This window comes from Ictidomys tridecemlineatus, unplaced genomic scaffold (genome assembly GCF_052094955.1).
Source record: "Ictidomys tridecemlineatus isolate mIctTri1 unplaced genomic scaffold, mIctTri1.hap1 Scaffold_170, whole genome shotgun sequence".
Classification (NCBI taxonomy): Eukaryota; Metazoa; Chordata; class Mammalia; order Rodentia; family Sciuridae; genus Ictidomys; species Ictidomys tridecemlineatus.
This window is the reverse complement of record NW_027521478.1, coordinates 1-54,306: the sequence shown is the minus strand read 5'-3', so window position 1 is coordinate 54,306 and position 54,306 is coordinate 1. Positions and strand designations below refer to the sequence as shown.

The following is a 54,306-nucleotide window of genomic DNA, read 5'->3' as shown; positions in this document are numbered from 1 at the left end:
AACTAAGGAACAAGCCAGGCATATAATAAAACAATGTCAAAATTGTGTGACCTTTTTACCCCAAGTTAATCTTGGAGTCAATCCTAGAGGACTGATACCTAACCATATTTGGCAGATGGACGTCACACACTTGCCAGAATTTGGAAAATTAAAATATTTACATGTTACAGTTGATACTTCTTCCGGATTTTTGATGGGCTCCCTTCATGCCGGAGAAAAAACTAAAGATGTTATAGCTCATTGCTTACAAAATTTTGCCACTGTGGGTGTTCCTAAACAGTTAAAAACTGATAACGGTCCTGGTTATACATCTAAGTCTTTTAAACAATTTTGCTCATCATTTGGTATTACTCATATAACAGGAATCCCATACAATCCACAGGGACAAGGCATAGTTGAAAGAGCTCATCAAACTATTAAAACGTACCTATTAAAGCAAAAAGAGGGAATTGGAAAGGGGTATATATCCCCCAAAGATAAACTTAAAATAACCCTTTTTACTCTAAACTTTCTAAATTTGGATTCATCAGGACTTAGTGCTGCGGAAAGACATATGTATCCGAAAAATGTACATAAGCCTAAGGTACTTTGGAAAGATATTCTAACAGGACAATGGAAAGGTCCCGACCCAGTTATTGTCTGGAGTCGGGGTTCCGTTTGTGTGTTCCCACAGGGAGAACAGCAGCCGATTTGGATTCCAGAGAGGTTAACCAAAACAATTTCTACAGAAAAAGAAGATGATTTGACTGAAATCCATAACAGCTGAAATCCAGAGCTCCAGCTTGGCTATTCTTACATCTGCGACAGTGATTAACCACGGTGCCTTTTTTTTCAATATCTATTTTATTATTGCTTTTTCCCCACATCATAAAGTTCTATTTTATTTTTTGAGCTCATACAAACCTAGGTTAATGTTTTTCTGATCAGTTTTGTTTTTTGACTGTGTTTTATTTTTTGACTGTGGAGTTTTTAAACATTGCAATGGAGAAACATTGCAATGGAGATTTTACCTAGGTAAAGCTACAAGGCCGTTATTATTTTACCTAGGTAAAGCTACAAGGCCGTTATTATTGTCTTATGTGTTGTATGTTATGTCTGCACTGTTTTGTGTTGCATGTCAGTATGTGTGTATGTCCATATTTTTATATGAGGAGCGCTCATGAAAAAATGGATCCGAATTTTTTTTTTATTCACGTGATTTAAGTGGTGTAATCTAATTAGGTAAACAGCTGTTAATGATTGTTTTCAAGGGTGGTTAATAGATCTGTTTGCTTACTATTGTTTTTAAAGGTGATTAACAGATCTGTTTGTTTACTTTCACTTTTCCTTTTCATTATATTTAATAATTCTGTTCAGGATAATGTCTCTTTAACATCATTACCAGAATTCCCATCTCCATCCCAGTGCCGGTGAAGACAAAGAAAACCAAACTACAGCTTCTATGATAGCTACCACAGTAAACTGTATAAACTGATGCATCAATGAATATAACTCAACAAGTAATGCTCAATCAAGGACTTGATTTACTTTGGGAGGAAATGGACATATTGATAGACTCCTCCGATTTGAACTGCCTGCAGAACTTGCCTGGACTATATATCAGATGCATGCATTGTGAACTATCGTCTGGTGCAGCGAATGGTGGTACTGCTGGCATATTTTTGCTGATGGTGTCACCAGTGATGCAATTTCCTTGCCAGCGCACCCCATGTTAATTGTGGTAATGCTGGCATCTTTGCTGATGGTGTCACCAGTGATGCAATTTTTCCAAAGGAGCCGTCAATTGGCTTGGTGTCGTGGCATTTCTGTATCTTCCTCCCTTCTACTAGTGATGGTCTAAAATTTGGGGGCCAACAGAGGTGAGGCAAGAACCTCACCCCCCCCACTGGCATCAAGGTTAAATTTGGGGGCCAACAGAGGTGAGGCAAGAACCTCACCCCCCCACTGGTGCTTAGGCCTATCCACAAGCATGGCTGAATGCTGGACCGGTAGTCAGCGACGGGTTGATCTGATTGCAGTGGATTCAACCTAAGACAGGGGACTGACGCCTAGAGGTCAGTTCATCCGATGACGGGTAAGAACCATATGTTGAATTGGACAACCTACCAGGCACGGTCCTAAGCCACATTGCTTGTTGTTTAATTAATCAGAAGGGGGGAGATGCTGAGGGCCATTACCAAGTAGGAATGACGCATCGAAATTTCCTTGCCAAGCGTACCCCATGCTGCTTAGAGGACATTTGATGGGACATTGCATGCATGCTTTAATGAGGTGACCTTGCTCAAGGACCAAGGCAGATCCGGGTTTAGAACTGATCAGGTTTGAGGAAGTAACCGGCTCCTTGAGTTTAAGGCGTTGCCAGTTTAAGATAATGGGTTTTAAGGAAGTTGGAAGTTGAAGATTATTGCTGGGATTAGGGTGTTCCTGCTGCTTGTTCCCGTTGAGTTCTCGTGAGATTAAAATGGGTTTTGGAGATAGCCTCGTGGAGTAGGTGAATGATGCGGGAGACTGCAGAACGCGTTTGCCCCTGGACCTGTGTGGAGGTGGTGTGAGAGCTGGAATAAAGAATTGCTGTTTGAACCTACAAAGCTGTGAGTGCCTCGTGATTCTGGTGCCAAGCCGAGACATTGGCCTTGGCATTCCTGCTCATAGCATTCTAAGGCCTTGTCTTCCTCAGAGCCAGATTTACAGGCTCTGATTCACCTGTTCTCCCACCTTTGCTCTAAATCATCTTTTATTACAACTTCTTTTCTAGGCTACTCAGTGAGACATCTGGTTTCCCTGATGCTTCTTGGACACACCAGATCTGCTATTAGCTCATGCATTTTGTTCTTCTAGGAAGGCCTCAAGTTATCATCAGATTTTCCCCCTCACTTTACTAAAGATTTCTGTTCAAATATATTTTCAAAGTGGCTTTGACGAACCACTCAATTTAAAGAGCAAGCTCTCTCCCTATATTGTTCTTTAATCAATAGTTAGGGTTCTTTTATTTTCTTTTAATTTTGGAACACTTATCACTACATATTTATTTGTTTATGCACTGTCAATCACATGCAATGCAATGTAAGCATAGTTTGATAATATAATATGTTTATATTATCAAATTCAGGAATAAAACTTAGCTATAAATAATGTAAGAGCATTGTGACAATCCTAAACACACAGGTAATGAATTGTTGGAGTCTGTAAACAAGTCAGGATGGTGCCTGGCATTTTGCCAGGGGGAGTGGTTTATGAGGTGGCGCCAGCGAGCCATTAAGTGTGGAGATTTCTTATTGGTTGACTGCTGTATCTAGTTTATGTTAATTAAGATAAGCTGTGTGGAATGTATAAATACCTCTGTTGTCCTACAATAAAGGGCTCCCACTCCTGCTGTATCAATCGACACAAGTTATTCGTCACCACCCAGTTATTTTGCTGCAGCCGGACTGCAGCAATGAATAATTGCTTGACTAAGCAAGTAGACATAGGAAAGAGGGACAAGAAGAAAAAGGTGAATATTAGTTGGTTAATTGATGTAATGGGAGGGATCATGGGTCTAATTTATTTTGGTAATGTGAGAGTCTAGACCACGGTATATGCTGATGCAAAACATTTATTAGTTGAATGAACAAATGATAAGTGTGGGATATATCTTCTTGGGCAGATTAGTGATATTATAAGCTAACAGCATTTTAAATAAAAAAAATACTAACTAAAACCTATGATTACTCAATGGAAGACACTTCTATTGGCCACCCTTTCCTTGAGTCTTCATTCTCAGAATTAAACATCTATGGAATTGATACAAAAATGCATTGGAATAGCAACTTTACATTCCCATGCTGGGTAGATTTGCAATACTTCATTTTTTTTATATCCCAATGCTGGCATACTACACCCATACAATTTTCAAAACAGGCAAGAGAGAAAAGGCTCTCAGAGTTATATAGATTAGAATACAATTCTGAGCAGAGATTCTTTTCTAATTGGGTGCCCTTGCCCAAGTCAGTTAACTTATTTGAGCCTCAATTTGATAATAATCATCCTAAGAATGATAAGGTGGTAAATAAAAAATATATTCATTATTTTTGGTCACTTTATGTGAAGCACTGTGCTAAGCACTTCATAAAATACATTGCATGAAATTTGCTAAACGTCTGTAAAATGGATATACTAGTAATATTTTAATGTTGACCTCATATTCTGTAATAATTGCAGTCAACTGAATGAAGAGATCTTAGGGAAATCTACAATTGGACTGAAGTTCCCTTTAATTTCTTCTCTGCATAACTCATCCTTCAGCTGAGTTTCCCATCATATACATCACTTATCGAGCCAACGGATCTCGGGTGGATACTCTCCAGTTATGACTCAGTCCTGAATCTCTAACCAATTACTTTCTACCTTCATTCTGTCTTTCTTTTTAAACTCACCTGGAATACATTCTTCTGTTTTATTTCCACTTTCCAACTTGGTTTGCCTGTGATTTCTGTGTCCTCTTGCCCTCCTTGCCACAGCATTCTATTTATTTTAAACCTAAAATCAAAAACTTATTTCTTTTTACAGAAAAGCATGACACAGTCAAGAGAAAAGGTTTCTGTTAGAATTTGTGCATTTCAAAAATATTATTGTGTTTCCTATCACTATTTTTTTCTTCATAATGATATTTTTAAAAACTAGATTTTAGTTTTTGAAACGGATTTAAATTCACAGAAAAAAATGAGCAGAGATTACAAAGACGGCACACCTTCCCCCTGTATTTCTCATGCTTAGCCTCCCCTATTAGAAATATGCCCCATTAGAATGGTGTAGTTGTTATAATCACTGAATCCATATTAACACACAGTGATCACCTAAAGTTCAAGGTTTACCTTAGCGTTTTCTATTGCTCTGTATGTGCCTTGGGTCCGGGCAAATGTGCATGACCTACACCACCACTGCAGTATCATGTAGAGAAGAATCCCTGCCCTAAAAATCCCTCTGTGCTGGTCTTTTCATATAAAAATCCTTCTGTGCTGGGCTATTCATTTAATGTCATTTAAAAATGATTGCATACTATTCCACTAATGGGACAATTATAATTTACTTCATCTGTCTCATGTTAGAATCTATTTAGAAACTGTTTACAATGTTTGTTCTTACTATTAGTCCTGCTCCACTGTGGCTAAAACTTTGTGTCTATTGAGAGTTAAAAGCCTTAGGATAAATCACTGAGATGATCGAAACTTGGATACATTACTAAAAGTATTGAGATAATTAGATTTTATGTTTACACTTTCTCATATCCTAAGATTATACTAAATGTTTTAAAGAAATCTTTGCCAACTTCTTAGATGAAAAAAGCTTTAAATTATGTAATTTGCGTTTTTTGATTAAGACTGAACATTTTAATATATCTTTATCCATTTATGGTTGTTTTTTTTGTGTGTGTGTGATTTCTATTGGTATCACTCAATCCTTTATTCATTAGAGCATTATTTTTATAAGGACTTGAAGGAGATCTTCAAAAATTAAGGATATTGATCTTTCATGAGTCATAACTTAAAAATAACTTTCCACCTTGTTATCTTTCTTTTTTTCCAGTTTTATTTGAAGATTACTTTGGATTTATAGAAGATAGAAAAACAATCTAGAAAACTCCTGTCTACTGTATATCCAGCTTCTCATTGTGTTAACATCTTATATAACCCACAAAATAATGATGAAAACTAAAATATTAAATTTGTTGGAATTCTATTAAATAAATAGCAGTGCTTGAATTTTATTCATTTTCCATAAATGTCTTTTTTTTGTTTTAATACCAAATCCAGTTTAGGATAACACATGGCACTTAGACCTCATGTCTCCTTGGTCTATTAAAATCTGTGTGGTTCTCAGTCACTCCCTCTCACAAAGGTGACTTCTGACACCTTTGAAGATCATGCCTTTAACTTTTAAATGTTAGTTTTAGAGATATTTACATCGTATGCATTTTTATGCTAAACACATTAGTAATCTCCTTTATGGTTTCTGCCTTTGGTACCAGATATGCAACTCTTAAAAAGTATTGTCTTGCCACAGATCACACAAATATTTAATATTATATTATGGTAGGTTTGCTGTTTCATTTATTTATAATGAATTTTAATTTCTCTGGAATTTATTTTGGAATAAGCCATGAAATAGAAATATAAGTTACTCTTTTGTCCCCAGGTGATCAAACATTTGTTCCATTTTTTTGAATAACCTGACTTATAAAAGAACTTTCACATCCTTTGTGATTCTTATTATTCTTTTTAATCACCAATCCTATTCTGTTTTATTTATAAAACATGTTTTATTTGTAAATGTCTTATATTTATAATATGTTTTATTTATAAAATGTATTTATAGTAACATGTTTTAATATTGCTATTTTATTATTATTTTTTTTTTGGTAATTCCAAAGTTTTCTTCCCTTGAGGCACACAACACAGGTGAGGGGAGGACTCACACATTCACCCTAAAAAGACACAGACCTGAGCACCACCTCTTGGATGGCAGCATCCATTCACAGCACACACAGCCATAGCCGTGGGCACCAGGAGGGGCCAGCAAGCAGGGCATGGCCCCAGTCTGTGGCGGCTCTGGGTGCCCGTCAGCATAAAGCAATAAATACTAACACAGGACATGCAGAAGGGAAGCCTAGGCTATGAGGGAGACAGGGGTGGGGGTTTTCTCATACGTCTAAGCACAGTGGCGACATTTCAAATATTGCAAGGAAAACCACTCGTTTCGGTGCATGTGTGAAGTTTGTTTTATACTGCTCTACCATGAAAGTTACTAGCCAACAAACAGAGCTTTCAGTCACTGTTTTATGAACTCATTTTGAAATATGAATCTGTGGCCAAAAGTCAACACATCTGATGAGAATCTCTAACAGAGAAGTAAGGGAGCACAGCAAATCAAAAGAAAAAAAAAAGACACAATGAATGGGGAAAAAGATAACTTCAGAAAACCATAAATAATCTCCTGAAAGAGTTGGCAGGGTCAACATCAAAATATTATAAAAATAAAATGTAACATTTAGAAATAAGAAAGTATGAAAAAAGTGTTTTCCTTAACTTTTAAAGATATAATTACTGAAACAAAAATGTTACTTCAAAATGCAAACAATAAATTAAGGATATTATCCAGAAAGTAGGAGAAAAAGACAAAAAAAGTTGAAAGAGAATAAATGATAAAAAATAGATCAATTTAAGAAGCTCAACATCTGATTCATATGATTTCAAATTACAGAAGAAAAAATTGAAAGTAGGAACATACCACAGAAATAATATAAGAAAAAGAAAAATCAGGATTTGTCCCCAGATTAAAAGGTTTACATTAAACAGTGCCCTGCAAAATGAATTTTTTCCAAGTTCCACCCAAGACAAATGAAACTTCAGAACATCAGTAATAAAGAGATGACCCTAGAAACTTTCAGAGAGAAAACAAACAAAAATATATCTCAAAAGGGAATTCTTTAAAAACAACAGTATGTAAATAAATAACAATAAAGAAACGCCTTCAAAAGAGTGAAAATGACTAAAACTATATTCAATAAGACTACTACTGAGCTGTTAGCTTTATATCAAAGCATTTTCAGGCTGGTGAAGACTCAGAAATATTTCTCATGATTCCCTAGCAAAGTACACCATCAAGAGAGAAAGAAATCATAATACCAAGGAAGCAGGGTATTCAATACATTTTTTCCAGAAAAAAGCAAAGAATTTCAAGGTGAGAACAGCAGGGTGTGGTAATCCTGAAGAGAAACCCCTCCAGACAATTTCAAGAGCAATGCCAAGAGAGGGGAGGCACCCCAGACTCCCCGCAGAGCTGCCACCTGGAAAGCTATATTAAGAATGTTTAGCCAGTTTCTTGGGAGGGTTGTAAAGATTTGATCAAAGGATTGAAGAAAATGCAGCAAATAAAACAGGGCAAATATTAACCACATGAAAAAAATAAATCAATGTTTTTGTAGCCAAAGGGACATTAATAATATTTAGTTTGGAAAACCTACTCATTCTTTCATTCAATAAACATATTAAAATCCTAGCATACCCTGGGCTCTGTGACAAGGATGAGTGAGATGCAACCCTCATTCTCAGCAGTAGGGTTTTTGACCTTCAACCCTGCCACATATATACCAAGGAATTACAATCCATAACACCAGCCTACAACCTCACCTTTCATGATATGCACATGCTCCTATCCAAAACCCTCCTCACAGAGGAACAAAGATGAGTCTGGAAACAAGCCCTCAACTATGCTGATTAAGTCCACCAAACTACACCTGCCCATGAGCACTGAGTAGATCCCTAACCAAAATACCAATTGGGATTATAATTCTCCAGAGGGTCAGACAAGAAGGGACCAATTAATCACCTGCCTACTGACAGGGAACTCATAAAGCAATCAGTTATGATCATCTCTAAGAGGTAATTCAAGATAAAAATGAAAACACTTCCTCCTATTTAAACCACCTGACTGAAGCCTTACTCCAATATACCAACTTAGATCCCAAGTTACCTGATGGTCCAAACTTACTCATGACGTACTTCTCCTATAGCTTCCCTGACATTAAAACCAAACTTAAAAGCTGGAGCAAGATCCCCTCACCCCACAGGCTCAAGTACTTGAGGAAGCCTTCAATGGCAGAGATGGAAAGTCCCACAAAGTTGAATATCAAATGCTAACCAAAGCATTTCTGCAATCTCCTGCTGCTGATACTGCCCCTTCAACCCACAGAAAACACTCCAGAACATTCTATAGGTATGGTCAGCTGGGCAACTGGGCAAAATTTTGCTCTAATTCTCGCTAACTTCCCACTCCCTGTCCTAAATATCCCAGGTGGACCATTGTTGATTGCCCTCTTGCCCAGAGAGATAGGAGGTCACACAGCCCCACCTCACCACAGGCAGACCTTCTGAGACTGGCTACAGACAACTAACAGGGTCCAGGATCCCAGCACCCAAAAACTACCATCACAGGCACCCAGGGTAACCATTGTGGTAGCAGGTAGGCTCATCTCTTTCCTCTTGGACACCTGGGCTATATTCTCAGTACTTGTCCAATTTGGGGGACCCACTTCTACCTCCATAAACTCCACTGTTGGGGTAGAAGGAAAACCATATCAACTATTATTAACCCCACCTCTCACATGCTCCATTCACGAGATCCCTTTCTCCCACTCTTTCCTCATTATTCCCCAAGCCCCATTCCCTTTCTAGGTTGACATCTCCTAAGTAAATTTGGATCTTCCACTTTTCCCAGGAGGGGCTCTCTCCCAGACTCTCCTCCACTCCCACTCCTCCTCCTTCTAGCACCTACCACCACCCCCTCATCAATATCCTGGCCCCCATCCTTGATCAATCCCAGTTATGAGACATACACAACCCCTCTGTAGCCACACACCAAGATCCCATCCTCATCACACCCCAAAACCCTTCTCTTTTCTCATCCCAATCCCAATACCCCCTACCTCTAAAGAGGCTCAGGAGACTCAGATCCATCATTTATGACCTCCTAGCCAAAGGCCTATTGCTTTCACTTTGTACAGATGCCCCTTATAACACATCCATTCTCCATGTCAAGTAACCTCAGGCACCTTCTGTTCGGGCCAAGACCTCTGCCTCACCAACTCAGCAGTGGTCAGTTAAACCCCATTGCTCCAAGTCCATGTACTCTCTTGTCCTCCATCACCACCTGCACAGCACACTATTTAATTCTAGACCTTAAGGATGCCTCCTTCTCCATTCTCTTGCACAAAGATTCTCAAGACCCCTTTGTTCTTACCTGGCCTGACCCAGACATCCAGGTGTCCACTAAACTTGCATGGACAGTCCTTCCTCAGGGATTTAGAGATAATCCCACCTGCCTATACTTGTTACCATCATTCCTCCTCCAATATGTGGATGACCTTCTTCTCTGCAGTCCCTCCCTATATCAAAGTAAAACCCACACAGCCAAATTACTGAACTTCTTGGCCTTGCAAGGATATTGTGTCTCCGTCTCTAAGGTTCAGCTCTCTCTTACTGCAGTCATTTATTTGGGCTTCCAACTAATCCTGTCCCACAAGGCCATTACGATGGATTGAAAAAAAACTCATTTCTCACCTTCCTGTTCCCACTACCAAGGCTGAAGATCTCTCATTCCTGGAATTAACAGAAGACTTTCAGGCATGGATACCCAATAACTCTTTGATGGCTCAACCCCTTTATGTCAGCACAAAGGGCCCCCTCGTGGAGCCTCTCATCACACCCATCAACACTCTCCTCGGCCTCCAGCAAGCCTTCCTGCAGGCCTCAGGCCTTCACTTGCCTGATCCGTCTCACCCCTTTTTCTGTATGTAACAGAAAACAAGGATTCGCCCAGGAGCTCGAGGCCACCAGGTGGGACCATCCTGTGCAGCAGTGACATTTCTCTCGGAGCGTCTTGACCCAGCAATATGGGGACGGGCACCTTACCTCTGGGTACTGGCCTCCTCAGACATCCTGATCCAGGAGTCAAAGAAACTAACATTTGGGTCACCTCTAACTGTCCTCTTCCCCACCCCTTAACTAGATTACTCTCCCGTAAGGGTCTTGAGACCCTGCCCCCTTCCCACATTCTTTCCCTTCAGATCTCAATGATTGAAGACCCCGCTCCAACCTTCAAAACTTGCCCATCCCTCAACTCTGATTCCTCCTCCTAGTGACTCCAATCCACATCAACCTCTCCATTCCTGTACAGAGACCTTAGAACAATTGCTCCCCATCCCTCCCATACTCAGGAAGGACTCTTGCCAACTCCCTCATATACCTGGTTCATGAATGGGAGTCCCTTTTTATATAAAGGCCTTAGAATAACAGGCCTTTATGTAAAAAAAAAATAGAAGTTATAGAGGCTAACCCCCTACCCTCTAACACCACCAATCAACAAGCAGAACTAATAGCTCCAACCTAAGCCTTTATCCTAGCAAAGAGTATGTCTCTAACATTTATACAGATGCTAAATATGCCTTTCATATATTATTAGCTCACACAGCAATATGGAAAGAACGGGGACCCATGACTACCAAAGACTCCTCTATCTCCAATGTTTCATACATCATTATCATCCTAAAGGCTCCCTTCTTCCTCTCCTATTGGCAGAGTACACTGCAAAGCATGTCAGACAGATAATTCTATTATGACAGCCGGCAACAGCCTGCCAGACCAAATGGTCCAGCAGGCAGCTCTATTCTACCTCCCCAACAAAGAATCCAACACCATTTTTCTTTCTACACCCCCAGACACTGTCCAAATGACATCTACATCCCCAAAACTACCCAAGGTACCCATTACATCCTCACTATCTACACCACTTACTTCCCCCTAACCTGTCTTCTCTAAGGGACTTTCCCATACAATCTCTAACCCTCACCCACTAACCATACCAAATTCCTCCAGGACCTCTCCCCTTCTTGTTACTATCAATTTCTTTTCATCCTATGGACAGATCTGGCCTCTGACCCAGGACTTCAAGTCCTCTCACTTCCAGCTCCTTCAGGACTTATATTTTCAGGGATCCTTCATTGACTTTATCCCAACTGAAACTAACCTCTTTCCTCACTCTCTCCTCTATGTCCTTTCCTTCTTCCATATGCCATGATCATCCTATTACACCTCCTTCTCTGCTTCCTTCTCATGGCTCCCAGAATCCTCCTGGCACTCGTTATGCTTGGCAGTTTAAGATATATGCAATGGGCAGAAAACCTCCACTTTCAATCATCACCACTTTCTGTCCCATTAAGGGCTGTCACATTCAACTTGCACAGATCTGCATCACCAAATGTTTTACTGGGCCAAATACACCCAAACAAGCTTTTCCTATCACCATTTCTATCTCTGGTTAACTTCTGATAACTCCAATACATGCAACTACATGGATTGGAAGGGATGTTCCAAATGGTCCTGCAATGACCATTATATGGATAGTAGATATGGCTCTTTCCAACAGACCTTTGCTTTTCAACAGACAAACCCCCTACTTCTCCAAACCCCTATGATAGGGTCCTGCCTTTACTTACTTTCAGGATTGATGATCCTTGAGACACAAAATGGGAAAAAGGAGTAACTGGCTCCATAGACCTTTATGTAAGAAACTCAAACCCTCATGGATCCATCCAGATAATCTGAACCTATGACCAAATACCACACACCCCATTAGATATAGGTCATTGATATTGTAAAGGACAGCTCCCATGAAATCTCCCAAAACTTACAAAAGAGACGCCCTCAAACTTCCTAGCTCTAAATCATGTATTATTCTCTCTCCGTCTTACACCATATAGTAAATCAGTCCCTTTATAAACAAGACTGCTTCATATGTGGCCCAATGGATGATCAACCTATATCAGCCATTCTCCTATCCAATGTGGCCCTACCCATCAACTCTTGTATCCCCATTTTACAAAAATTCACTGACAGCTGTCATTTCATACAGCAGGGCTAAACAGGTCTTGCTGGAACACCCCAACTAACACCCACACCAGCTCCCTTGCTCTCTACACCATATCATCATGGGGTCAGACTCTTCCATGAGCCCCCCAGGAACTCACTTCTTATGCCAAAATAGTTCCCTCACAATATGCATCAATACTTCCACCCCAGGCCTTTGCATCTTGATTGTCCTTTCTCCCAGCTCACTCTCTATACTTCAGCAGAGATGGCTGTATTCATTTTCCCCTCCATCGTGACAACACAATCTAAGTGGGCAGTCGTCCTTCCAGTCCTCATAGTCATCAGTCTAACATCCTCACTGGTAACCCTGGGGACAGAAGAGAGAGCTCTTGGACATAGCCTTAACTTGGCCTCCCAACTTGACCAACTTGGCGAGGAAGTAGTCTAATCCACAGACACTTCAACTGAGGCCATCTGCCTCCTACAGGCTCAGCTCCTCTCCCTGGCAGAAGTCACCCTACAAAACAGGAGGGCAATAGACCTAATAATAGCCGAAAATGGAGGCACTGGCCTTTTCCTTGGAGAACAATGTTGTTACTATGTCAACCAATCAGGAAAAGTGGAACAAAACATAGAAACCTTACAGAATCTAACAGCTATGCTCAAACTCACGTTCTCTGGCCACTCCCTGCTTCCTCTCTTCCCAGTCTAGGGAACCCATCCTTACTTGGGGCTTACACCTTCTGGGATCTCTCTCTGCCATTTCTCTGCCTGATGTTTTTGTTATCATGTGTTTTTAAGTGTTTACAGGAAGCCATCATGAAAAGAACTAAGACCTTGACCAACCAAGTGGTCAATGAGACACTTCTGAGGGAATATACTCTCTTGACAGAAGAAACCCCTCTAGGACCTGCCTCTGCCCCTGTCACCCACCCCCATGCCAGCAGGAAGTAGCCAAAGAAGAAGAAACCTCCATCCATAAGCCACCCTAAACCCCAATATTAAAACCAAAAGGAAGCTGTTGGCATGACTAAAGCCATCCTCCTTTCCCCACCCCCACTTTATGAATACTGTTCTTATCCTCAAGAAATAGAAATTTGCCCATACTTGAGGTAGAAACTTGCCAGTCTTTGGTCTTGTTCTCTCATTGAGAGATAAAGACTTTCCCATCTCTGTTCCCAAGAAACAGAAACTTGCCTTCCGCAAGAAGGCATTTAAAGATATCCGTTCCTCTCTAAGCATTTTTGGCTACATCCCGTAAATTTAGATACACTGCATTTTTATTCCAATTCATTTCAAAAGATTTATAACCATTAATGTGATCTATGCTTCATCTATGTATTATTTAGAGTGTATTATTTAATTCTCAAATATTTGGGATTTTTTCAGTTATCTTTCTGCTACTAATTTCTTAATTCCATCATGATCAAAGAACTTAATTTATATGATTTTCATCCTCTTAAACTTTTGACAGTGGTTTTATGGTCTACATTATGGTCTTTTCTAATGGCTATTCTATATTAATTTGAAAAATTATACAAACATTCTACTTTGTTAACTACTTCTCCTTTTAGTTCTATCAGGTTTGCTTCATGTATTTTAAATCTCTATAATTAATTGTTAATATATTAGAATTATGTTGTCTTGATGAATTCATTTTCATGATTAGATATAATCCTTCATTATCCTTGATAATAATTCTTGCTCTGAAATCTTTTGTCTAATATTAACGTGGCCACTAAGCTTTCTTTTCATTAGTGGTTACATGATACATCTTTGTTCATCCTGTTACTTTAAACAATCATCCTATTTATATGTAAAGTGTGTAACTTGAAATCTAGCAAATAGCTCAGTCTTGCTTCCTGACCCATTGAGATGGTCTATGTCTTTTAACTGGAGTATTTAGACTACTTAAATTTAATGAAATCATCATTAAATGTCAGCTTGCTTCCTGTTTCCTGCTTTTTACACTGTTCTTTATTCCTTTTCTCTTCTTCACTTGCCTTGTTTGGGGTTTGCCATATTTCTAGTATTCCATTTTATCTCAAGTTAAAATGGCTTGTTATCTGTACCTCTTTGTTTCTGTTGAAATCCTTCTCATTGTTGTTTTAGCTGTTGCTCTAAGTTTTGTAACATACATATTCAATTTATTTCAGTCAACCTACAAAAAATAAAATACCACTTCACCTATAGTGTGAAACTTTACAAGAGTATATCTAAAAAAGTTATATGCATGTGTGTACAGTAGACGGAAGTTCTACATCACTGGTTGCCCATCCCATCCTTTGTGCCTTACTGTAGTTCATTTTAGTTTTACATTGTAAATCCCACAGTGAACTTTTATTAATGTTGCTTTTAACACTTAAAAATGGAAAAAAATAATTCTTATGCATTTGTATTTGTATATTTATAATTTATGATTCTCTTTAGCTTTTTGTACAAATCTAATAGCATTTTTTCTTCTGCTTAAAAAACTTTTGTCATCATTTATTTTAGTTCAGGTCTGCTGGCAGTAAATTCTCTTAGATATTGATGCCTAAAAATATTTTTTAGAGTACTGTGGATTGAATTCTGGCTACTCTACAACTGAACTCCTTCCCCACTCCACTTTTTTTTTTTTTTGAGAAAGAGTCAAACTAAGTTGCCCAGGTTGGCCTTGAACTTAGTACCACAACTCCAGCCTTGAAATGTCTTCACCTGCATTCTTGAAAGATATTTTTGTTGGAGATGGAGTTCAATATTGTCAGGATTTTTTTTCAGCCCTTTAAAGATTTTGCTCTATTATTACACAGAATTTTTCAGGTTGCCATACAAAGCTCCACAGAAATTTATCTTCTCACAGTTTTGGAGACGACAAGTTTCAGATCAAGGTGTTACTAGAGTGAGTTTCTTCTGAGATCTCTCCTTGGCTTGTGAAAGGCCATCGTCTCCCAGTCTCCATGTGGTATTCCCTCTGTGTTACTGGGTTCTATTCTCTTCCTATGAGGAGACTAGTCATATGGAGTAGGATCCAACCTAATGGCTTTATTTTAACTTAATTCCCTCTAAGGTCTCTATGCTTTCTTAAGTATTTTGTGTTTAGAACTTCAACACACGAATTTGGGAGGTATATATTCAGACATGAGAATCGTTTTGCAACAAGAAATGTACTATGATTAGCTTTGAGCCTATGTGTGTAATGTTTTGTTTGTTTGCTTTGTTTTGTTTTCCTGTATTGGGAATTGAACCCAGAGCTTTGTGCATGCTGGGCAGGTACTCTACCACCAAGCTACACCACCATAGTTTCTTTGAATATTTTGTTTGCCACTGTTTTTCAAGAATTTGCTCAAGATGTTTCTTCCAGAATTTTTATTCTGTATTTTTTCTTCTTAGAGCTTGTTGAAATTTTAAATCTGATACTTTTGCACTCTAGGAAATTATAAATATATAAGCCCTTACTTCTTCAAATATTTTTCTGTCTCCTTCCATTTTTCTTTCCTCTACTTTCTTCAACACAGGATGTATGTTTCTGGTGACTAGTTTAATGTGTGTCTACCAATTCCATTGGTTGTTTCTATGTTTACTTCCATGGATATTATATCCTAATAAGTACATGTAATTCTATCCTGCCTCCTTGTAAATTTGATAGATTTGTATTGGATGTCAGATATTTTGAATTTCACATTGGGGCCTGGGTTTTGTTATTTTGTTTTGACTTGTTTTGTTTTGTACTGGTGAGGAGCAGGTTGTGCCCCACTCTGTGTGATTCTGTGATACATAAAACAGTAATTTTCAGGCTGTGTTTAACCCTGAGTTATTCCATGTTAGAAGCACTTTGCTATAAGTTACTCTATTTTGAGTACAGGTGCCAAGATAGAAGAAATCCACACCTTGTTTATATAAGTAAACCACTGTAGTGGAGTAGGTCGCTCAGAAAACACCAAGTCCCTATTTTGTCCAAATTGAAGAGTTTTAATCCTGACCAGCTGGGACTGCTCCCTACCTGACCAAGTTGTTTCTGTGGGAAACAGCCTGGAACCTCAGTGTTTTAGGTTATTCAAAGGCAAAATCTGCAAAAACCACATCCAGGTTGAGGAAGCTGCAAGTACAGAACCTGAATTGAGACATTAGCAAAACAATGAAACGTCCTTAATCATATTTTCAGTCACATTCAGTTTTCTCATGGGATTTTCCATTATCATGATCAAAAGATAAGTTGATCAAAGTGACCCTAGCCAAATACAAGTTAAAGAATGGATACTGAAATTTAATCAATTATTCCCAATAAGGTATATTGCTGAAGAAAAATGGAGACTAAAGAGAACAGATGAGATAAAGAGATAAGACAAGGCACTAACATCACATGAATTATATATATAATGTATAAGACATATAATATGAAGTGTTTAAGATATTAAAAATTAAGATTGGGGTAATCCAAGATGGCAGGCCAGAGGAAGGCAGCATTCTGTGTCACTATGTGACCTGGGATTCAAGTAGTGAGAATACTGCTTTCTGCAAGCAATATTACTATTTCCTGTGCAGGAATCATGGCCACCCTGCCCATGCAGGGCCCCAGGCCTCAGTGTCTGAGTAGGTCTCCCAACTACTTGCTCATGCAGGACTAATGGGTGCCTGAGTGGGACCATTGGCATCAGCACCTGCCAGAACTTTTGGCCACCCACCCAAGCACAAATCCCAGATTCAGCCCCCCCTGCAGGACACCTGGCTGCTACCCATATGCAGGAACTCTGGCCTCCACTCCCATGTGGGCCCCCATATACCAACGTGGAGCCCCCCTGTCTCCTCCATCTGGGACTCTGCAGCAGCGAAGATAGTCCCCTATGTGTGGTAGCCTGCCTGTACCTGGGAACTTTATCCAGGCTCTGAAGACAGCTGATAGCCACACACTGGTATCTCTGCCCTCAGGATGGTGGAGCTAGTCTCTGAACTCATCGTTCAATGCCATCACCTGGCTCTCCCCATCCAACTGACACCCCATCACTGAAAGCAATCGCCTCCATCTTGGGTCACCTTCATCACCACCTTTAGTGGGGGCAACTCCCACATTGGAACTCAGGCTTGTCAGGTACCAGTTACTAACTCCCCCATCTCCCCAGCAGTCTCTAACCTGGCACAGTGACCGCCCAATGCAAAACAGCTCTTAGCATGGCAGGTACGCAGCATATAAGAGCCCCATAGACAAAGGACTCTTATTATAAAGCAGTAAGGGAGATGGTGAGTGTGATACAGTTTACAGGCGAACACAGAGACCAGGAACTAGAAGGTCTTCAGATGAGATAAAGATAAGACCAGGCACTCACATCACACGAGCATGCCCAAAATGAGATCCTTGAGGTGCAATCTCCCTTTGGGGACAGAGAGGTCCCATACCCCACTTCCAGGTACCCTCTACCCAGGACCAATCCTTCCTCCCTGGTTACCTTTGCCATCCTGAGGGCAGAGATACCAGCTAACAACGAGCGACCTCACCCATCGGATGAGAAGGGAAGCAGGAAAAATACTGATCTCCAACAGAAACAATCCTTGTTTCTTCCTTTGAGATTTTTTTAAAAATCAAGAATCAATAAATGGGATTGATTCAAAATAAAGAGCTTCTTTTCAGCAAATGAAACAATCTGTGAGGTGAATAGAGTGCTTATAGAATGGGAGAAAATTTTTACCACTTGCACATCAAATGGAGCTGTAGTCTCTAGGGTATATAAAGAACTCAAAAAGCCAAATGCCCCCCCCAAAAAAGAAGCCCCACCAATAAATGGGCCAAGGAATTGAACAGACATCTCTCAGAAGGAGATATACAATCAATCAACAAATATATGAAAAAATGCTCATCATCTCTAGCAATCAGAGAAATGTAAATCAAAACTACTCAAGATTTCATCTCACTCCTGTCAGAATGGCAGTTATTATGAAGACAAACAACAGTAAGTGTTGGTGAGAATGTGGGGAAAAAGGCACACTCATACATTGCTGGTGGGATTGCAAATTGGTGCAGCTAATATGGAAGCAGTATGGAGATGCCTTGGAAAACTGGTAATGGAACCCATTTGACCCAGCTATCCCACTCCTTGGTTTATACCCAAAGGACTTAAAAACAGCATACTACAGGGACACAGCCACATTAATCATAATTAATGATTATAGCAGCACAATTCACAATAGCTAAACTGTGGAACCAACCTAGATGCCTATCAGTAGATGAATGGATAAAGAAAATGTGGCATATATACACAATGGAATATTACTCAGCATTAAAAGAGAATAACATCATGACATTTGCAGGTAAATGGATGGAGTTGGAGAATGTAATGCTAAGTGAAGTTAGCCAATCCCCTCCTAAAATAAAAAAAAAAATGCTGAATGTTTTCTCTGATATAATGAGGCTGATTCATGGTGGGTTTGGGAGGGGAGCATGGGAGAATTAGAGGAAGTCTAGATAGGCAAAGAGGTGGTAGGCAAAGAGAGAAGGTATTGGGGTAAAAAAGATGGTGGAATGTTATGGTCATCATTACCCTAAATACATGTATGAAAACATGAATGGTGTGAATATACTTTGTATACAACAAAAGATATGAAACATTGTGTTATATATGTATAATATAAGTTGTAATGCATTCTGCTGTGATATTGCAGCACAACTTTTCATTTCTCTGGTTGTACAAGACATAGCATTGCACATTATGTGCATTCACACATGTGTATCTAGGGTAATGATATCCATCTCATTTCACCATCTTTTCTTTCCTTCCCTCACTTTCCTACCCTTTGCCCAATCAAAGCTCCTCCATTTTTCCCAAGCCTTCCTCCATTATGGACCGGCATCCACTTATCAGAGAGAACATTCAGGTTTGGGGGGATTGGCTTACTTCACTTAGCATGATATTCTTTAACACCATCCATTTCATCTCAGTCAGAATGGCAGTTATCAAGAATACAAACAACATAGCTAATCCCAAAGAAACAATGCTGAATGTTTTCTCTGATATAAGGTGACTGACTCATAGTGTAATAGGGAGGGAGAGCATAGGAGGAATAGAAGAACTCTAGATAGGGGAAAGGGGTGGGAGAGGAAGGGAGAGGGCAGAGGGTTAGCAATGATGGTGGAATATGATGGACATCATTATCCAAAGTACATGTAAGAAGACACAAATTGGTGTGAATACACTTCATATACAACCAGAGATATAAAAATTGTGCTCTATATGTGTAATATGAATTATAATGCATTCCACTGTCATTTATTTTTTAAAAATCAATAAAATAAAATAATGTTTTAAAGCAAAGTTTTCATGTTCAGAAAATTTTCAAAAAAGGATATAAAATGGGTTAGTTTGAGATGTTAGTGTTTCTTCAACTGCCTAGTTTAAAATTCCTTCTCCTTTATGAAGCAACAGCTGGGAGCAGTTGAAAAAAAAGAATACAAACAAAATAAGTGTTGGTGAGGAAGTAGGGAAAAGGCACACTCATACATTGCTGGTGGGACTGCAGATTGGAGCAACCAATTTGGAAAGCAGTATGGAGATTCCTTGGAAAACTTGGAATGGAACCACAATTTAACCCAGCTATCCCACTCCTCAATCTACACTCAAGGCCATTACCCCATCAGGGGAAAAACCCAGGATTAGCAGAGCTAGAAAGGCTAGGGTTTGGCACTGTTCTTATGCAGAACTAAGCTAGGTCCTGTAAGTCCTGGGCTTGGATCATCCTGAACAGGTCTCTCATTTACAATTTGAGGTCAAGGGAGACTGGAGACACTGTCTGGTGCTCACATGGAATCCCAGGCCTCCACCTGCACCTTCTCCTGTCCTAACCAAAATTGCTGCCACATTTCCAACCTTCCCCTGTCAGGAGTGCTATAGCTCCATCAAAGGTCATTGATTTAGGGCAGCAGGATTTAAAACACACCTCTGCTTCAGTCCTCCCTTTCTCAGCCCCAGTTCCTCCTTCTGCTGCATCATAATGGGGACCCCAGGCGCCCTTCTTGCACACACTCTTGCTGACTGATGATGGATGGGTTCCCTTCTAGGGGGTCAGCTCCTGCCCCAGTGCCCAGCACAGCACCCACTCTGCCCCAGCCGGCCTCTTCCGCTCTGCCTATTGGAAGTGTCCTTGTGCTCCCAGGCTCCCTCTTCTCTAGGAAGGCTTCTCCCACTCCAGTTGACAGAGACCCGTCATCCTCTTACCCTTGGATGCATTACCTATGGCTTAGTTTTCTGTTGTTCAGAATGGTTCAAACTGTGACCATCACATTGTTCATGAAGAATCATATAATTTTATCTGTTAATTAAAAATAAGTAAATACTGTACTTAGCAACCAATAAGAATAGATGGCAGCTGTCAGGCTTAAGTGACAGTCTTCAGAGGCCCCCTGCAGTGCCAAAACTCTTCAGCTCCTGGACTGTGGGGAGTCCCAGAGAATCCCAGGAAAGGGGCTGTGCAGCTGGAAGGGCCCCATATGCAGCCAAACAGAGGGACACTGGCAGATGAGGACAGGTAAAAGCTGTCAACAACGAGTTTGCCCATCTTGGTGAATACCAACTTAGTATAAATCCTGCCAATTACCAGAAAAAAAAAACTTAAAATAAGATTTAATCTTACTAAACCATTTTTTAAAAGGAAAAAAATGGAAATTGATTGCTAAATTGTAGGTTCCAGGGCAGATGGAATCCTCAAAAGACCCTATTTCAATAAACCTAGTCAATTATTTTCATTTACAAACTTAGCAAAGAAATCCGCATTTTATCAAGCTCTCAGAGAGATTTTGATGTAAATTGGAAATTTAAAAACCATGGCCTTGCCACTTAGCTTCCTGCCCCATTTGTAAACACTTTTAAGGCAGGATTTGTTTCCTAATGCTTTGAAGGTGCGCCATTCAGAGCACATAATTTGAAATTTCAGGGTCAGATGCTGGGGCTTAGTGGACATCCTGTCTCCATGCTCATTCAAAAGGGTCTGATTGCCACCCCCAATTTAAAAACATATATTTATATATGCATATATATGTGCATATATATGTATATGTTTTATGCAGCATGCTAGAAATACATACACAAAAACTAAAATTGAGATACAATTTCTGTGGAAAAAGTACTTATTACCTGGAATTCATTTTAATGTTTAGTTTTCTGTTCTATTCTGAAGGAAGGAAGATTGGGTAGGGCCAATAAAGCTGAGCTCACAATCCAATGAGTCATATCTCACAGCTTCAGAAACACTGATCTAGGACTCACAGCCTAGTTTGGAAGTGTCAAGAAGCAGCACAGAAAATAGAAGGAGGCCAGTAGAGTAGAGGAAGGGGGGAGATAGGGAGGGAAAGGGTAAGGATGTTGGCCAAATTACAGTGTTATATTGTGTGCATGTATGTATATGAGAATGGATTCCAACGTTCTGTATTATTATAATGAACAAATAAAAAAGTTTTTTAAAAAGAAGCAGCACAGTGAAGTGGCTAAAAATACAGACCCTGGGAGCAAGCTGCCAAATTCAAGTCGCTGTTCTCCCACTTAACTATCTTTGTGAATTTGGGCAAGAGTTATGCTTTCTATACCTCAATTTCTTTTCCTATATAATAGGATAATAAGAATAAGTTTCTCCTCCAGCTGGTGTGAGAATTAGGTGAGGTAATATATAAGTTCAGAAAATTTCCAGGCATCTAGTAAGAATGTTCAAAGCATTAGCTGCCGCCGCCTCCTTCTTCTTCATCACCACCATCAATGTTGATCCTCCAGTTATCCTTTCCTAAAACAAGGCTAAATTGCAATACCACTGGTGGAAAAAACAAAAGGCAATATCAAAGAGTTTATTTGCAAAGCTGTACAAAACTCCACAGTGTGCAGGGCAGGGTGTAGCAATTCTCTGGGCCCCTGGACAGGCAGACTGCCCTCCTGCTCCTGTTTGCAAGGGAGGAGTGGGAGGGGCTTCTGTTTCCAGCCATGGTACTGGTCCTGGAGAACATGAGTTCTGTTACTGAATGGCTCTTTCTGCCTTCCACTAGCAAACATTTTATTTTCTTGATCACAGTTTGATGCACTGAGAATCCCAAAGCTCCCAGGGTGAAAAGGGCTTCTGCCAGGGTCTGACTATTGAGGTTCCCCCCAAATTCCTATGTTGAAACCTACCCCCCATGCAATAGTGTTAAGAGGTAGGACCTTCAGGAGGTGATGAGCTCATGAGGGCTTTACCCTCATTTTACCGTTTTGCCATATGAGGACTGAGTGGAGAGCAGCTTTGACCAGATGATCTTGGACCTCCCAGACTCTAGAAGTGTGAGCAATAAATCTCTTTCCTTTATAAATGACCCAGAATAAGGTATTTTGTTATAGCAACCTAACACATTAAGGCAACTTCTTTCTTACAATGAATCCTGGGGACCATATTAGAATGTTAGTCCATAGTAAGGAAGATTTGGTTTCTTTTCTTATCAATTCATTACACTCAATCCACTTGATTGTCCTGGGAAGAAAGGGAGGGACAGGGCAGGAACAACCCACAGGGAAGGTTTAAAAGAAGGGAAAAGCAAACCTTTCAATTATTCCAAGGGCCAGCATAATTTAACCAACCTCTTCCAGAAGCACCTCAGATACATGGATGGCAAAATTAAGAGGCACCTGCTATCAGATGGGAGGCGGATACATTTCTAGAACTTTCTACCAGTCACTCAAAAAACAAATTCAGGAAGAAAAGCACTGGAGATTTGTAGTAAACGTTTCATTGGTCATGATGATCAAAAGATGATGGTTAACACACACACACACACACACACACACACACACACCTCATTCCTCCTGCTGCTAGGCAGAGTGACATGTCTGCCTTGCACTGCTCTGGCTGGGCTTCTTATCCTGTGGGCCCTGCAGCCATGGCTCCTCAGGACTCTGCCCATCATTCACCCTGAACTTCCACTGCCCCTTGTTCACATCTTCCCTCAACAGGGTGCCTGGAGGCTGCTCTTCCAGGCAGAGCCATGAAAATTGGAGGCCTTGGTGGCCTGATTCTGCAGTGGGTAGTGTCGCAATGTCCGTGACTTCTTCTCCTTTCCAAACTCTCCTTCTTTCCCCTCTCCCACCCCATCATTGTTCCCCAGAAACAAACAGGATGGCTTCACTGGTCAATTCTTTACATGTACAAACACCAAAAGCGGAGGAAACGCCCCTAGGCCCCCCCCTCTCCAAACCCAGCGCTGGGAGAGCAGTCGACGGGGGGAGGCTGCTGGAACCGGAGCTGTGGGACTGTACAGCTTTCCTGGAAACTTCTTTGGCCTCTGGGCTTTACCTGGAGGCCTCTTCCTTCAGCTCCTTGTTTTTCCACACCTCTTCCGCATGCTTGTCCTGGGAAGAAAGGGAGGGACAGGGCAGGTCACACAGGCTTCCCCGGGCCTAAAGGAAGGTAGAGGGGTGAGAGAAGGGCAGCACAGGATGGCTATCAGGAACAGCGGAGCAGTGTCGGCCAAGGCGTCCTGGGAGTGGCAGAATGCGGCAGGTGAGTGAGCCCAGGGACAGGTGGGTCCCAGCCTCCCGCAGAGCCCCCAGCCTCTTTCCCCCTTATCTGGCTACTGTGACAGCTGGACTGGCAGCTTGGCTTGACTTATTATAGGGAGCTGCTGGGGTAGCTTGTGTGAGAGGAGCCCCTAGGAGAGCAGGACCACTGCAAGCCCCGCCTACAAGTCACCAGTCTGCGCCATCTGCCTGAGTTCCTGGTCCATTCCCCTTATTGCTTATTGCCCACCCCCCTCCGCCTCCTTCACCTGCTTTCTTATGGTAAGAGATCCTTCATTTGTAGTTCAGCCCAAAGGCAGGCCCCGCCCTCTGCGGCCCGCCAGCTGCATGGCCAGCTACATGGCCAGCTGCATGGCCTCAGCTGACTCCTCAAGGTGGGCCACGTTCTCTGATCACGGCAGGGCCTGGAGGGCGGCTCTGGCACCTCCTGAGCTCTGTGAAGGCAGTGTCCACCTGCAGTGCTGCATCCTGCCTGCCTCATGCTACTGCTCACTGTGAAAACTTCCAGATCCTCTTGTCTTCTAGTTTGTATTTCCCACAATGGCACCTTGCATTTGGCAGGTGCTGGGTAAATGACCCGCCTTCCAGTCCCTGGTATAATCACGTTCAAATGGCAGAATTGACTTGAAGTAGACCCATTGAGGCAACCCAGGCTCCCAAGCTAGACCTTAATCTAGAGCTCTGTCCCTAGAGAGGACCTAGAACTTCCCATGGGTTGGAGGCAGAGAACAGTGTAGATCAAGCAGTAGTTCTCAAACTCCACCATGTGTCAGCATCACCTGGGAACCTCTATGGTCCCCAGAGACCAACCCTAGAAAGCCATGGTAGTAGGTGTGTGGCAGGGTCCAAGTATGTGTAGTTTTAAACTTTGCACCAAATAATTCTGGTGTAGACCACTGGTGACCCAAAGACTGGCCCAGAAGGTTTTCCCACCCCACCTGCTGTCTCCTCCAGTGAATAAAGGTGAGTAGGATCAAGGTCCCAGAGAAAGATGCCCTCTCAAATGTCTATGCTGGCACCTTGCTGCCTGGAGTCTATCCTACCTCCACAGCTCATGTTCCCCAGTGTGAACCTTTCCAATTGCTTCTCAGGTGAGCTCCTGGGCCCTGGGTTTCCAGCTTCCATTTCCTTGTCTCCAAATGCCCTCTCAGTGATGAAAGCCTAGTGACACAATGGTGGGCTTTTCTTTCTAACAAAGGCAAGCAAAGAGCCACCTGGACGCAGAGCTGAAGCACTGGTTTCTAGTCCCAACTCTGCCCATGTTAGCTATGTCATCCAGCACAAGTCATCTGACTCTCTGACTGGTTTGCTCATCTACATCAAGGATAATGCCTGTTCTGCTTACCACCATGGACTTGTGAGGCAGTAGTATAATGAGACAGAAGTGTTTGCAAATAGTCTTTCAAACTCTCTATCACCAGACCAGCCTCAATTATTTGTTTTGGACATGGCCTCTGAGCCCATGCCCCCTCCTATTGTGACTGTAGATTTTTTTTTCAAGAGTTTGTCTCGAGTCATCCCTTATTAATTGGGGAAGCCTGAAATCAGACCCAGATTGCTTCCCGCCCACAGGGTACTTGGTAGAGGCCTTGGTGCCCCTCAAAGGATAGCATCAGGGTGAGGGGCTGGCACGTGCTGACCAGAGCCAGGGCCTGCACAACGTACAGATCCCTGGAGAAGAAACCATCTTCTCCAGCTCCCTCCTGCCCATGCTAAGAGGGAGCGAAACAAAAAAGAGAAGCACTTACCTTCCTTCGTTCCTCGGCCACTTCTAGTTTCTTCTGGATCTCTTCCAGTGATGGGTCTTGCCGCCAGTGAAAATAGGCATTGAACTCGGGCATCCCATCAAAGGAAGGTGGCTTCAGGATGACTTTGAAGGACTAGCCCGAGGTGCATTTGTTCAGTTCAATGACTTCCAGTTCAATGACTTCCATGTCCAAGATGATGCACCAGTTCAGGTCCCTTGTGTCTGCTGCATGATGAAAGCGAGGACTGCTTACCTGCTGAAGAATAGCTGGGACCCCTAAAACATGCACATGGACCAGGAGAGCTGGGTCCCTGTGACAAACCAGTGGCCATGGGCCTGGTTCTGTCCTGAGCACTGCTACCTAAGGTCAGAGGGCTGATAGGGCCCAAGGTCCATAGCCACAGTAAGGCCCCAGGCTCCTCAATTAGGGCCCTGGGGACATGTGATGTCTGACACCAGCCACAGCAACAGCAGCTGCCTTGGCTTCTGCCTCTACCACCAGCCTCCTCTGAGGATTAGCTCTTTCACCCATTGTCCTTGCTGGTGTCAGACAGTGGTGCATTTTACCCACTGCCCACCCAGGCCCCTCCTCGTCCTGCTACCCACTGACTGTGTGGCCTGTGGACACTGACTGCTCCTACCCTGTTCTCTTCTTTCTGTCCATTCAGCACTGTCTTTCATCTGGCTTTGATCTTTCCTCCTACACGGTTTCCCACACCAGCCTAAACAGAAAAGACAATCCCAGGTCATCCAAACCCACCGTCACCTACTGCCAGGCCAACCACACCCCTTCCTCTCAACAGGAAATAGGAGGTGACCTGTCCCCCACACCCAGCAGGAGAACCTGGACATCCAGTGTCTAGGAACCATCTCTGAAACTGGCCCCGAGCAGTACAGCCACCACAGCCCAGGCAGGAAGCCCTCTTCCCACCTCCAGACTCTTGGAGAATCTCCTCCTTTCCTAGGAGACCGCTCAACCACCCCGTGTCCCCTCTTCCCTTCTGGTTTGTTCCTGAGGGTGGACTCTCTGCCTGGTTCCCCTTGGTGTTGTTTGTTCAAGAAATGAACAAAGGTGAAGCTAAGAGGGAGTGCTCTAGAGAGGGCCTGATTCAGATCCCAGCTGCCATCTAGTGCCCCAGGCTAGACCCCTGCAGCTTGGACCCTGGCACTCTGGGTAGGAGCATGTGCACGGGAAGGAGAGTTTCATAAAATGGGGGCTGGGGACTGCACCCTCATGCACAGGAGGGAGCCTCTACTCCTTTCTTCCTCAACTGAGTCCTCACTGACCTTCATATATGTAAGATGACTTATTCAGAAGGTCAGCCAGGAAGCAGGAGAAGAACAGGGACACCAGTGGGAGCTCCTCCATCTTCTCCTTGTAGGCTGTGGAAACATCAGGCAGGTAAAGTTGGGGACCCTGGCTGGCCTCAGAGACCCACATCTACATGAGTTGGTCTGGAGTTTTTAGCTCCAGAAATGCACCCAAGCCACCTGCACCTCTCACATCTGGAACCACCTCCTTAGGATTGTGGCGTCTGATTCAGCCCCTCATCTGTCCCCTTCCAGAGCACCCAGTGGCCCTATCTAGTATTTCTCCCCTCCTAGCACCAAATGCCAGGCATCCTCAGGTATAGATTTCAAGCACCACCACCAGCCCCCAGCTTGACTCTGGGACCCAGCTTTCTGTCTCCCCATGCTCACCCTGGATGAGTCACTTCTTTGGCATTGGGATGTAGAAAATCCATGCTCCATTCTACCAGAAACATTGGGTAGTGCCACACAAAGGGTGGAGAAGAAGACAGGACAGGGAGTCATCACTGTCCCTCTGCTCCACACTGGGTGCTAAGTGGGGCTGCTCTTCCTGACCTTCCTAGCACAGTGGCCAAAGCCAGCATGACTGGTGTCCATGAGGCAAGAGTGTATCTCCACCACCACCAATTCCCTCTGTGTTTGGAGGTCACAGTTCAGAGCCGCCCAGGCCACAGTGGTGACCCCTGTCCATCTCTCCCCACTTCCCTGGAGATAGTGGACATGCTTTTGTGCTTAGCATTCTCAGGCCTTCTCAGCAGCAACCTGCCCAGCACAGAGCCAATTGTGCTCTTTTACAATTGAAAACATAAGTGACTGCAGAAATACTGAATGGGCATTTAAAAAACTTTAAAAGAAAAAATACACCAATGAGCAAAAGGAAGAAAAACTTCAGTTATACTCCCACCCACCACCTGGGGACTGAGATGGTCAGGAGCCACCATGGTGGGACAAAGGCTGGGACAAGAATAAAAGCCCTTCCTCCTCATGGGAGATATCTCCATGCTCTACCCCTGTGCTCTCTTCCCAGGCCTGAGGTTAGACCTGCTAAAAGCACAGAGGCAAAATGTTTGCACAAGAAGAAATTGTTACTGGGGGGAGAGAGGGTGGTCAAAAAATTCTAATTGCACTTATTTTTATTCACTTTCAAAATCATTACTTTGGGGCCAGGTGTACTGGTGCATGTTCAGTAATTCCAGCGACTTCAGAAGCTAGGGCCAGAAAATCACAATTTCAAGGCCACCCTTGGCAAATTTGTGAGACCTTGCCTCAAAATAGAATATTAAAAAGGGGCTAGATATGTAGCAGTGACACAGCACCCTGAGTTCAATCTTCAATACTACACACACACAAAAAAAATTTAAAAATCACTAATTTGGGAGATGGCACAGCTGGGCAATACATTATTAGTTTCCCAATAGTGTGGTTTTGGGTTATCTGACAGCCAAGTTTAGATGATGATGTTGGCCTGCATTACTTTTCAGAAATTGAAGGCCTGTTTTCATATTATGTGTGTCTCCTTTTCTGCTTAACTTTGGGGTCAGGTTCTACTTGGCCCTGCAAGTAGACATGTCTCTGTGCGTCCATAAATCATTATGTGCAGAAAAATAGCCCATTCTTCCATGCCATGTGGGGACCTACCTGCGAGGGTCATGTTTGCTGGGATCTGGTGGCTAATCTGACTGAAAGTCACAGAAGGCGTCTCTCACCAGCTCAGGACATGGTCAAACTCTGAAACAAAAAAAGAAATAGTTTACCACTGATAGATTATCAGCCTAAGGAGGGTCTCTATACAACTGCAGAGGAACCTTGGGGTACTGCACTTGCCCTCACCCCTAGGTCCTCTTTCCACCAGCTCTCACTATCCCAAATACTCACACCCTTCCACTTAACCGGGTCAAGTTCAGGCACTAATGCCAATGTTGCTGTTGGCTTCCTTGTCTCGAGGCCTGAATGTGAACTTGAGTTTCCCAAACCCCTATGAACAAGGGGTGTTCCTCTGTCTCCCTGGGCAGCTCAGTGGCCTTCCCAAGGCAAGGATGCTAGTGAGAGGCCAGTCTCCAGTAGGAATTGCCTAGAGGTATTTTTAAAAATAACCACCCCTCTTAACTTCCGTCTCTACACCCCACCTGTCTCCAGCCAGTTCTGACATGGGGTGAGAGAGAGTTGGACAGAGATGTTAAAACTTTTTCAAGATGGCCTCCCTCTTGCCCGCCCTCCAAGAACCACTGGCCCAGGCCCACTAAAAACAACCCTGGATCACAAAAAGAGAAGAATCAAGGCCCAGTGTCATCACACCTGGTTGATTCATAGACACAAATGGACACATCAGGGCTTTGTGGGAGCCAGAGATGGGCTCCCTACTCAGCATGAGGCCAGGGGAGCCAGGGAGGGACCCCTGTCAGAGCATAAGAGACAGGTCAGAATCTGGTGAAAAGGTCATTCTGCCAGGGAACTGCTCAGGCCAGGGTCAGGGTGAAAAAGCTCAGTGTCCTCAGGGCTCCCTTGAGATAGTTAGAAGGTAGGAGAGCAGCGAAGGCACTGCCTGGAGCTCACTGAAGACAGGAAGGGCTGGCTCTGGAGAGTGCTTGTCACCCAGGCCACTCCATCTTTGACCACTGGTCACTCTGCCAGTGGAAGGTGGTACGAGCCAGCAGGCTGCCTTCTCACGTGGCTAAGTGACACTGAGGCCAAACTGGAGCCCCTTTCCTCCAAGAGCCATGGTGCCTTCCCACTAGGAGCCAGGGTCCGAGCTCTTGTGAGTAGCGGGGCCAGCTCTGGGGTAAGAGCTAGACCAGTGAAGTGTGATTGCAGATGTCAACTCTTGGCTAGTCATGTCACATGTCCGAACCTTGCTTTTCTGACCTTCTGCACAGAGATGTACCAATTAGATGAGAAAAGCTTCTGCCCTGCACCAGCACACAGAATGCGTCATGAATGTCAGGGTCCTTTCCTCTGTGTCAGTGTGGTCCTCCCCTCAGCCCTGCTAGGAGTGTCGTCTCCATTCACAAGTGAGGAGAATGAGGCTCAGAGGGTCTGTGTGACTAGAGAGCGCACAGACTTGACCTAGCTCTAGCTGCCCACACAGTCTTGGTCTCCTTTCTCCTCAATGTGCTGGGTCCAGAGGCCCCTGCCAGGCCTCTCCTGAGTCACACAATGGACCTTCTTTCTCTGGTATCAGGCTGTTCCTGATGGTGCCAGCGGGACCCGAGCAGGGAGGCAGGCCTAGTGCCTGGATGTGAAATCCCCAGTCATGTGTCTGCAGCCTGCATAATCTGCTCAGGGCCGGGCTATCTGAAGGCAATGGGCTGAGTGAGGAAGCTCTTGCCAGGAGAGGCAGCGGCCTTGGACCTTAACCTGGGTGATGGATCAGAAATGGAAGAGGAGGCAGAGAAGCCCACCTGAAAAAAGAAGGGGAGCTGAGCAGGGGCAAGTACTTGGAGTCAAAGGATGTAGCCCTTGGCCAAAGCCAGAATGAGGATGAGGCTGTGCTTAGGGAGCACTTCGCACCCACAGCATCCCAGCTGAGCTTCACTGAGCCAGAGCTAGGCCCACAAGAGAGACATCATCAGCTTCATTTTCAGATGAGGGACCTGGGGCTCAAAAAAGTTAAGATGCTAGACTAAGGTCACAAAGTTCTGAGGTGGCAGAGCCAAGTCAAGCATCCCCATCTTGTGACTTTTAAGTTCCTCCCTAGTGGCCAGGGGAGAAACTAGATTCTCACTACTGCTTCCTCCATGGTCCTAAGAACTCAAGCCATGGCCTAGGGCTATGGATTAATTTTAAAATGTGCCATGTATTTAAGAACATTCTACATGGAAGCTACTGTGCTAGGAGTTTGGGGAACATAGAGAATGTCAGGAGCCAGAGGAGGAAGACCAAGGAGGGAACAGGAGATGTCACAGAGCTGATCAGCAGTGTGCATGGTCAAGGAATTGGTGATGACCATTGGATCAGAATCTGCATGATAAAATTGGTACTCATAGAATATTTGCAATGTAAACACTCTTTTACTTTAGTTTTCATAACTGTGTTGTGAAGTAGCAATACTATCTGCATTTTATGAATGAAGAAACTGAGGGACAGAGAGGCCAAGTGACATTTTCATTCAGTAGAGTGAGTTGAGTAAGATTCATCCACATCTTAATCCTAATGACTGTGAATGTGGTCTTATTAGGGAAAAAAAAAAGATTTCCTCGGATGTCATTAAAGATTCCAAAATGAGATCATCTCTGATTACCCAAGTGGGCCTTAAGTTCAATGGCAAGTCCCTATGAGTGACACACAGAGGAAGCCATACAAAAATGGAAGCAGAGATTGGAGTGAAGAAACCTCAAGCCAAGGAATGCCCAGGGTGACCAAAAGCTGGAAGAGGCAGGGAAGGATCTTTTCTGCAACTCTGGAGCAAGCATACCCTGCTGGCACCTTGAGTTTGAAATCCTCACCACTGTTTTATGGTGAGGTACTCCAGCCCTAGGAAACCAGTACCCTCAGTAAATAACAAAACCATGAGCCAAAGTCATGATTCTTCCACCTTATCTCAGCAACCAGCATTTGCACATGGTCTGATTTGTTCCTCAAGAGCATCTGTGTACAAGAATCTCAGGGTACATGGGACCCTTAAAAACCCTCATGCTAAGTGCTACACCATTTCTGTTGCAGCCAAGATCTGAAAGATCTGCTCTGTATGGGATGCTCTGAGGAAGGACCAGAAGATACGGGGGCAGAGGGTAGGCAAGACCTCTGGAGAGACCTCTGGGTGCCAAGGAGCACCCAGCCTGAGAGGAGCCTGGTGGCACCCTGGTTAGCCTCTGGCATCAGTGGTCAGTGGAGCCAGGACAGCAGCCTCCTCAGCACTCGGCCTGCTGGTGTGACCTAAGTGTCATCTTGCACAGGTGGTTCAACATTCATGCCATGTCATACCACAGCAAAACACAGCCTAGCGCATGCTCCAATGCACTTTGTAGGAACACCACTGGTCAGTCAAGTGACCCCTGTGGGCCTGGGCATGCATCAGCACAGCAGGTAGGAGAGGACTTCAGCTTCAGCTGGCCCAGATGCCAGTGCGGCCTTACCCCAGGTGATGAAGGGCCATCATGCCATTTAGGTGAAATGCCTAGAATGGTGAAATGACTTTGCATCTTGACAGTGGAATGAGTGGTGGACTGGGTTTATTCAGAACAGAGGGGACCCACTGGGTTGATGCAGGGTACATTGGGACTGAACACTAGAATGGGACAGGGAAATCACAGAGGCCTCCACACCAGCGAAGGAGTCTGTACCTTATATTCAGTTAGAAAGGCTTTGGTGTTCTTTGAATGAGAGGAGAGGGCAGTGGTGAGGCTTACAGGGACAGCAATAACAACGGCTGCCATTTCTTCAGCATCTACTTTGTACAAGGAAAAGCAAAGGCATATCTCAATTTATTTTTGATAATGAGGAAATGGCAGCTCTGCACAGTTGGGTAAAGGACACCAAGTCACACAGACAGTAAGAAGCAGAGTTGGGATTTGAGCCTGTGTGTGTTCCATCAGGAAACCTTCTCTGTGCGCAGGTTCAAGTACAAGCACAAGGAGATTCAGCAGCAGTGTCAGCTTGGGGAAAAGATTAGGAGGGGAAGGCTGGCAATGTTTTGTACAGGCAGGCTGGAGACCAACCTGGGCTGTCATTTGTGTCCCACCCAGCACTGATTTCCCAACTACAGACTCATCCATACACTTCCCCCAGCTCAAGCTTCAGTACATAAATTGGTGAGGGATCATCCCACCAAGCAGAGAGTCAGCCACGAGGCCTCAGACACAGAGGGGTAAGTTTTGAATGGGGGAGGGCTTGGCTGCTGGGGAAGCCCTAGAATCAGGGAAGATGTTGATGAGAGGGATCTCATGGTGGGATGGTGGGGAGGAGAAGATGCCTAAAGTGAAAATATCAGTACCCGCAATTTCCCTTGAACACCACAATGTCAGAGGTGAGGAAATCACTAAACAGATGCATGATCACAGAACAGGGAACTCTCCCGGAGGAGCTGTCTCAATTCTGGGGAACAGGAGAGACTTTCTGATGAGCACATGATGAGAGACATCAGGCCCAGGTAGGCTAAATGTCCTGCATTGCACACAACAATTCCACGCAGGAAAAATATCCCATCAGAAATGCTAGTGACTTCCTCCTGGGGACAGAGGTCCTGAGGTCACACAGCAAGTTGCTGGCAGAGAAAGGTCAGGAGCCCAAGCATCTGGACTCCAGCGTTGGCACCTTTCTCCTTCACACTGGCCCCTTCACCCCTTCAAACACAGGCTGGATGAGAGGAACAGCCCACTCTGAGGCCAGCAGAGCAGCATCCAAAGGTGAGCATGCAGACAGGACGCCACAGGGAGCATCAGCAGGACCATGCTCCCCGGCTTTCTACAAGTCGGTTAGTAACAGGAACAGGCAGGGGAGAGTGCTGAGTGCTCAGGCACCACCTGGTGCTGCCACCTCCCAGCATGCACACTGCCTCCCAGATGCTCTGACTGCCCACGTGGCACAGTGAGTCGCACTGTTCTTGTCACTCTAAGAAATGCCCAAATAGGACTCTCAGGATGTGCCCAGGCCCACGCGGACTATTTTTGAGGGATAAGCAGCTAATGGATGACCAAATGGTTTGAATAGAGCTCTCCTTGGCAAGGATATTGGAGGCCAAATATAGGAACTCTGTCACAGAATTGGTATGACAGCTTCACGGTGGGGGAACCATGAAGGCTGAGCCAGGTCCTCCAGCCACAGGCAGAGTGGGAAGGGCTTCTTCCAGCTGTGCACTGGACTGGCCTCTTAGGAGTCCAGGTCAAGTTCTATATTCACCTGGTATTAGCTGCATTAAGTGACCTCAGTGTCACATGTCTTTACATTTGACTGGAATTGTACCATCTTAGAACAGTAACCTAGCTTATTTCATGCTGACCAGGGGCTCTGATGGGCAGCATGTGTCTTATTTGAGTTTAAAATCAAAAGGAGTTAAATTATTTTTTCATGAATGTGGTTTTCAGTCTTTCCACACTATTTATAAATATTGAATTCCATGCCAAGTCCTCTGTTAAGTCCTAGAATAACCCCAGGAGGGGAATCTTAGGGAGTTCTACAGATGCTCTGCAGGTCTTCAGCAGGGTCTCCTGCAATACTGTGGACCATGTCATCAAGGAAGAAAGGGGGATTAGAGTAAAGACCATTTAGGGATGAGTGAGTCATAGAGGGGGCTGGCAGACAGAATGGTGTGTGATTCACTGGCTTTGGGGACTGGTAGTATCAAAGCTCCTCTTAGGTTTGCTTTTCAGGGCTTCAAGAGGAGACGGCAAATGGTCGAGAGCTTCAGAATGCAGCATAATTATGCTTCTAGGAATGACCTGCTGCTGACAGCAGAACTTTGGAGGCCTAGGTCTGAGGAGGCCCTCCAGGTTCTAATGGCTATGCCAAGAGGAAGCCATTAGACAACCCCAGATAATCCACAGTGATGGGACTTCCCAGGCTATTTTTAATCTCCTATTCAATATATACAAGAGATTCAGCATGGCAGAAGTCAAGTTCAGGGTGTGAATTATTATTCAGGACAGGCAGAGAACTGGGTTTGTGAGTCAGGCTCTGGGTGGGGTCCCAGAGTCAGGAGCAGTCTCAGGCACAAGCACCTGAAGCAAGCTCTGTAATTTCACTCCTGACAATGACATGGATGTTTGACAGTGCACCATGGCTAACCAGGAGCTTCCCGGTACATGTGTGCTTATGCACCTTACACAAACTGCTTCAATTGCAAACATACTAGCCCTGAATGTCAGAAAAATCTATTGACAGAGAAAAGAAAATAAGTATTTGCACTCTAGTGAGTTTACACTTTCAGCATTTTCTTGTTTTTTCCTGTGTCTATTATGTTTGCATTATTGTAATCCATGTGTATACATTTTACCATTCACTCTCCCTGAAACCTATGAAATGAATATGATTGGACCCATTTTCCACATGGTCAGTTTAGCAATTTTGTTTCCCTGAAGTGGGACAAGCAGGAAGGGATAGGCATAATTTGAACCATAATCTTTTTACATCAAATTTCATGCTGTTCCTGACAAAGCTCCATGCTGTTCTCAAACCCAGCCCTGCCCCTACATGGGAGCAAGAAGAGATGCCCATGGCACATGGTTGAAGTTGACTATCTCCAAATTGCCTCCCTATCCTGGGTGACCTCATGCTTTAAATTCTTACCATTAAGCTGTCCTTGGGTTTAGCTATGGCCTCAGACAATCCCCATTTGATAGCCTACACCTAACCTATCAAGCATAATAAATTGAGTCCTTTTCATATCTGGACAGAAAAAGCAAGAGAACTTGTCAACATCCCCAGAGGGTCAAGTTCTTTGCCCATTCTGCAGTCCCACAGATGAAAGGAGTCAAGGGAATCTCTAGATTTTTATTTCCCATCTCTTCTCAGATGAAGAGACAAAGGGTCTAGGAAATCTAGTGCCTGTCTGAGGCCCAAAGATCAGAGTTCTAATTCCAGCCCAAATTTAACTATACTGAAAGAGACCCCTTATCTTTTGCAACATCATTTTTATTTCTTTTTTCTTTCATTCTTCTCCAGAGCTTATTTTTTTGCATTACTTTAATTTTAACTTTAAATAGATATCACTTACAACTATAAGTACACAAGTTAAGTATAAGTTAAGTATAAAATAGTGTCCACTGATTTTCTTTGCATGAGATAAGAGATTTAACAAAATTTATTTCCTCTCTCTACAAACCTGGTTCTATCAAAATGATCTGGATTTTTCAGTTTTGTATTATCATTACCAATTTCTTTTTTTAATGTTATTCACTCAACAAATATTTTTTTAAAACCTACTGTATGCACTATGCAGAGTAGTAAGAAAGACTACATGATCACCTTACTCAACATATCCCTAGCCTAAGATACTTGACATTTGCATTCAGCTTTGTTAATACATTTACTATAATTAGATGGCTCTAAACGCTATTGTTCTGGTTGTTCATGACCATTATATGTCCTTTTCGTATTCAAGTTTTTTTTTTAATTTGATCAGTTTTTACTATCTACAGTACTTCTTGGAATAATTTTCTCCAGAAAGCCCTCATGGTATGCTTCTTGAGACAGCTGTGTCTGAGATGCTGAATGTAAGTGGCAGGCAGCCCTGACCCTGGGTCAACAGTCCCTTGCATGTGGAGGGAGCAGTTAGCTTTGGATGCTGTCTATCCACTTGTTCTCACATACACACTCTGCACTTTGCACTTTGCTCCCCTTTCTGTCTGGATTTCAGGCACAGATGCCCGTCCAGGGACCCAGCGACTCCCAGCACACTTCCTGTCCTCCTTCCCCCAGATTCACATTCTCCAGCTTGTTCTATAAACTCTAGATTTGCCAGTGCCTGTCATAAACCAGGCCAGCCACTGCGGGCTCCCTCCCCTTTTGATCTGTCTTGTTCTTCTGCCTCTCATCTCTGACAGCAGGACCCAAAGCAGGCAGGGCACATAGCTCTAAAAGAAAGGAGCAAAAAGCTTTGGGCTTTGGTGGGGGAGAAACATAGGTATGTACATGTGAGTGGGGGCAGGTGGGAGAGGAATATGTGTGGGGTGCATGTATCTGTGATCCTCCTACCTTCCTATTGGGACTATAAATGGTAAGGGTGAGTTTTTGGATGGGGGGGAGGTCCTTGCTCATTCTCAAACAAAAACAGAAAAATCAACCTTTCCCACACTTTTACATTTCTAAATATAGCAAAAGCTAATTTAACAAGCAAACCAGGTAATGCATGATTCATGTTCATTTCTCAAGCTAACAAAGAGTTTGGTCCTCTAATAAGCAATATAAAAAATTGAATTTTTCCTCATTACAAATTCCACCCAAATTTCTATGCCTCTTCCAAAAAAAGTAAATAAAAACTCATTTCTTTCCATCTATGACTTCAAACTTTCTAGGAATTCTGTCTCCAAATGAAAGTCCTTGGGTAAGCAGGAAACAATATAAAACTGTAAAAAGGGACATAGAATGCAGGATCTTAAGTGTTCTGGAAAAATTAGTCTTTTCTTTGATTATGATCTTGATAATTTGAAATCCTATATGTAAAATCAAGAAAAACAGATCTGAACATTCCTGTTCTTTTTGCGTATCAATTGAAGGTGGACTCTGACCTCTCTCCTCCTCACCTATCCTGCTTTCTTTGCCCTGTGTCCTTTCCTGTTCCACTATCTTATTATATCCCCATTTGTCAATCTGTGTTGCTATGTTTTAAATACTGTCAATCAACCCTCTTTCCTTCTAGAGAAGGCACGTGGTTTAAACTGCCTGGTCAAAGGAGGGAAAGTGGCCAGTCTCACCTGGCCCTCAGATCCCTTTCATGGAGCCAAGATGGAATCTAGATATGAACCACTCATCCAAGCAAAAATGTGAGGAACACCCCACCAACAGTATAACCTGGAGTCCTACTCACCCATGGAGACACGTTCCAAAATATCCCACAGGTGCCTGAAATCTAGGATATACTGCTTTCTCCTCCACATACATACCTATGATAAGACTTCATTTATAAATAAGTCACAGCAAGAGATAAACAACAATAGCTAGTAATAAAATAGAGTATTTATCATTATATACTGATAAAAGTAATTTGAAACTTGCAAATGGCTTATTTCTGGAATTTCCCACTTAATATTTTTGGACTTAGTTGCCTGCAAGTAACTGAAAAAGAGAAAAACAGAACCATGGATAAGAGGGGACTACTGTATGTCTACTAAACACTGGACTCTGGAGGAACATGCTAGACCAAACCTTTAGAACACAGTATCTCACGAAAGAAACAGTCTCCCAATTAAAATAACACTTGGAATGAACTGTAACTTTCAGGCATTCATTTTGTATCTGCCAATGAGCACATATAGTGTACAATATATAGTGTACTTCCTGATATAGACACATACTCACAAATACACACATAACTGAAAATACATTAATAAGTAAAAAGGCAGAGAAAACCTAATTTACCCATTATATTGGCTGTGTTCTAATTTTTTCATTTCTACCTTATCTCATATAATTAAAAGAAATACTGGTTATAATCCACAAAATTCATTTCATAATCTACTAAACAGGTCTTAGTGAGGAACACTAAACCTATCTCCAATGCAACACAGAAGTCTCCTCTAATGCCTCTCTGCTGGTGGTCATCCCCCTTCTTCTTGAATGGCTTCAGTGAGGGAAACTGCCCCTTCTGCCTTCCTTCCACTCCAGCACTATGATCATTTCCACATCTGATGTATGATCTCATTCCCCCTGGCACCCACCCGTGGGAGAGCTCTCCAACCCCTAGAGGGGGCCTCAGCTTCCATGGAGACAGATTCTCCCACATTCCCTTCGATCTTCTCACTCCCCAAGGCTCCAGCAGGCCACTTCCAGCAACCCCTATTAGTGTTCTCTTGTCCCTGGGACACAGGGGCATCCCTGCCTGGGGTATTCAGACAAGGGCACCCTGAACATGTCTGACCTACCCGCCTATGATATCCTGCAGACCTGCCCAGCTTCAGGACAATGAGGCTCTTCCACACCTGATCACATCTTCCTGGGAGAAATAAAACAAAGTCAGCACCACCACATGAGACAGAGCCGGCCACTGGACATCAAAGCTCCGGGTCCCGGGTCCCAGGCATGAGAAAAGGAAAATGCCTAAACTCCTGGAATGGTGGGGGTCTGAGTGAAGAGGGAGGACCAGGGCGTGGCAGGCCTGCGCTCCTGCAGCCTCAGAGTTTTTTTGTTTTTTGCTGCCTTTCCTATCCTCTACTATCCCCCTCCCCTCTTTTCTCTTTACCCCCTATACTGTAATTCATTTCTCCCCCTTGTATTATTTATCCCTTTCCCCTCACTTCCTCTTGTATGTGATTTTGTATAACCCTGAGGGTCTCCTTCCATTTCCATGCAATTTCCCTTCTCTCTCCCTTTCCTTCCCACCTCTCATCCCTGTTTAATCTTCTTCTCATGCTCTTCGTCCCTACTCTTTTCTTAGTTACTCTCCTTATATCAAAGAAGACATTTGGCATTTGTTTTTTAGGGATTGGCTAGCTTCACTTAGCATAATCTGCTCTAATGCCATCCATTTCCCTCCAAATTCTATGATTTTGTCATTTTTTAATGTAGAGTAATACTCCATTGTGTATAAATGCCACATTTTTTTTTTTATCCATTCCCCCGCCAGGTAGGATCAGGTTGACCTCATGGTGGGGTGGGGCGAGGCAGAGGGGATGATCTCATTGAATCCTTAGTACCAAGAGGAGAAAGTAAGGTGATGGAGAGACAAAGGAGAAGGATGAAAATGGGAAAGAAAACCATCTCCCAGTAGCACCTCAGGCTGAGACCTATACCTTCAACACATGGAATATTCAAGATCCAAGCAATAGCAATAAGGATTGATGGAAATATGAAGAAACCTGTTCACTGTTGGTAGGAATTTCCATTATGGAAAACAGTGTGGAATTCTCTCAAAAAAATTAAAAATAGAAGGACCATATGAACAAGCAATTCTACTTCTGGGTAAATATCCAAAAAAATGAAATCATTATATCAAACATACATATCTACAATTCCATGTTAACTGCAACATTTTCACAATACCCCAAATATGGAGCCAATGTAACTACCCATCAAAGAATGAATGGAAGAAGACCCCCCCCCAACACATGCACATACACAAAGAGAATGGAATTCTACTCTGAGTAGGAAAAAAAAGGAAATCCTGTCATTTGCAACCATACAGATATATCTACAGAACACATCCTTATGTCAGGTGAAATAAGCCAGGCACAGAAAGAAAAATGCTTCAGGATTTCACTGACATGTGGAATCTGAAAAATCTAACTTGTAGAAGCACAGGAGTAGAATGGTGGTTGCCAGAGATATGTTTGTCAAAGGGTGAAAATTCAGTTGGACAGGATAAATAAGTTAAAGAGATCTATTGTTAAGCCTGTAGTTAATAACATATAGTATACTTGAATACTGCTAACAGAGTACTTCATGTTCTCACAACAAAAAATTCTAAGTATACAAGGTAAAGGATACGTTAATGAGCTTGAATTAATCATACCATAACGTATACAGATATTAAAAAAATATATACTTTTTTTTGCCAATTATACTTTAATAAAAAAAGTTGCCTCCAGAGGAAAAAAAAAGAAAATGGGAAAGAAAGACCAGGAAAGCTGAAACTGTCAAACACAGGGCAGCTTCAGGCTTGAAATGGGTCTTCAGGTCAGAAGCAGTTCCAGGGGAAACCAGGTTCCAAGCCAACCCTTTCTCCCTCAGCAACAAAATATTTTAATGCAAAAATAACTCACCAAGGACCTCCTTACACACTTCCTCTCTCCTGAGCTCTGGAACAAAAGTGAGGGTCCCACCCTGGCCCCTCGCCCCTCGCCAAGCACCATCTCCTGCCTGGTCCTGCTTTCCCCAAGGCTTGACAAAGTTTAAATGACTGAGTGAAACCAAAGGCAACACAAAGGGCCCAGACCCTCCACCTCTCCTCATGGTGGCTGCTATTTTGTTTCTTTCTTTTGTTTGAAAACCTCGGACCCTTTGCATCTCATGTCTTCTTACCTGCAGCCCAGTTTGAAGCAAGCGACCTGCTCTCTCCTCACTCCCTCAATTAGTGGTACCCTCGGCTTCTCTCAACATCAGCACCACTGCTCCTCTCTCACCATGACATCACCTCCGAGCTCTCTGATTGGCCAGCAGTAGGTTTCATGGCAATTGGACAGTCTCCTCTGGTGGAATGGGGATTGACTGAGCAAGTAACTCTTAGCAGGCCAGGGAGTGGGAGATGATGTCAGACAAAGGGCTGCTTTCCCCACTGCCCATGGAGCCGGGGAGGCAGAGAGTGATGGTGGCGAGAGGGAAGGGAGAGAGTGGTAGGGGGAAGGTGGGGGTGAGGCACAGCCTGCACATTGGGGGAACCATGAATGATTTTTGAGAATCTTTAGCTCCTTCAAATCTGGGGGTGAGAGAATATGGAATCTAGAGAAGCAAGAAGATAGAACAGATGAACCCTAAAAATAGCTTCCCAAAATGCTTGATGCCTGTTTCCAGCTCTGTCAGAAGGCTGGTGGGTTAGGACAGTGACTCACAAGGTGGGAAGGGGCTGCAGGAAGCCCAGGCCTGGAGCTGGCAAGGGCTTCATGCAGGGGTCCCAGGAGAGCAGGGCATCCCCCTGGCAGCCCTCAGGAGGTGTCAGCCACATCTGTGTTGTGGCATTTCCTCAGGACCAGTGAGTCCTCACAGCCCACATGACCAGCCTGGGTCTACCAGAGGGAGCCACAGGTAGAAACCCAGACTAATTTTTACCCTGGAGGTTCCTAAGTGTGGTGGGATCCTAGAGGGAGAGGATAGGTCATCTATAGTGCCTTCTGTGCCCTCAGGGAACACAGGAGGGAGCCCCTGATGCAGGAGGCTTAGCTGCTCACTATCAGCCTGTAGACAGGAGAGGGCAGGTGCAGCAGGAGGATTGAAGTGCCCTGCAGAGCAGGACTCCTCCTGGGGGCACCTCCATGTGACCATCCTCACTATCTACTACCCAACCTTCCTCACTCAGTTTTCTTGGGAAGGACTCACTTTTAATGGTGGTAAAACATTCAAAATGTAAGTTTTCCCCTTTTTCCAGTGTGGGGAATCAAACCCAGGGCCTTGCACATGCTAGGCAAGCCCTGTACCACTGAGCCACATCCCAGCCCACTGACATTGTTAAGTATCTCATTCAGTGGCACTCTATACAATCAGTGTTGTGTGACTGTCACCAACCATCTCCTGAAGTTTTTCATCTCGCCAACATTCATCTGTAACAATTAAAGCCATTCTTTTCTCCCTAACCTCTGATCAACTTTCCAACTCTATTAATTTGTCTGATTCTAAGTATATCATATAAGCGACATCATGTAGTATTTGTCCTTTTGTTTTGGGATTCTTGCACATGACTTGATGACTTTGAGGATCATCCCTGTGCAGTATGTTTCAGAATGACATCACCTCCCATCAATGTCATCATCCTCACCCTCGACCACCACACCTCTGGTCACTGAGACTGCACATAATGATTAAAGGTTACCTTGAACTCAGCCCATGCTTTGAAATCCTTTTATTAACTACAACAGCATTGTCAAGGATCTGAAGGTGGCCTGCTGAATGTAGAGGATGAGTGGAATGTTTGCTCTGCGGAGACCCCGGCCTGCTTCCCGCAGCTGGGGCCCAGGCCCTGCGAGCTTCTGCAGGGGGGTCACATGGACATATATCTCCCAAGATGACTCCTCATCAGGACTCAAGGATGCTTGTCAGGGTGCCTGGGGGTGTCAGAATGACCAACAGCCCTACCTGACTTTGGGGTTTGCAGCTTATGCAGCTGTCCTCTCCTGAACTCCCCCCACAGGGCTGCAGGGACAGCAGGAGAGACATCATTCTGCTCCACGTCCAGTAAGTGCCTTTGTACAACACACTCTCCATGAGTGTCCCAGGCCACCACCCAGGAGTCTCAGGCCAAGATGGCCCATGTCAGAGGGAACTGAACTGCCTGCGGATAGCAAAAGCATTTCCTTCAGTGCGTGGAGGCAATGGAGGCTGCACTGCATGCCAAGCTAGGATCTGGAATCCAAGCAAACCTCAAATGTACGAATGCCCTGGCTGTCAGGATCCCTCCCTCCTTCTCCACCCGCCTTCCCTCCCGGCCCTAAGGAGCTGAACTCCACAGATCTGCTGGCTCTGAAAAGTGAGGGAGGGGGAGTGGAGACAGGGGGTTGCCATGGTGATGGCACCCAATAAGGGATCCTCTGCTGCCAGGGGAGGGAAGCACCTGGTGGAGTCCTCCATGTTCACTGGGAAGGAGGGTGGGGTGGGGACAGTGGGGGTGAGGGGGAGCAGGACATCACTACCTGAGAGCAGAGACCAAAGAAGAAAGAGGAGAAGTGGGGAGGGCTGCTCCATTTCTATCTAGCTTCTGTTTGAGTGCTAGGTTGTTGTGGGCAACACACACACACACACACACACACACACACACACAAAATCTGTACAGGGAGCATCTACCCCATTTATAACAAATAGACACTCTGCAAACAACCTCACCTGTTCAGTGGTGAGGCCTCAATTTGAATGTTGGGGCAGAGAAGGGAAAATAATATTGGAAAGAGAGGGAGTGAGGGTTGGGCAGAGCTACTGCCTGGACATCTTCCCAGTGGGAGAGTCCTGGGGCTTCCTGGGGTGAGGCAAAGTCACCTGCAGCAGTGATGAAAAGAAAAGCGTACAGTTAGTAGGAAACGGGACAGGCATCGAGTCCAAAGGAGAAGGGGTTGGGAGAGACCAAAGGAATCAGCGAGGTCAAAGCTAGGAAGCTTGGAAGGGTGGCACTGAGACCAGGGAGAAGACGGAAGAGAGGCTGGGCAGGGGCTGAGCTCGTCACAGCTTGGTGCTCAAAGTTCCCAGGAAACTTTGCTAAAGAAGACAAGACCAGAGACTGTCTCTGCACCTGCCGAGTAAGTGTTGAGTGGGGCGGGTATGTGTTTAATGGTCAGTGTTGGGTAGGGTGGGTGGGTGGGGTTTGGTTCCCTAGGTGCTGCCTCTGGACCTCAGTCAAGGTGTGTGGCCCCCCATGCCATGCAGATACATACCCCTGCCTCTGTGCAGACTCTCACAGCTCCTCACAGCTCAGGCTGCACTGTGGAAACAGCATTCAGACCCTGAATCTCCACACACTGCCAGGCTGCACCGTGGGGACCCGATTCATTTATCTCTAAGAATCCAAGGGCAGCTGCTGCCCAATGACCTGATCACCCTGTAATCACACACTTGCAGCCACTGGGGCACAAGGAGCACCTCTGTCCCCAAAGGGACCCCTGCCTTTGACCCAGGTAGTTCTACTGAAGTCCAATTGGATAGTCTCCCTGGGGACGTTCACAGAGCCTCTGACCTCTTTCTAAACCTCAGAAAATGGGGTGTTTGCCTCACTTCAGAAGCCGTGATCAACACATGTGTGTCCATATTACTTGCACCAATGTGATTTTGTAAAAACATATAATATAAATGGGTGTTTATTTTCTGCCTTTACTTTAGGAGGAGACAAAGGTTTGGGAGATTTATGTGGAATTAGTTGAACTGACAATTGTCAGGAATTTACCTAACACTAATGAAAAACATGCATGCATGACATCACTTTTTAAAATGTGAACGCTTATTTCACTGACTCAGAGCAGTGGCTTGCATTTCTCTCAGTAAATTGAGACACAAATAAATGCAGTCAATTAGAATTTAAGCAATGTGTATTGTCTGTGCTGTTTGTTTATGCCAACGATTAGATTTGTAAACTAAATTGTATTGGCAGTTAATGTTTATAACAAAATATACTCTGCTTAGAAAAACAAAACATTTATCAAGTAAGCTAAGACCTGGATGTCACTAGAGAACAGTGTCTGGCACATGTACAGGCTTAATAAATGTCAGCCATTATCGTGATTGTCATTAAGTGCAACACAGACAATCCATAAGTCTCAGTTGTGCAAGTAGCAGAGGCCCATTTCAAACTTGTTTTCTTAAGAAAAGTTTATATTAAAATTTAACAGTAAAACATTTAAAAATACGCAATCCTATTAGAAAATGGACAGTGGATATGAAGAGATGTTTTATCAATGAGAATATACAGATAGCATATACACACATGAGAAGGTATTCAACAATACTAGCCATAAGGGAAATACAAGTGTAAGTCTCTGTGAGCAATCACGACACACTTATTAAAAAAGTAAAATACAAGTAGTTGCAACTCCAAATGCTACTGAGCATGCAGAGAAACTAGATTAGTGAGATGTTGCTGGAAGGAATGGAAAATGGTACTCCAGAAAACAGTTTGGCAGTTTCTTAAAAGATTTAACACACACTTACCAGATGTGTTTGTCAGCTTTTCATTGCAGTGACAAAATACCTGAGATAACTTAAAAGAATGAAAGGTTTACTTTGGCTCATAGTTTCAAAAGGTTCCATCCATGGTTGGCTGGCCTCATTGTCTCTGGGCATATGGTGAAGTGGATCATCATGGTGCAGGGCCAGGGTGGAGCAGAGCTGCTTACCTCCCCACAGCAGCTGGGAAGCAGACAGAGTGGGGGTGAGCAGTAAGGTCCAGGGACAAAATACACACTTCAAGAGCAGCCCCCGGTGACCTGCCTCTTCCAGTTAGGCCCCACCTCCCAACATTTCCACTACCTTCCAATAATGCCACCAGCTGGGGACCAAGCCTTCCACACAGGAAGCTTTAGAGGACATCCCAGATCCAAACTACAACACCAGGGGCCAGGCAATTGCTCTCCTCAGCATTGTTCCCGGGGAAATGAAAACTCATATTCACACATAAATCTGTGTACAAATGTTAGAGCAGTTTTATTCATAATAGTCCGAAGAAGGCCCTCAAGAGGTGAACAGCTACACAAACCGGTATATCTACACCACGGATACTTACTGTTGGATGTGAAAAAGGAATAGACTCCTGATGCAGTGACTTGAATGATCTCTAGGAAATTATGCTCAGAGTGGGGGAAGGATGGCCAGTCTCAAAGGGTTACAACTACATGATTCCATGGATAGAACAGTCACAAAAAGACCAGATGACAGAGTTTAGAAACAGATTGGTAATTATCAGGGCTTAGGAATGGGGGTGGAGGGTGACTAAAGAGGTATCAGAGAAAGGAATCCTCCTGGGATGGAGCAGTTTTGCATCTTGAGGGTGGCGGTGTCTACACAAATCTATGAGGGCCGTAAAATGGCCCAAGACACACTCCACCACTGTGGGCTCCTGGTCCTGACATGGTACTATAGTTACCTAAATTGCAACCGTGGGGGAAACTGAGAGTAGGGACCATGGGGCCTCTCTGTACTATCTTTGCAAGTCCTTCTGAATCTATGATTATTTAAATATAGACAGTTACCATAAAAGTAAAAAAAGGAGTCAAGACTATTTCATGGAACCCAAAGATGGTTCCATCCCAGAAATGAGTCAGGCAAGCAATCACGAAGCAGCTCTGCATCTCTCTTGTCCCCCAGCCCACCCCGGCCTGCTTTGCAGAGACATTTGCTTCTTCTCTGCAGACCACCTTTCTGCTGTTTGTGCCCATGGCTGCCACTGCTAAGTAGAGGCACTGGCATCTTTGTAGTTAGGCCACACAGAGAAATCCATTTGCTGTCTCCTAGATCCGATTCAAAATTCCCAGAAAAATAAAATCTTCCAGCCCTGTGTGGGCCAGGTTTCCATACCAAGATCCACGGCAGAGGGAGCCCATGTGCATTTCTACCTGCCAACACCTGCTCCTTCTCGGCTCCTGTTGCACACAGAGGTGAGGCTTGGGTCACAGGCAAGGCCTCTTTCTCCTCCAGGAGAAACTCATTCAGCCTGTAGAGAAAATGATAAGCATCCACCCTCGAGTCCCACCTGAAGGGAACCCTGGGAGGAAGGCTAGACACAGCCATATCATTTTCCCACTTAAAAACAAAAGAGGCAACTTCAGGCCCACAGCCACACATTGGTCACCAGCTTGAGGTGCAAATTAGCTCCGGCTGGACACCTGACAAAGCTCATGGTCATCTGCATGTTGACCCCTGCTGGCACCTGGAGCTAATCCCTTGGCGAGTCAGTGGTGCCAGTCCATCTTCTGTCCATGAAGATATTGCCCTTCTCCAGGGTCCTTCACAGCCGCCCTGGGGCAACTTTGGGGCAGAATTAACTGGCTGTGGTTTCCTGAAGCCTTCTGCGGGGAGCTGGCAGCCTCCAGGATTGGGCCTGTGCTCTCCTGAAGGCCCAAGATGCCTGGCAGTGCAGTTGTGTCCATCTAAAGACCCTGTTGTCCAGGCTACGGTTTTCTTGGCAACAAAAATCCTGTAAAATCTTAACTGGCAGCCTGTTGATTTAATTTAGGGAGTCTGCGTTTACTCAAAGCCATCTCCAGACAGCTTGCTAAGCAGGATAGCCAGAGCCGGGCTGTGCCTGTGGGCTTCAGTTCTTAGAAGGAAGCTGGAGAGCTGTGCCCGAGTTCTCTGCCTAATGAATTATGCCTTTGGGTGTGGAGGACACCAGCAAAGAAATTCTGCCTCTGCCTGGTTGGCTCTGTGAGCTTCCCAATTGCCAGAACTTCCCTGTTTCATAATTGATGTGCCAAATTTAGTTCTGGATGTAGGTTGCTGCAGAGTGTAACAGAAGCATCTCAGTTTACCTTCTAGGATGGACTCTCTGTAGTCTCCGATCCTATACCATGAGCAGAGAGGCCTTCAGGAGCAGGGTTGCATAACTGACCTGATTGTTGATATACACTTGCAGCAACAGTCTCAGATTTGACACTTGCCCTGGCACCTTGCTGAAGCCCAAGGGTGTTTGCAGCACAACCTGACATCCTTCAACCTGACCTTCTGAGCCCCTAATGCCTCAGTCTCATTAGAAAAATGTTCCAAGTTCCAAAACCCACCCAACAATCATTTCACTAGTGATTTCAGTCTTCAGATCACTGATGGCCAGCTTTCTGTTCCAGCATCATGGAATCCAAGTGTCCTCACCCATGAAATGGATCAGCTATGTGGTCATGTGCAGCTTCATTTCCTGGTTGCACCTTATTCCAAGTTCATTTGGCTATAAATGAACAGGAAACTACTCCAAATTACCATGAGCAAAGTTAGAAAATTTATTCAAGTTTAAAGGAATATCACATAGAAACCAACACACAAAGGACAGCTGGGTTAGAGCCAGGAATTGAAAACTAACAGAACCTGGAAGTCTCGGGCTCTGTCTCCCGTACTTGTGCTCCCTGCACACTTTCTTTCTGTATCTAAAAATGGGAGTTCATAACCCACTTGAATCAAATGTATAAAATAGATATGTCAAGAGCTTTGTAATGTTTTGAACAACCAATAAAAATAAATAAATAAATAATAAATAAAAGACTATTTTTCCTCCTACCTCATGACAGACTGACTCCCCAGCCCTGACCATTCTGTGTTTCCTATCTTGGAAAGACAGACCAGTCTTCTCTTTATCTGAGCTCCAGACTCTCTCTGGCTCAGCTCAGGACAGATGTGTGTGTGGAACCTGGGATTTGGGCCAGTGGGTTGGTATCCTAGTGCAAATCTTCATGGAATGGGAGTCCTGCTCCGGGTGAGGCCAAGTGGGTAGTGGAGGGCCAGTAGGTGCGCTGCCTCAGGATTAGCAACCACAATGAGATAGGAATGTTGTGCATATCATCTAAATGTCTTTGAACACAAGGTCACTGCAGAACACTTGAATTAGGTGGGACTGAGAAAACTGGTGATGGGAAGAATGTTTGCAGTACCGGTGCCCTCATCTGTAGTTCTAGAGTTGTCTCTGTCCCCACACAAAAATTCCAAGGGATGAACAGTCCAAGGATGCAGAGCAGACAGCCCACAAGTGACTCTTCAGCAGAGGGTCAGGCCCTGGGACATGAGGTGGCCACCTCCCAAGCCAGCCAGTTCTGCCTGTTTACACGTTTCTCTATGCACAGGGTGCTAAAATCAGGGTGCTGGAATCAGCACTAGGGTCATCCTGACTCATTCCCTTCCTACCCTACTCAGAAGCACATAGAAAACATGGGGACAGGGCAGACTTGGAATCCCCCCTTATAAAGGTTTAAGGACCTCAGAGAATTGGAAGATCATGAAAGCAGGCTTCAAAAAGGGAAGGATAGAAACACACACACACACACACACACACACACACAAAGTTAACAAAAAGTCACTGTGACTTTCACTCACTTTCTGGTGTAGTTTAGGATCTTACCCTTCCTGTTCAATGGATCCAAAATCAGTTTAGGTAAATGATAGGTGAATATAAGCACAGTAATCTTGAAAATACATTTGCCCATGAAAAATCAGTACATAATCAAAAATTCAAGAAAATTATGATCATAAGCAGAACACAAGTGGCATTCTTGTACTCCAGCCAAATAAGTAGGGCATTAGAGGAAAAATAGATACAGGTAAATTAAAGGAAGTGTGATGAGGGAGGAGGCTTGGTAGATTTAGAGGTCACTGGAATATGGTCAAAAAGTCTGTGCTTCATATTGTGCTTTCTAGAGAGAATGGTTATCAGTTTTCTCATTAGGAGGAAAAAAAAACATGTTTTCAGTTGATTTTCTAGAAAAATATCAGCATTTTATTATCTGGACAGATTGTTCTTGATTAACGTGGAATTTGCACGTATGATCCACTTCCGTGAGGTTCATCTGAAAGTGATGAATCCCATCGGAAGGGATGGAAAAGCCATCAGGGGCTGCTTGGGGCTGGGTCAGGGTTGAGCTTTGGTGAGTGTGGAACAGGAAGGAATTTTGGGGAAATGGAAATATGCCACATCTTGACTGTGGTAGTGACTAAATAGGTTTCTGTATTTGTCAAAACTCTCCAATTTAAAATAAATATTTTTGTTGTTGGTGGTGGTGGAATATATCTCAATAAAACTAATTTGTAAACAAGAAAATGTTGTGCAGTAATGCAATGTCTGTGTCTATATCTAGACCTAGATCTATGATGAGAAAAGGAATGCTGCCCCAGGAGCACTGCGGGCACCATCATCCTGAAACAGAAGAGCTGTGCCTTCCCTCTATCCATTGAGGAAAGCAGCAGGGCCAGGGCACAAAACTCCACATGGTGGCCTGGGGCTACATGTGGAGATGGGAGGTTTGGTCAGTTATAAGATGCATGAGCTCTCAGGGTCTGTGATACAGCACAGTCATTATAGTTAACACTTAGCATGAGAAAGTAAATGTTAAGTGTTGGGGGGTGCAGGTACGCACATCAGGTGATGGACATGATAATTAACTTGATTTTGGAACTCACTGGGCAATGGACATGTACAGCAATTCACATCTTATGCTTTAATTATGTATGATTTTATTTGCGAATACTATCTCAATGAAGAAAAAAAAATGAAAGACTCTCCAAAGCAGACCATGTGGACAAGGCTTGCAGGTAGACTAAGGGGCAGGGTCGTTCCTCAGTGGTGGGGAAAGGAGGTGATTCAAGCCCCAAGACCAGCCTGGGCCTGGCCTGGAGGTCGACAGGGCAGACTATAATGGGGGCTCACCTTTGTGCCTGGGGGTTGTGCTCAAATAAAAGGGCAGCAAACAACTGGGGCTCAACAACCCACACACCCCACCAGGTTTGCAGCTTTGAAGTTACCGGTCCCACCCACTCTGACCCGGGAGCATTTGGGGTTGGGGCCACTTCCCTCTCTGCCCTCTGCCTTGGCATTTGCTGCTCCTACCCTCTGTACCAGGATGGGTGCAGTGTAGGGGGTGAGGGGGAAAGTATTGGTCATCTAAGGATTCACTCGTGGGAATGAATTTGTCACTCTTTGTCACGCTCTGGGCCTTACAGGTGCCTAAAGGTACTATTTTTCTTGGAGCAAAGAGTCCTCCCCCATGTCCTGACCTTTCTTCCCTTGCAGGTCCCTTGCCAGGTGGAGGGAGGTATTACAGTTTAGATCTGTGGTGTCCCCCCAAAGCTCCTGTGTGAGACAACACTAGAAAGTTCAGAGATGAAACAATGGGGTCCTAAGGCATTGACCTAACCAGTGCATGAGTCCCCTGACAGGGATGAGTGAGTGGTTACTGTAGGCAGGTGGGGAGGGACAGAGGAAGCAGGCCAATGAGGACGTGCCTTTGGGGTTTATAGTTTATCCTGGAGAGCAGATCTCCACCCTCCCACCTCTTTCTCTCTCTCATCTGAGGTGCTTCCCCCCACAGCACCCTTTTGCCATGATGTTCTGCCCCACTTGGTCCCAGAGCAATGGAGTCAGCAACCATGGAAGGGACTTCTGAAACCTTGAGCCCAAGTAAACTTTTCCTCCTCATCTATGTTGTTCTTGCCAAGCCATCTGTAGCAGTCCCTGTGAGTTGGGGTGGGGGTACACCTCAGCTTCTTTATATGAGATTTCTCTCCTCTTGGGGCAGCCCCCCCCCCGGGACAGAATCTAAGTATCATGACTTACAGGCCACTTCTGATTCCCATGGGGATCCTAGCATCCATGTTGCTCTAACAGAGCTTACAGGTGCAACGCAGCAAGGTACAACCCATTTGGGGCAGCCTTCCTAGACTCTGACATGGGCACTGCCAGTCAAACACCAGCCCTCCGGTGTGATTCCTCAAGCCTTGGTCACACCAGTCCACTGTAACCTCCCAGCTCCTGAAGTCGTGCAGCAGGTGTTCCACGTAGTTCATTAGTCATGGAGCTGGAGAGAAACACGGCCTTCATTCTCTAAGGCTGTTCATGCTCAGGGTGGGAAGAAGTTGGGGTTGGTGGCTTGGAAGGAACTTGAATTCACAACACACCAACAAGGCTCCTTCAAGAAACACTCCCTCTGACCTCGGCTCTCCCCTTTGGTTTCTCCACTTGTTTCTTCCCTTCCACACTATCCTTCAGGGTCCTGCTCCTTTCTTTAAAATAGGAAAGTTGTTGGACTTATTTTCTTAGAATCTCATCCTGAAATGACACCACTAAGAATTCGGACATAATGACTCCTACACAAATCAGGTCCTCTGCTAAGTTCTTGACATAGATCACCATATTTAATTTTTATGACAAATCAACCTGGTGAGAATGACTATCACCATCCTAAAGATGAAGACACTGAGTCTCAGGAACATTAACCAACTTGGCCAAGGTCATACTGCTATGTGGCAGAAGTGGTCAGTATACCCAGGAGTGTTATTCTATGTAGGTGGATGCTGCAAAAGGAAACTGGGTTGTGCACCAGCCTTCAAGGAGTGTGCAACTCAGAGAGGACATATGTTATCACCTTCTCCTTCTCTTCTACATTTCTTTATCATCTCCTTATAGCACCCCACCGCACCCCACTCCTCCTCTCAGGGCTTAAACCCAATGTTAACACTGCACTTTCACCATGTATTTTATTTATTTGTCTCTCTCATTTGTGTATGAGGTCTTTGAGGGTGAGGACTGTGGCTTTGTAACCCAATATCCTCTCTGCATGAATCTCAGTGTCTGGTAGGGGCTCAAAAACTGGAATTAAGGACAGAATGAAAAAAAAAGGGAGTAAACTGGCCATTGTTACCTCGACCTGGTCTCAATATGGTTATAGTAGAAGTTACAAAGACAAACCTACATAAATACAGTTATATCACACTAGACAAAGGCACCATAGACATATATTGGAGAAAAGATAGCCTCTTCACAAAATGGTGCTAGGAAAACTGGAAATCCATATGTAGCAAAATGGAATTAAACCCCTACCTCTCAACCTACATAAAACTCAACTCAAAGTGGATAAAGGACCTAGGAATTAGATTAGAGACCCTGCACCTACTAGAAGAAAATATAGGTCCCACTCTCCATCATGTTGGCTTAGGAACTCAATTCCTCACCAAGATTCCTAAAGCACAAGAAGTAGAATAAAAAATCAATAAATGGGATGGTATCAAACTAAAAAGCTTATACACAGCAAAGGAAAAAATCAAGAATGTGAAGAGAGAACCTAGAAAATGGGAGAAATCTTTGCCACCTTCAACTCAGAGCATTAATCTACAGGATATATAAAGACTTTCAAATAACTTCACACATACACAAAAAACATAACCCAATCAACAAATGGGCAAAGGAATTGAACAGACACTTCACAGAAGAAATATGATAGGTGAACAAATATATGAAAAAATGTTCAACATCTCTAGCAATTAGAGAAATGCAAATTAAAACTACACTGAGATTTCATCTCACTCCAGTCAAAATGGCAATTATCAAGAATTCAAGCAACAATAAATGTTGGTGAGAATATGGGGGGAAATGTACACATATAAATTGATACAACCACTCTGGAAAGCAGTATGGAAATTCCTCAGAAAACTTGGAATGGAACCACCATTTGACCCAGTTATCGTACTCCTCAATATATACCCTAAGGACTTAAAATCAGCATATAGTGACATGTTTACATCAATATTTATAGCAGCTCAATTCACAACAGTTAAGCTATAGAACAAACCAAAGTGCCCTTCAACAGATGAATAGATAGAGAAATTTGGCATATATACACAATGGAATATTACACCACCATAAAGAAAAATGAAATTATGGCATTTGTTGATAAATGGATGGAACTGGAGATTATCATACTAGGTGAAATAAACCAATACCAAAACACCAAAGGCCAAATGTTCTCTCTGATATGAGGATGCTAACACACGGTGGGGTGGGTATGGAGAGGGAACAATAGAAATACTTTGGATTAGAAAAACAGGAATGAAGGAAAGGGAGGGGGGATGGAAATAGGAAAGATAGTAGAATGAATTTGACATCACTTTCCTATGTGCATACATGAATACACAATCAGTGTGACTTCTCATCATGTACAACCACAAGAATGGGAAGTTATACTCCATGAATATATGATATGTCAAAATACATTCCACTGCCATGCATAACTAACTAAAAATAACAAATGAAAAATATTTTAAATAAAGAATATGGTTATAGAACTTGATATGTGTAGGGCATGATGTAACATGGGGCATGTTGCAACAGAAGAGAGGAAACTTAACTTGCTGCCTGCTACCCACTTCCCAGTCCTGGGGCCACATGTGGCTAAGAGAGCACCTAGCGATTAGCCAGAAGGCATTGCCATGGGTTGTGATGAAGAATCGGACCACCTCTAGGATAGGCTCAGAACCCTTCTGTCCTCATGGACAGTTCGTGTCTTCCATTACTGCCTATAGGATAGGTATAGATGTAAATTCTCCCAACCCTGCTGACCTTTACCCTGATTGGCTCCTGTACATTATATTAGCTGTGTGTGTTTTCTCAATAAATGAGATCCTGCTTTGACTGTTCTCCCTGGCATGTCTGATTGTCCTCCTGAAAGGGAGGGCTGGGTGTGAGCAGCCAGTTGATATTTACCTTTCTTGTTTCTCCTGGTTGGGGCATGCTCTCCCAATCTCTCCCGCAGATCAGGAGGGAACAGGGGGCTAAAAACCCCAACAGATATGCAGGATGTCTTAGGTGTTCTCTGGAATGGAGAAAGTGGGTTGACAGGGCGTTGAGCTGGGTCATCTCTAAGGCCCCTTTCCAAGATGTTATAGCAGCTCTCAAGGAGCCCAGGAAGTAGAAGGCAGAAGGAAGAGGGTACTCACCTCTGACCCTTCTCTCCTTGGACTCTGGTACATTTCAGTAGAAACCCAAGGGCAGCCATTGGGAATCGGCCCAGCAGGCTCTGAGCCCAGCATAAAGGAAGCATCCCAAGAAGAGGGAAACAAAGAAGATGAGGACTCCGGAGGACAGAGCCAAGGAAGAATTCACTCCAAGGCA

General features: G+C 43.9%; 1 pseudogene; it reads right to left on the bottom strand.

The window, feature by feature from the left end:
- Positions 1 to 23,671: 23,671 nt before the first annotated feature.
- On the bottom strand, positions 23,672 to 50,589 carry LOC144372825 (stathmin-4-like; annotated as a pseudogene).
- Between the last annotated feature and the right edge of the window lie 3,717 nt (positions 50,590 to 54,306).